Below are 60,948 nucleotides of genomic sequence, written 5' to 3'. Positions count from 1 at the left end.
ATTATCGATTACAGCAAACTTAGATTCTTATAAATTAGTGAGTTTGGCATCGACGACGGTGTGGAAAATGGTTTTATCGGTTTATTAACTGATCGTGTTGGTTACTCACTTCTGGGCTTTCAAGTCGTGGAAAGTTTCTGTGTTGATGAAATTAAGATTTGCTTAACCCTTTGAGTGCTGACGTCTTTTCTGTCGAAATTTCTTTTCTGCCAACATTTCCAACTAGAATTATTTAGAAATCCAATATAAAAGTTGTAGCTAATCCAAACAAACCTTTATTATACAAAATAAAAATCACACATGGAAAGGCCAGGGACATTACCCAAAGTGTGAAATTAGACGATTAGTGAGCAATGGTCGGACTGCAGCCAGTGAAGCTCTGTATGGTTCCCGTCTTGCTGGACGCATACATTTTCCCTGTTGATTTCTCGTTTTCGAAGTTTCGGTTCAAGGAAAGAATTATTTACCATGTTTTCCTAAGTGGCATGGAGTGAGGAGTAGGGTTTCTGGACCCGACCCGACCCGCACTCGACCCGGCCGGGTAATGTCTTAAAACCCGGACCCAAATCCGGCCTTCAAAACCCGCCGGGTCAGGGTATTTAAAATTTCGAGTATTAAGAGGGCTGGACAGCAGCACCTTGTCCATACAAACGTACTATACTTCTCCCTTCCTCAATTATGGCGCTAGAGAAATTATTTTTTAATATGCTATGGATATCCACCATTGGGGTGCATCTATCGTTTTATTTTTTTGATTAATTATTTTTTAAAGGAGCTAGGAGCCGCCAAAAATCTATAAAATCGCCTCTTTTATACACCCACGACACGAGTCCAGCTTGCTTATTTAACGGTCGATTTTTAAAAAAATACGCCGATAGATGCACAGAAAGTATCTTTCTCATACCGATGATGAACCGTTTACCATGCACCCTTTTTTTTGATCTTTCGACTTAAGATCTTTCTATTTTCGATCTTTGTCTTCCGATATTTGCGTTTTCGGGCGTTTCACATTCGGGCCCGTGAGGTAGACCCGTTTTTATCGCCTTTTACATAATAAATAATTTAAAATCAGGAAGTTTTTGATTTTGATTTTGGACCCGGATTCGACTTGGACCCGTCGGGTTTGCACCCATACTTACATATTACAAAAATGTCTATTTCCCCGGGACCACCCTGTAAAAAGTTAGATAATGTTATATCAATTTTGGGTAAATATTGCATGTAAATAAATAACTTTGTTATATTGAGTTTGCCATAAAAAAATCAACGGAAACCACATAGTGTCAATTCCACGAATTCTTATCAATATGTACGTACCTATGTACATATAAATATACTTACATATTTATATACAAACATAAGACTTGCTCATACGAGTGGCGTGTGAGGAATTTTCTAATACATAAAACATTCTGTAAGAAAAAAAATTACTTAATGTCTAAAATTACTTGGTCTCGTATTTTTTGGAAAATCAAAAAAAAAATAAAGATTTACAACCAAGTGAGCATTGCTCTATTAGTCTATTGCAGGGCTAGCGAACCTTTTTATTATGTCTCACAATATATTTAAAAATACAACTGGAAATGATACTATACTCGTCAATTTACGTATGACGATAAATTTATTTTTTCTTTTTAATTAATTAATATTTCCCACTGTTTTCTATTGTTTAAAACTATTCGAATATTTCGAATTTTACTATTCGATATTCGAATACTTTGAAACTCTAGTCGGCATATTTTTTTTGCCGTTTAATTCTGGTGCATCGCCATTTTTTCTCATGGTAAAAAGTACACCGTGACTTCAAAAAGGTTTGTTTGGATTAGCTACAATTTTTATACCTGCTTTCTATCGGATTTCTAAATAATTTTTCGTTTCGTTCTCCAGCTATTGCGTGGTAATACGTCATGCCCGTTGTTGTCCAGCAACAGTTGGGACTTTATGTCCCTAATACTTATGTCCGTGGTAGACATCATCATTTGATGGTTGTACCTGCTGCTCGCACAGTTCTTTTTCGAATGGCTCCTATTCCAAGAGCTATTCGACTTCTCAATGAAATCGTTGCTGCTGTCCCTGAATGTGATATTTTCCACCTTGGGGAGCGTAGATTATCGGATGTTATTTTAACATATTTATCTGGTAACCTGCGCTCATCATTACTTTCTTAATTTGAATGTGATGAATGAGTGGAATCTTAATCTACTCTCTTCCATTTGGGCCTCGCTGTGATTTTATTTTTTATTCATATTTTGTTGATTTATTTTACTTTTTCTTTCTCCTTTGTACATTTTATGTACTATTTTATTTGTATTATTATTTTCCTTTTGTTACTTTTTATTATTTTTTTATTCTGCTTTCTAATTTTTCTGTTTTTTTTTTTTTACTTGTATTATCTTTGTTAAATGTAGGCCATTGTGGCGCATTAGGTTCTTCCTGTAATGCCACAATGGTCCAAAAATATTAATAAATAAATAAATAAATAAATAAATAAATAAATAAATAAATAATTCTAGTTGGAAATGTCGGCGAAAATTTTCAGCGTGGCGGGCCTTCAACAGAAAAGACATCAGCACTCAAAGGGTTTAGCAAATCTTAATTCATCAACACAGAAACTTTCCACGACTTGCAAGCTTAGAAGTGAGTAACCAACACGATCAGTAAATAAAACGATAAAACCATTTTCCTCACCGGTCATACTGCGAGCATCGTCAGTAGTGGAAAAATGGCACGATTCTGGAAAGATCTATTTCCCTTGTATTGAGTGCATTGTTGTTGTTAATGATGATAAACTGAAGGACGTGACGTCCCATACTACTCGGTGTGTTTTCGTCCGTAACAGACTAACACAGCTGGACTAGGGGTTCCAAAAAACCACCCGAAATGAAAAGGCGGTTTTCGGTTTTTTTACAAATAAAAAGCCGGTTGGCCGGCTTTCACCGGTTTTAGATAAATAAGATTTTTTTTTTAAGTTTAAAATTTTTATATCGAAAAAAAAAATGTAAATATACATTATATTATGCAATAAAATTGTTTTTTATAAATTAAATTTAGTGATGAACATTATGAACCTTCATAAGATCATTATTTTATATTATTATTACAAATTTTACAAATAATACAATTTGTATAATATATCACAGCCGTAAAATGGCAGTTCCTAAATACGCACAAATAATTAAATGATTTAAATAAGCTACTATAGGAAGTCCGCTGGGTAGTAGGGAGGATTGCAGGAGAGAGAGACAAGTAAAAGCGATCTCAATTCAATCTTATATGTTTATTTAGAACAATAGGTAATCGATGCGCGTACGCAACCGGCGCGTCAAGGCGCGACGCCTACTACTGTCGCCCGGACAAGGTTCGGTAGTACCAACCTTAACATTAATACATACAGTGCATAATACCAACTGTTCGGCATGAGCCACATCATTATACATAATTATAATCATTTTATATTAATATCCTACACTACTATCAAGAATATATTATTAAAAAAATAATGTGTATCCTCGCAGAAAAACTATAATTGTGGAATCGTGAATAGATATTAAGAACTGCTGAGACTCAAAGATATAGATAAAGAGATATCAAAGATAAAGAGATTTCAAAGTTGTTTTTACGCATCTGTTTTAGCTGAAAAATCCAAAAGCAACCGTTGCAAATTTCGGAAACAAATTCATTAGCGTTTCTAAATATCACGAACATTTTAAATCCATAATAAAAGTAGGTATGTGGCCTCAATATTTAAAAGGCTTCCAATTCCTTCGAAGAAAAATCAATTATATTTCGGAAATTTCTATGCATTTTGCCATAAATCATTTGATTTAACGACTACTTTTTTGTTACTGACAAGGATTTGCGATTTTGTTGTTGACAAGGATGTACGATAATAATGTTTTCTATACCCGAAGTTGGGTAGGCCATTGAAACTACATACTTTCAAGAATATTTGATTGGTTTATGACCTGTTCCATTACTAAATCTCAAAGAAACTGCTCAAGAAAGAAAGTAATGTAGCTTTTTTTTTGTTCAAAGAAATATACGCCTATTGGCTATTACCTAAGAGAGTTTGGGTCTCCCTCACGGGACCGAAAGTGAAATGGCCGAAAAAACAAATATCGGAAGGCACAGATCGAAAATCGAAAGATCAAAAAAAAAGGGTGCATGGTAAACGGTACTATGTATATATATGAGTGGCATGCGGTGAAATTATCTCTCTTTTTGTCATACAGCCTTGTTAAATGTGCGCGCGCAGATACGGGAGGAAAAGTCTGTTCCTCTTGTTCCTGTTGTATCCTGCTCGCGCAAATTAAGTTAGGATGTACGACGGGGGGGAGAGAGAGTTTTACCGCACGCCACTGATATATGTATATACTAACCGTTTTTCATATGTATGCATGATAAACGAATATTTTCGACTTTTTCACGGTCACCCAGAGAGTTTATATACATTTATTTTTATCTTTCATAGAAATTTGAAATTCATAATTGTGTAACGAACGCATTTACGCGCGAATTATGTTGTGGACTCGGGTTTTCAATAAAAAAAATATATTTTAATATTTATTTATTGAAAGAACTACTCAGTACAAATATTCAATACAGACTAATTTGTTATCTAAAATACATGGCTTATATACTAAGTTTACAGGAAGTGTTGAGAGATATCAATAGTTTACAGGATGTATCGGGATCGCAGTGAAATCAGTGTTTGTTTTTTATTGGACAGGATGCACGTGTACAATAACTAATCACTTGCACTTTTGGGAATACACTCGCAATGTGTGGGATGTAAGCAGATTACATGGATCGTACTTATTTACGGATGCACGTGTATAATCACTTGTTCGTTGTATTTCCTTAGATTAAGAAGAGTGTGGGATTCACTAATTGTGTGGGCTATATGTCAATCACTTGGGGTTGGTCGTAGATTGTGTAGCTCCGGATGCACGTGCATAATCACTGGTCAATACAATTCTTCGAATATGTTCGAGATAAGAAATGCATGGGGTTTATGTGGATTGTGTGGATTGTGTGACGATCACTTAGGGTGGATCGTAATTCGCGCTTATCTGATCTCGCGATGGGAGGTCCAGAGGGCGTTTACTCCGTTCTTCCAAGGGTTGGGTTATATGGAAACGTGGACTAACCTTGGGATAGTGTTATATATATAGTCGGGGAGGTTTCTGACTGCAAATCGTATTCGTTGTTAACAGCTTCCTCTTGGTCGGGAAGCTGGCTCTGCGGTCGTCTTCTCGTTGAAGCACCGCTGGTCGGGTCACAGCAGCGGGAGGGGGAGGCAGGAGACAAACTCCGTACTGCCTCGTGTGGACACAAGATGGTGATCTCTGGGCGTCTCTGAAGACGCTCGGTGGAGATGCTGGATAGGGAGGTCCTTCCCGGTTGACGGCTGGTGGTAGAGAGAATCGCTCTCGATACTGCTCGAGAGGAGTATGGTGTTGGCGCGGTAAAGTCACTGGTGCCACCTTAAATATTCCTACCGCTACCAACTGAAGGAACACTCGGGAGAACGTCTTGTTACAATTGTTAATTTTGAGGAAAAAAACATTAATTAAAGAAAACCATAAAAAGCCGGTTTTCGGATTTTTGAAAAATGGTCAAAAAGCCGGCTTTTCGGTTTCGGTTTAAGCCGGCTTGGAAGCCCTACAGCTGGACAGAGAAAGAAGGAAATAGAAAAAACATTTTAAAGTGAGTATCCAGTGCAGTGTAGATAACATAAATATGTCGAATTATGCTGACAAATGAGTTGGAATTACATGATTATTAAATGAGTATTTTAGGAAGTCGTTTAAATAAAATTAAAAAAAATTCTGTCACTGGAATAGTGGCGAGCGCACAAAAATCAGTCAGCAAGCGCCATGATGCCCGCGGACACGGGTTGGGAGCCCCTGATAAGTCGGTAAATATAATGTTCGCAAAAGATAAGCTCAGTTGGCGATTCGCAATTGACTAGTGCCGCTTGTGCACATGTGTATACGTTTGCGTTGTGCAAACTTATAGTTTGTACTTATGTATTACATCGGACAAAAAGAAGAAATAAGAACTTCCAACCTTCAAGATGAAAGCGTTTGCCTTATTGTGAGTACAGTTTGAATTTTAACCCGATTCGTGAACCAAGTTCTTTAGAACAATTTATATACAAATGCAGTTTTTGGTTTAATTAATTTATGAACTTGATTTTAATCTGCGTTGCCGAATTCGACCTATTATGCGTCACGGAATTTTCTTTTTTTTTAATCCTTTTATGCGTTATTTTTTTACTAATATTATTGATGCTAATTGATACAAAGAAATACAATTGATGCAAATTGAATGTGATTTTTTTTTAAATCAACTTTTTGAATACCATCTCTCGTATGACGGGCTAACCATCATAGAACATGCAAAGATAATATTTCATCAATTTTTTAAATAAAATTTTGGTAGTCTGAATGTCGGAGATTTATGTATGTAGAAGACCAATTCACAATATTGGGGGACGGAGTTTATCGGGAGTTGATAAGATTGGCACCAAATAAGGAGGGAAAAAATACATTTAAAACAACCTACATACACAAATAAGGAAAGAACGAATAATATATCATTGGCGAAACTTCAAGAAGCGATATGTGTAAAAATTTCCGATTGATTTAATTACTTTTTAAAATCCAAAATGTACAGTTTGCAGTTTGGGTTGGGGGGGAGGAGTTATTGCAAAACTTTTTTTCTGTTGAACAAATATGACTTTTAGGTTAAGGTGTTTTGGGTATCGCTGAGTTAGGTAACTTTTTTTGTTTTTAAAAGCGACATCTATCGGTAGTTTTCTTTTATTTCGAAATTCACAAACTAGAATAATGGGATTTAAATTATTTTTAGTTTAAATTTTATTTTTAATAGATAAATTTATATGTATATAAATTGGCGAACCGACATCTCAGCGCACGCCAACTTAGCGCCGACCTTTCGGCGCAGACAACTCGGCGCAAAGACAATTCTGCGCATGGACCATTCAGCGCAACGACAATTCAGCGCAAAATTTTTTGAAGACCCAATGATTAAGTAGTACGAACAGCAAATGCATCTTTTTTCAATTGGTTGAAATGCACGATATGGTCACCCATTGAAATGCACGATAATTTAAATCAATGGTCGATAAATACGTCAATACATACTTACATACGTATACGCGTACATTTTAGATATGAATAGCAGCACCCATGAAGACGGGCTTGCGAACATTGGTTTAGAATCCGTTCATACGTAAGATTTTACTCTTTTTAAGAAATAGTTTTTGCGGAACTCAGTTGAGAAACCATGAATACGTAGGATTTGAAAACATAATTTTTGGTAGAAAAATCGAAAACAAAATATTCTCCCATTTCATCAAAAGCAAAGTTAATAATGACGATTTGCGAAGCTTAGTTTAGAAACCCTGCTTACGTAAAAGTTTGGAAACCAAAAAACTATTTGAAAAAAAAAATTGCTGCCTGGTTTAGAAACCCTGTTTAAAAATAAATTTTTGCGGTCTTAGTTTAGAAACCCTTCTTGCGTAATATTTCAAGGCAAAAAGAGTATCAAATAAATTTATTCGCATTTATGAAATTATCATGTATGTAGATATGGCCGACAATTTCAATATAGTAATTATGAAAACGCATTTAAAGATTATTGAAAAAAATGATTTTGCGCTGAATTATCGTTGCGCTGAATAGTTCACGCGCTGAACAGTCGTTGCGCTGAGTTGTCTGCACCGAAAGGTCGGTGATAAGTTGGCTTGCGCCGATTTGTCGTGCCACCATATAGATTATATAGAAAAATTATTTAAAAAAAAATTATTTAATTTAATATTAAAAATTAAAATTTCGACAATTGCTGCTTGGATTCTGACGTTTAGATACGTATTTCTTCAATAGAACCATATATGTATGTATGTATATCTGTTTTTCTACATTTACAACTTTAAACTAGCATTTATATTATGCATGCCCTCTGACACTATTCAAAAGTTATCAAGTTATATTTAAAAGAGGAATCGTTTTATGATCTGAGTAGTCGTCAATTCTGTGAAAACCGTTTCAATCAATAATTAAATTACATATGTAAATGAATGAAAATTCAATAATGTATTTTGTTCGATTTATAAGGTTATTTATTGACTGAAATGGTTGTATTTCAGATTGGCGGCTTCTTTTGGAATCGCGTTAGGGCAGAACTATGTGGAATATATCGATAGTGGCGCTGGGATATACTTCGATCCCGTTGGAAAAGTTAGACTTTTAAGCCAAAAATTGCATCTGAAAATTGTTACCCACTTGACTTTCATCCAAGAGCAAAATGAAGATATGTTGACAAATTTAGACGTGGTGGAAAATTTTTGCAAAATCGTCACGGCTTTTGACAGCGAAAACCTGTGCGCAACCACCATCCGGAACTTGAAGAGTAGCTTGGAAGACAACAAATCTCGACAAAACAGCATCTCACAATCTCTAGAAGTGAAGCGATCGAGCAGATCCATTGAGAAAATAAATAGTTCTCTAAATGCTCTAGCCGCAAAACAGCAAGATGACCAATATGAAACAGATAATAAAATACTATTGATACAGTCCTCGTTGGAAGGATTATACCACAAAAGTGACCAGATAGACGAGGGACAGAAAGAATTATACCAGAAGTTGGCCAATGTGTCGTACTTGTTGGAACAGGAACAAATTTTTTCATTGGCTGATAGGAATCAGCTGAAAGATCACGCCGAGAAACTGATTAGCTTGGATAATTGGTCGAAGGAAGCTCAAGAAAAGCTACAAGAGTACGGGAACATCCTGAGCAAAAATAATGAGACGTTGATCGCGCACAGGGGCATAATGGACAATTTGAAGATCCAAGACAAGTTGACACTACTCCTCATGACTACGGAGAACAAATTTAGCGCGTTTAAGAAGAAACTCGACGATATTCTTCAAACGATCCACTTGAGCCGAGGCAACACTCTAAATACAGTAATAGTAAGCCATGAACAAATCTTCGATGAGTTGTCTAAAAACATAGATTTTCTTGGAAGCAATGAAGAATTGCTGTACCACCTCCAGCTAACAAACATGCAGTTGATAATCGATTCTTCCGAAGTGGTGACGTATGGTGAAGAAAAAAGTATGATTAACGAGCTAATAATACCTCTAGTCAACAAGCGAAGGTACTTAGTATACCAACCGTTGCCGTTTCCAATTGTCCAGGATCGTTTGAGACCAGACATGTACGTGTACATAGAACCATCTTCGACAAAACATTTGGCCGTGTCGACGGATTCAGCCAACTACGTCTATCTGAATTTGGACAAGTGTTTGAAATTCTCCAAGGAAGAGCGTCTGTGCCAAGTGCCTCGGTCCTATTCAGTGGCCTTGAAACCAACTTGTGAAGTTAAATTGTTGACTGGATTTGTCTCCACTCTACCTGTAGATTGTCAGGTGAAGCTTTTGTACGGCGACGTAGATCTGTGGCTTCAGACGCGCAACAATCGATGGATCTTTGCCCAGAGCGAGAAAACGACAGTGACCATCAATTGCAAGGGACAGAATTCAATAGAAAACGATATAGTCGGATCGGGTATCTTGAATCTTCCATTGAATTGCACGGTGCAAACTTCCAAGAGCAATCTGCTTCGTTCTGGGTACTCGCCTAGTAGTATTAAACCGCCTGCGACGGTCTTTAATCTGAAGGACAATGAATGCTGCTCCTCATCGAGAATGGAGGACATGAAGGAGAAGCTGAAACCGAACAGCATATTTGTGTCAGATGTCGAATCTTTAGAGGAATATGCGTACGAGCTGCCTAACGTGGGTCAGAACAGACATCTCGCTATCGTCATGTACGTGTTTTTGACCATACTGGCTATGTTGCTGGTCTTCGTCGTGTACAAAGCAGCAGTGAGGTTCAGGAACAGAGGCACAACAAACGTGGATCAAGTAGATCCGGAGAATTTAACAAATGAAAAGCTTATAGTTGCTCGAAGGAAGTGAAAGCTTTCATTTTTATTACATCGAATAGTCGTAGCATTAAGTAGTCAGTAAATATTGTTCAGTGATTTTAAAAGCTTTTGTTCAGTTATTGTAATAAATGGTTCGTACATATAACGAATGGTCAATAACTATGATGAACAGTCATTAATTAAAATAAATAGTCTGTACATTCTGGTCAGTAGGTCTGAAATTTTAATTTAAAAACTGCAATAATAGCTGGACAAAACTTTAATAGCCTCTTTATGTATATGTATGTATATGATATATTTAAAAATAAATTCATTTATTTATTATTAATTAGAATTTTTAATGTGATTTTTATAAAAAAATCATGGGTTCTTCCAAATTTTATTTATGAGAGCTGACAAAAAAAAAGTTTAACAACGAACAAAGTTTGTTTGAACATCAGATTAGATAACACTGTCGTTTCCTGAACCCAAAAGATAAATATCGTTGCTACAAATCAATTATGGAATCGGAACAATTTAAACGTCCATTTTATAAACAAATGTGCATTTAAAAAAAATTTGTACATTAAAAAAAGTTTATGTACATTACAAAAAAGTTGTGCGCATTTCTAAATGACGGATACAGATTGCATTAGAAAGTTTGCTTTGATAATTGAAAAAAATATTTGCTACTTGAATTTTTAATGTGATTTTTATAAAAATTTCATGGATTCTTCCAAATTTTATTAACGAGAGCTGACAAAACGAACACACTTCATTATAACATTATATTAGATAACACTGTCGTTTCTTAAACCTACAATATAAGTAACATAATAAATATTCCGTATTCGCGATTTTCATGGCAAAAAATGTCTTTTGGGCGATCGCAATGTGCGTAATAATCCGCAATAAAGCGGTAAATGGATTATTTCGCACATTGCGATTGCGCAAACGACAATCTATGTCACGAAAATCACGAATACGTATTATCTGGCACTCAAGTTCTCGTTAGTATGATATTTCACGTGGGTAAATCTTGATGGATGGAATTTTCGGATGTCTGATGTTCCATGACCGATATTTTAGTGACGTGCACGAGATAGTTTTGTGCGGAATAATCACCGAACCGTGCTAAGCATGTCCAAATGGATGCGTTGAAGCTTATCATGTAAAAATGACAAAATTAGAAGCAAATCTTGAGTTGACCCCTTCTTCCCCTCCCCTAAAAAGTAATTTACAAAGTTGATAGAAGCTTTTTTGGATAAATTCTATCTGTTACAATATTAATTAATTTAGAATTATAGTGAGTGATATTATTTACAATTGAAAAATATGATATTGTTTACGCTTTTTCGGCGTGTGCTTCTTTCGCGTTGACAAAAACGTTCAGGGGTGTGGGACAGAACATTTTTGACATTTCTAAGAGGAAAAAATCCCACTTCCGGTTTATAAAATGTAGTGATTTTTTTATTTTCATCACATTGATACAAGAATAGTACTTGAATTTTTTCATGAAGAGCACGAATCTTTAAGAGGGCTGGACACCAGCGCCTTGTCCATACAAACGTATTACACTTCTCCCTTCCTAAATTATAGCACTAGAGAAATAATTTTTTAATATGCTATGGATATTCACCATAGGCATGTTTCTATCTTTTCATTTTTTTGATTAGTTATTTTTTATGGGAGCTAGGAGCCACTAAACATCTATAAAATCGCCTCGTTTTTACACCCACGAAAAGAGTCCAGCATGCTAATTTAACGGTTGATTTTTAAAAAAATACGAACATACAAACATAGAAAATATCTTTCTCATACCAATGATAAATTTTTTTTTAAAATTGGTCCAGTTTCAGAAGAGAAAACTGGAGAATACGAAACCTCGATTTTGTCGATCTAAAATAGGTATTATCTGGTCGAGGTGCAATATATACATATATATATATATATATATATATATATATATATATATATATATATATATATATATATATACATATATATATATATATATATATATATATATATATATATATATATATATATATATATATATATATATATATATATATATATATATATATATATATATATATATATATATATCGAAGAAAGGAACGGCAACAAAATTAAGGTTTCGGGTATCCAACCCTCTTAAGGGTCCAAAGTGTCACTGTCCTCGTTAAGGTGATGGAGAGTAACGCAATTCGTTTTTTGATTTTTGCAGAATGCTAGTGACTATAGCGCCTGCATTCGGACATGATTTCGTCGAAACCGCGTCTGAGGATGGACCTGGAATATATTTCGATCCAGTCGGCAAGATTAAAATGTCGAGCGATCGCTTAGAGGTCGTGACGTTCGTTGATTTAAATTTCATACGTGATGAGTTCCCGATCCACATGACTGCTCTTGTCCAAGTCGAAGTCATGTGCAACATTATCAAGCTTATAGACTCGGATAATCCTTGCATGGAGATGATAACATCATTAGGAAGTATCATGAAGGAAAATTCCATTCAAATCAAAGAGTTATTGTCCTCAGAGTCCACGAACAGATTTAAACGATGGGTTGGTGGCAGTTTTATGCTGGTGACTCAAGTTGCTCAATCATTTTTTGATGGTTTAATTTGGCTCACAAACATGGTATTTCCAGGCTATGAAAAGTATGAGAGAGCCATAAATGCATTGTCTGCTGAACAAGATATGTACTATCACAATGTAAGTGAAAAGTTTTCAGTTTTTAATTCCAGTATAATCGATCAAACCTCGTCTCTGGAAGATATCAAAGAAAAATTGGATATTTTCCAGAAGGCTTTTCAAGAATTTAACAAAATGCTAGCTCAAAAGATATCGTTCTCTGAAGAAAACAGGATTATACTCAAAAATCACAAAAATACTTTGGAGAACTTGGATTTTAAAAATAATAGAACCAGCGTCATCCTAGACGAGTATGGGGCCATTTTGACGAAACATGTAGACATATTGAAGAACCACGCGACTGAAATCGAAAATCTGAAGCTGGAATCAAACATGATATCCCTATTGATGAGCATGAAAGTTCAGTTTGACGCGTTTCAGAATAAGTTGAAGACGATTCGAAATGCAGTCATCTTGAGCAAGAGCAATGTGTTCGACAGTGCTGTAGTGAATTCGAAGGAATTGCACCAAGTTTTGATCGACAGTGCAACGGGAGAGAACGACGAATTACCTTTATATCCTTCTTTGAACAATATAGAACGCATATTACGGATGTCAGACGTTACTTGCAAATTTATGAATATGACATTGTTGTTCGTGTTGAATGTGCCTCTTGTGAGTAAGATGGAGTACATGCTGTATAATTGCGTGCCGTATCCAGTTCGGATCGGAGATTTCTTCTTGTTCGTTCAGTCATTTTTCAGATCATCCCATTTGGCATTGTCGAACGATAAGTTGAGTTACTCTTATGTGGATTTTGATGATTGTAGCGAGCTCTACGAAGGCACTAGAATGTGTGTTCCTAAGAACATTCATAGCACTGAAAAGAGACCCACGTGCGACACTAAACTACTGACCAAACAAGTGCTTTCACTTCCTAAAGAGTGTGATTTGAGAGTTATGTATGGAAATATCGACTTTTGGCACAAACTGGATGCTAACAGATGGTCGTTTGTTCAGAGCAGTCCCAAGAGGCTTTCAATAGATTGTGACGGGTCTAATTCTTATGATGAATTGATTTCGGGGTCGGGAATTATTAACTTGCCGAAAAATTGCAATGCGTACTCCGGTGCCAATGAATTTAGAGCTGATGGTATTGATTTGAAGAATTTAACATCTCCAAAAGTTCTGTTCCCTCTCTACAAAGACGACTGTTGTACGGTTGAAAATTTGGAAACTTTCAGAGGTCAAATGGTGCCGTTGGAGATGACTCACAGTGATATATCCTTTGTCAAAAAAAATTCTTATCGAATGCCGAAAGATAAATTAGAAAATCGTGAAAGTGTTGTGCCGATCATAGCATATATAAGCATAGCTTTAGTCATTTTAGTTTTATCATTAATTGTGATGTATAAGATAGTGATGAGTAAAATCAGGAGAATGCCGAGGAATAATTTGGCCATGCAAATGCTGGAACATGTTCGAATCTAGTTTAGACATAATTTAATGACTAATTTTGTATGTGTTGAATTTAAGTTATATATGTATATAATATTTTAGCCATTTTTGATGCTGTTGTATAAAAATTATTGATAAATACAGTTTTTCCACATAACATCTTATGAAGCCTTTCTTTTAATTGCTTATTCTTCAGTCAGCTAAATTGATACGTTTCAAAGGGTGAAGTTTTTAATAGTTTATTCTATGTATAATGAAATATATGATAATAAATAATTTGCATGCTATAATGTGAGTATTAAATATTATAGAATATTTATGTTTGAATCAAAATATCAATATATTTTGATTCAAACATAAATATTCTATAATGTTTAATACTCACATTAAAGCATGCAAATTATTTATTTACTTTTTTACAAAAAAAAAAAAAAATCTTAAAAATGAAAGATTAAAAAAAAAGCTTAACCACTTATTTTATTATTATTGGTAGAAGTGTGCATTCATATATTTATCTACATATCTATTAAGACTCAAAGAGTATAATATACATAAGTATACATATTTGTTGATCAATCCAATGATACGAATATTAATATTATATTCACTAAAAGCATTTTTACAATAAAAATTGGATAAATAAGTGATTTCTGGTTAAATTTTCAGGTTTGTCTTGATGATTCTGACCATCGCTGAAGCACAATATGCTCAAATCTCAACAAGCGGATCTGGATTATACTTTGATCCACTTGGACGGGTCAAAATATCAACTCAGCCTCTGGATGTTGTTACGTATGTAAACATTTCATATGTGCAGCCTACCTTGGAGTCTATGAATACAATGTTGGAGCAGGCCAAAGTGTTAAGTTTAAAAATTGAAATGTACGAAAAGACTAGTTCTTTTTCGGCTCCAAGAGGCAGTCTAGATATGTTGATGTCGTCTTGCGAATCACAGCTCACTAGTTTAGAATTATCGACATCTGTGAAGAGAACAAGTTCTAAATCTACAGGTGCGTCCGAGCGAGACTTGAGAAATCTTCAAAGTGCTGTATCTAAGCTTCGGTCGGACGAAAAGGAGACAATTGTATTTAATAATGAAGTAATCGGAATAAGACCCAAAACGAACACCGTCGAAGAAGATATGAAGACAATGAGAAGGAATCAAGATATAGTTGAAGAAAGCTTGAGAAACTTAAGTAAGGTTATAGAAGAGAAGGTGTCTCAACTAGACAAATTCAAAATTCAAGAGTTCGAAAGACAGTTGAGTAGCGTTGGCAGCATCAGAAACAATCTAGTATTTAAGGAATATGGCGAGACATTGGATCTTAACAAAGAAACTTTAGGACTTCAAACCTTGATCGACAATTCGGATGTCAGGACCAAAATGAACACTTGGATGGAGAGTATTCGAGGCAATCTCCAATTAATTTCGGACACTCTCAGAGATGTGCTCATCTCTATAAACTTCGCCAAGAAGGACATACTTCACACAGCCGTCATATCCCATCAGCGAATATACGACGAGTTGTCGAAGAACATCTATGACGTGAGCCAAAACAGCGAGTTGCCCTATCCACCTAAATTAGAATACATACAATCTCTCATGGACCTCTCCAAAGTGATAAGTTTCGTAGAAGACGGTATAATAGTTTTCGTTCTCAGAATACCACTGGTGAAGAAGAACGAATTTATCCTTTACAAATACCTACCCATGCCGATAGCCGAAGATCCTTCGAAGCCTGACCTATTCTTGTTCATACAACCTGATCCGAAGCACTCCCACTTGGCCATGTCGACGGACAAGCTCTCATACACATACGTGGACTCTATCAAAGATTGCAAAACACTTTCCAAAGATAAATATCTTTGCGAATCTGAAACGATAGCATCTACGGGCTTTTTACCAACTTGCGAGACAAAATTGTTGACAGAATACACTCCAGCAATACCTGAAGAGTGTGATGTTCGTGTAATCTACGGAAGTTTGAACGTTTGGCACAAGATTTCAAACAGGCGTTGGATCTACGTTCTGACAGCAACCAATAGAATGACCATGGATTGTCACGGTAAAGATCCTACAGAGGAAAACGTCATGGGCTCTGGAATATTGACGATTCCTGACGATTGCTCAGCTCACACAAACTCTCTCCAGCTTGATTCGAGCACATCAGGAGACGGCACATTACCGATACCGAAAAGCTACTTGAATATTTGGAATGACATTTGTTGCACTTCTGAAAAGTTTGCCAAAATTAAAGATACAGTGAAACCAGCCAGATTGTTGAAAGCCGATCTGATCGACCTCAAAGACTCTTCATACGAAGTGAACCAAATTAAGTCGAATAATCTAACCGTTTACATATGCTCTGCATTAGTAGTAGGCGTTGTTCTGATACTGTTAATCATTTTAGCAATTTATAAATTCCGTTCCTATTTAAAATGCAATAGATGCACATTTAACCAGGAGGCCGAATCAAACGAAGCCGAGAATGGACAGTCGGGCCCATTTGAGAAACGTAAAGCTACAACCTACAATTATGTTCCGAATGAAAGTAACGATTTGGGAGCTATTCAATTGTATCCGGAAAAATCAAATTCTCCAAAAGCAGGTGTCGAGAAAAAACACTACGAAAATACAAACAAATCGAAAAAAGCCGTGGAAATGGAACAGACAAAAGATGGCATAAAGTTTAGACAAGTGGAGACTAGTGATCAGAGAACAGTGTTAAAGAAGCAAACGATCTTAAACAGACTTTCATTTAAAAGAAATCGACCTATGGCACAATTTTCATCGGGCCCCGGCTTAAGCAAAACGAATCAAATGAAAGTATTTGACAGCAACGATTCCTTGAATATATAGTATTCTCATGCACATATTTCTACCGTAACAATTTTCTTTAAAGCTATTGCTTTCCTAGTCAGTAAATATCATACATGTACATATGTGTATGTACATACATATGTATGTGCATTACGACGAGTAGGTGTATTTTTTTTTAATTTCTGTGTATAATATATATGTACATACATAAATATTATATTACATAATGTTAACGTTCATTGTGGATATTTTTATGAAAAAAGACTCATTCGACTGATGATCTAATCGAATAATCAAGAAATATGAATGAAATTTATTTCTTTTATTTATTTAAATAGGCACACATACAGAATAAAATATAAAAATAATGTTGTATAGTGAGATAAAAAATAATAATAAACACAAATGAAAATATAAAATTCAATTTACAGTGAGCACCACATGGAAATCATCAACAATAGTTGATATGGTCAATCGTCTGTATTTATTATATAAGTTAAATATATGTTAGATATGTATGCATGTAGCAACGACATATCGAGAAGGTATAGATTTGAGGGGCATGCGACAATTGGTTCACGCGACAAAATGATCACGTGACAAAATGTCCACGGAAATAACGTTCAAGCAACAAAATATTCAAAAGTCCTAAATTTTCCTATTTTAATGGAAAAAGTAACTTTTTTTTGTATTATATACATATATCCAGTGGCGGCTCGTGGATAAGATATCTGGGGGTGCTGTGGTTGATTAAAAATAAAAAAAATGTTTATTTGGATTATATTTTACTATTAACATCAAAATTATCACAATTAAACATTATATGTATTTTATTTCATTTAAAAATTGATTCTTCTGTCTTTTTTCCTTGAAAAAAGGTCTATCACCTTTTCGTTAAATTTTTTACTGTTCATAATCATTTTTTTTTCAATTGACAGCATAGACAAAGCCGTCAATCTTTCTTGAACCATTGTATTTATTATATACATATGTATGTCTTTATTCTATTTATTGATGAAAAACACCGTTCTGGCTGAGAGGTAGTTGAAGTTGTAAGCAGAATTTGAATAAGTTTTGTTATTTCCACACGAACTTTGGATACATTGATTGCAAAAATAAGTTTTAAAAATATTAATAAATCATTAATACTATGCATTTCTTTTCTTGAATAAAACACTTCTAATTCAGTTTGAAGTTTTTCTTTATCTATCATTGGATATGATTCAACGGTTAGTAGTAGATCTTCCATTGGCATTTTCTTTCAGTACTTTTCAAAATTTTCTTTATTAAATAATATCACAGCTTTTCATTCATTAGAAAAAGTATATCCTTAATAATAACATCGCACATACTTTTGTATTCTATAATATGTGCGATAATATATGCATATAATATATGCATCACATATTTTTGGTTACTATTCGCTATAAGAATCTCTATTATATAGAATACTAGATATATAGAATACTATTCGTATTTGTATAATGACATTAGTAAAACTTTTTAAGTTTTCTTTAATTGAAAATGCATCGATATTACTAGATTGCATCTGGTTATAAATAATTTCTACATGCGCACTTAGTTCGCACACGAACGCAACAAGAAATGTGTATAGCACTGTTGGGAGTGCAGTACGGACCAAGCTGCTAGCTGCCCCCGCGCCCCTCCTTCGCCCACTCGGCATATTCCATCGAAAACCGTACTGCACAAAATCATAAACGATGCCTCACTTTCTGATATTATTACCGCGATGTATGATCATTATTGGGTGTATCGGTGTGCGGGCGAGCTTAAGAGGGCTGTACACCCGAAACCTTAATTTTGTTACCGTTCCTTTCTTCAATATATGTATTGAGTGTATGTATATATTGAGTGAATGCGACAATATATATATATTGAGTGAATGCGACAGTTGCGCTTCGACCAGATAAAACGTATTTTAAATTGAAAAAATCGAGGTTTCGCATTCTCCTATTCTCTCCTCCAAAACTGGACAAATTTTTAAAAAAATGTCATCATCGGTATGAGAAAGATACTTTTTGTGCATCTATCGGCGTATTTTTTTTTGGTGACCGGAGAGGTTGCTCGAAAGCGGTACCCACACGGGAAAATTTGGCTATTGCCAACCCACTATGGACAACTCGCCACTGCGATACCCACTGACTCTCGTATGCGCAGGTAGCAAATTTGACTGAAATACTATTGTCCCAATCGCCCATCCCCACCTATCGCCGTATACACAGCATTGAAAGTTCAACTGAAATACTTTTCGCACTCGCCGAAATTTTTCCCTAAGGCATACATATATGAACACGTGAATTTTTCTTTGTTTTCTCGTCACTAGTTTGTGTGGTTTATAGTTAGCCAAGTATTTTTATGGTAGGATACTATAATACTAACATATGTACTTACTACTTTTTTATATTTTTTATTCGATTTTACATTCTAGTTGATTTTCAATTTTGTATTTTAAACAACAATTAGCGGTGAAATTAATATCAGCCAAATATCATCGTATCGTGTCCAGTGGCTCGGCATTTGGGGTGTCTAAAGTATTTTACTAATATTTTTCTCAAATTCCTTGGGGGTGCTGCAGTACTGCAGTGCGTATGGACGAGCCGCCACTGCATATATCTATCGCGGATTTCACTAAATTAGTTTAAATGTTAGGGCTTCTCAACCGTATCTAAATTTTTTTTAATTTCAAATGAATAATTTACTTTTTATTGTATACATCGCAGATGTTATTAAATTAGTTCAAATGTCAGGGATTCTCAACCGTATCCAATATTTACTTATTTAAATTGAAAAAATTACTTTTTAAGCGGATTTACTTTTTATCATAGATGTTATTAAATGTAATTTTACAAATTTAAATAAAGTAAAAGAAAATTATTCATTTGAAATTAAGAAAATTTTGGAGACGGTTGAGAAGCCCTGACATATAAACTAATTCAATGTCATCCGCAGTTCATACGCTTAAAAAGTAATTTTTTCAATTGAAATAAGAAACATTTAAACTAATCGATATATATATATATATATATATATATATATATATATATATAATACAATAAAAAGTTACTTTTTCCATTAAAATAGGAAAATTTAGGACTTTTGAACATTTTTTCGCTTGAACGTTATTTCCGTGGACATTTTGTCGCGTGATCATTTTGTTGCGTGAACCATTTGTCGCGTGAAGATGTTATCGCGGGTTCATTTTGCCAGTGCACCAATTTTCGGGTACATTTTGTCGTTGAACCTTTTGGAAGTGAACCAATTGTCGCGTAACCAGCTTTGAGGTAGATTTTGAATATTAATATTACATTGAATAATATTGATTGTTTTAACAAAATGTATGTATTGTAATTTAATTAACATATTTTGTTTTATTTTATTTTTATTACATACATAAAATGTGCCATGGCAGGAGTAACCCTAAGGCGACGCATATGGTTTAGATTAATTTTGTACATAACTAGTAACAATTTTTTAAACATAACGGTACATAGAATATAATCTATAATATATAATTTCGAAAGAGACTTTGTATATACATATGAACATATGTATGTATGTATGTATGTATGTATGTATATATGTAACTGTTGTTGGTAACTTTGTAAAAAGGTAAGTTTCTATGAAGATACATTTACTTTTCGATTCAAATAAATTCGCCCCCAATATATTTACTTTTCGAATTAACATATTTTGTTTTATTTTATTTTTATTACATACATCAAATGTACCATGACAGGAGTAACCCTAAGGCGACGCATATGGTTTAGATTAATTTTGTACATAACTACTAACAATTTTTTAATCATAACAGTACATAGAATATAATCTAATATACATATAATTTCGAAAGAGACTTTGTATATATGTACATATGTATGTATGTATGTATGTATATATGTAACTGTTGTTGGGAACTTTGTAAAAAGGTAAGTTTCTATGACGATATATTTACTTTTCGATTCAAATAAATTGTTTACTATGAGATTGGCCATTTTTAAGCGGTTTATAATACAAATACCGAGCAAAGCCGGGTAAAACCACTAGTATAATATATAATTGAGTCATATGGACAATATTGAGTCATATGGACATATAATATCAAGTGAACAATATTTTTTATACACAGAAAATTTTCAAGAAATACATTATGTTGGCAGCATATATTTATAAGATTCAACAAGTTCAAGATGCTAAAGACTTGAATTTGTAAGAAACTAAGGGAGAAGATACCGATTTGTTGGATTCTTCATAAAAATTAAGCTAGAAAAATCGGAAAATTCTAACATGAAACGGTCGATCTGTGTTATAATAATCATAAGATCTCGCCAGCAGCGTATTTGCTAGGAATTGAACCCACGACCTCTCTACTGGTATGAAATAGCTTTTCCAGTGCACTAAGCTATATTAAGTATTTTGAATAGATAGTAAGTAAATTATACATATAAAAGTAGGTAACCAATGGCGGTTTATCACACAGGAAAATAAGCGCGCGTTTAGGGCCATCGATCCTTGGGGCCCCAGAAATGGGCCTTTTCCACCAAAATTTACAACTTACAAACTATTATCATTTTCCACAATACGTTCGTTAGTTGAGAATAAATTAAAATAATACCTATTTTACATAGTATTTTAAAATAGTACCTATTTTATTCCTAAAACTATTAGTGTTTCAAGTACATATGTATATGTACGTATGTAGTAAATAAATAAAAAATATGGTTTTGTAAGATCCTAATGAAAAACCATATACAAGCATGGTAAAAAACGATTTAACATTTTTTTACTGAAGTGGGGGCCTCAAATTTAAATGCACTTGGGGCCCCCCATTTACTTGATCCGCCACTGACTATAACAGACTCTATTTGCCATATCTGACACCATTTTATAATTTGTAGAAAAAATGTCACAGTGAAATTATATTTCAAGTCAAATTATATATTTACACTGACGTTTCAATGAAATCATAACCAGTCACATTTTCAGGATTGGTTTTATTCATTTAATATTAGATTGTCAGGGTTGGTATTATTTAAGGGTTAGGTTAGGTTAGGTTGAGTTAGGGTTGGCCCTATTCTTTTAAGATTGGGTTTTTAGGGGTGGTAGTACGTTGTAAATTTATTGTTTGATACATGTGCACTGCTTGAATTGGTGAAAATATATTTTCACTATTGAAAATATATTTTCACTTGGAATATGCTTTCACTGTAACATATGTATATTATTTGTGCTTGATTGGAATTATGTTATTTATTTTGACAAATCAATGTTGTAAAATTACATTTAAATTAACGAATAATCTGATGGGACTTTAGAGTTTTTTTAATACACAGCTTAGAATATATTTTTTTCTCTTTTTTGATTGTAAATTTTTTTTTTTCATTTATTATGAATTTAATTTCTTTTAATATTTATCTTTAAATGGTCTTTAAATCTTTATCTTTTATACTAGACCTAATCTTAGTGAAAGTCAAAATATCTGTTAGCTAATAAGCTAATAGCTGGAAAAAGTAAGTCCGCGGCGCATGAATTTTTTTCGCCGATTGACAATGATGAACGGTGCGTGGCCAACACGCGACTTTCTCTAATATTTATCGCCGCCGCAGATGTTTCCGAAAAATTCACAGTTAACTGTTTCGGTGCCGAGGGGAAAACTAATTAGCGGCTCGGTTCGTTCGACCGAACTGTTATATTTTATACAATAATTGCCGCGCGCAAGATAAAGCGGGCAACTTTAAATGGTCTCGTTCATAACGAAATCTCTCTTAATTGCCACTCAAAGGTTTAACAAACGACCGTCATTAGAACGCATAAAAGGAGGAAAAATTCGAAAACGTTCGCTTATTTATTTAGACGAATTGTGACATTTGAACGGGACGTGCTTTGTGGTCATTTCCACTGTGTAATGTTTTATTAAATATGTACATACATAAAAATTAATACGCAATGACTATTTTTAGATGGTTTACATTTCTGTTTATCCGGGCCAAATTTTATAATGAATTGCTGACCAATATCCACAGAGTTGATTTTCTTGAAATTTTCACACAAGTAAAAACATTGAATCAAAATTTGAGTAATGGAATCGTCAGCAACAGTTGATATCAGCTATTGTGGAGAAATGACATCTACGATCCAATTTATGATTAATATGAACTTGCTACCATATCAATAAATCATCATTCAGAATTTGTAATATAAAAGTGAATATTTTGTGTTTTTACAATAGCTGAGGAACTTAAATGAAATTTTACAAAAATTGTTCTCATTTATTAGACAGTCATATTTATAAATTCAATAAAAAAAACAATTTATGAACAATATTTTACTGTCATTTATTTCAATATACACAAACATGTCATCATCATCATCATCTACACTGTCTATAGCCATTCGCCATCCACTCCTAGATGAAGGCCTCTCCAACACGCTTCCATTCTGTTTTGCGCAAATCTCATTCATCTCATCCATCTCACCCTAATTTTCCCAATTTCGTCCACCCATCTTCCATGCGGTCTTCCTTTTAGCCCTTTTCATTCTTCCGGGTACCATTCTAGCACTTTTTTTGTCCACCTTTCGTCCATTCTTTTAGCCACGTGGCCCGCTCATTGCCATTTTAATCTCTTTACTCTATCCACTATATCCACAACCCTTGTCATACTTCTCTCCCACGTATTCCATTTCCTGTTTTTCCTCGTCATGTCAAGCATACGTTTCATACATCTTTGAGTGTATTGGACTTTGCGCAGAAACTTGGCGTTCAATGTCCAAGTTTCACATCCATACTTCATCACTGGCAAAACACAACACAAATGTTTATAGCATGATAAATGTCGTCGATTAAAAATCTGCATCAGCCGACACCAGGAAAGTGTAATTGATTTATTGAGTGCTGGAAGAGAAGTCCAGGTGTTCGTGATGGCGTCATAGTGCAGAACTTCATTCAGAATACCTTTTATGGATTTTCTACCTGCACATAGAACATACATATGTAATTGTGTTAATGAAAATGTCGAAAACATCATTATTTAAAATCGAACGATCGTTTTGACGCACCTACGAAAATGAGCCCATTTTGAAATAGGCACATATTGGTACCCGTTCGTGGACTAGGTAGATTGCAAAACGGTGTCCAAAGATTGGAATCTGGATTGTACGATTCCACACTGGCTATAAAAGTGGTTGCCACGAAATAAATTTCACAACTACCTACTACGTACAGCTTTCCATTGATCCCCGCACTCTAGAAGTTTAGAATAACTAATTGAGTATCATTGTAGAAAATACAAGCTGGATTGCCTGACATTGTTCGAAATAAAAAAGGAAATTGGAAGATGTACGTAAGTTTGTTAAATATGTCGTATAACAAAATGGGTTTGAAGAATGGACAAAATTGTAACAAATATACGGGTGGCAGACTATACAGATAGTATGCAGTTCGGAGACTAAAATATCATTTATAATGCAAAATGTCAAGGAATAGATGGTACAAAGATATACTACATACACATATAGGTATAATACATAGGTGAGTAGGAGTTGTTATCAGAGCAGCTGCATATACATTGTAAGATTGTACAAAGAAAGAGTCAATGAATATTGAATGGATGGCTAGAGAAAATTGGTACAAAATTGTCAGGAATTGGAAGATTATAAAAAAAAAATGTACAGAAAATTAGCAACTTTTGGGTCAATGACCGTTCTATGTTAATGATATTTGAATGTGAAAATGAAGTATAGAAGAGGCTTGTAATCAGACGTATGGAAGTTATGGACTTTGCCAAATAGAGTTTGATCTATTTTTTAAGGCCACGTATAAAAAAGGTCGGGGAAAAAGTTTGGATCCCAGGTGATAGGAAATGACCACGACATTCAGCACTGAGCACAACGAGAAAGAAGATAATAATGTTGGGATTTGGAAATATTCCTTCTTCTTCATTACCAGCAGAATAGACTAGTGGTTAGCATATAATGCTTTGAACAAAATGGTCACGAGTTCAAATCCCACTGGTTTTTGCTGGCTAAACCTCGGATTAGTGACTCTAGGTCGATCGTTTCTTATCACAGTTTGCCAATTTATCTGATTTTCATTGAAACAGTTCCAACAAATTGGCAAAATAAACCATTTTCTCACAAATCTCATGTTTTCAGCAATCTCGAATTTCGCCGAAGTGTATAAAATGCTGAAAATGTATAAATTTGACCACCATTGTCTCTGTGGATGTTAATTAAAATGTATTTACTGAATTTCGCTGAATTGTTTAAAATGATGCACATTGAAAAATTTTACCACATACGTTTCTGTGGATGTTCACTAATATATTGGTTTCTGTGGATGTTCACTAATATTATGGTTTGACATATTTGATAAGTAGCCACAGATTATATTTAAATAAAAAAAACAATATATTTTGAAAACAATTTTATCGTTCATAATATTACATATGTACTTGTTTGCGGTATTTTGCACTTATTTGTGGATTATTTATCTATAAAGTTATCTATTATATGTATGCAACTATTTACATTCGAACTGGTACTATGAATGAATGAAACGGATTGTAAAAGGGGAAAAACATGAGGAAAAAGTGGGATTTAACAATGATAAGATTTTACTGTATTATTTATTTATAAATACGTATATATATGTATGTACATACAATGCACACGAAACTAAGTGCCTATACAATTTTTCTCTTCTCACTCTTTCTAAAAATGCGATCAAACTACCAGTAATAGCAGTTTCGGTACTACCGGTAGTATTAAATATACTACCGGTAGAACCGAAATTCATTAATTTCGATAAATATATATATATATATATATATATATATATATATATATATATATATATATATATATATATATATATATATATATATATATATATATATATATATATATATATATATATATATATATATATATATATATATATATATATATATATATATATATATATATATATATATATATATATATATATATATATATATATATATATATATGGATGTGTGTAAGTAAGTGTGTTAGGATGTGTGTTTGTGTATTTTGGAAATTTTTTGAATACTGTTAGTCTTAAGTTATCATATCTCATATAATATCACTATTCTGCGTGTCTGTCTGTCTGTGTGTCTGTCTGAGATAACGCTAGTTGTACTATAATAGTCGTTTCGATTCGACATATGTCCGTCACAGCTAAACTGCCAAAACGTATATACGAATACAATAACAAAAGAATAAAACTTCTACATATACTATTGGTTACCAATGTTTCCTATTGGCAAAGAATTTACATCCATCTATTGAAAATTTATTTAATTATTTAATTAATTAACTATTTTTACATACCTCCTTTACGTTTCACATGGCTTTCGTGTCAGTGGTCATTTTTATCTCTTATCCGATCGTTTTCATACTTTGCCATATTGCTCATTTTGGTCATCAATACACGTGAACGTATCGTCTGCCATTACGTTGGAGATAAAATATCGTATACAACGCGTTTTAAACACGCGGAAAGTAAATCTCACTGACGTTTAATAAGCGTTCGTCCCGTATCTTCCAACCTGTTCGCCTTGATATGGCGATATAAGATTTTAATTGTTTAAACGCCTATAATTCACTCTATATTTTATGAAATTTGCTCTATTGGTTCTCGTTATCTCTAATATATAAATATTTATACTTTTAACTCTCATATGTATATATCAATTTCAAATTTGGCGTGTAGCTTCTTGTAGGGTAATACACGATATATATTGATTTTTGGCCAAATATGTCAGATTTGACATTTCACGGCTAAGAGTATATGTCTTCACTGGGTTTTATCTACGAGATAAGTATTCAATAATAAGTTATGTTGTATCTAATTGTTAATATGATTTACAATAAGCTTACATACATTTAGTTTTTTACAATAAGCTTATTCTATTGGTGTTTTATATTGTTTACATGTAGGTACATAGGTAGGTAGTTTTTACCTTTTTTTTTAATATGAAACAATTAAATATAAATATGAAATTAAATATATTTGAAAAAAATTGGACGGCGTGGGGATCGAAGAAATGACCAACGACGCATTTATTTTATTTATTTTTTATTTAATAACTTAATATGCCAGCACCCATGCGATGATATGTCATCGGCTACAACACTGGTAATTAAATAGTGCACACGAATAGTTTAATTCGAGGTATGTCCATATAAATCACTTCATTTACAATATTAATAACGAAGACCTTATAACGAAAAACTGTGCCAGAAACTTGGTTATTCTAATAGATTGCAAACTGTCATTTAATGAACATTTTAACCATATAGTCACTAAACCATATAAACTATTGGGAATTATCTGCCGAGTTGCGAAGCCCTTTAAGAATCCGCATACTCTAATATTGCTCTATAACAGTTTGGTTCGCAGTAATTTATTTGTTTATTTTATTTTATTTTTACATACATAGTACATATTTTTATACATACATATATACAAACATATACCAGGAAGGCTTAACAGGTAAACCCCAAATGCGCCTTCCTGGTTCACATATTGATTAATACATGTAAATCTGAACAATATCTGACATCTATGGTCAGATATTACAAATATCGTACGATAAATAACAACGAATAACTTATTCATGTAACAATACTCAATAACTAACTCTAGGTTTTTTCGCCACAGAAAATTGGATAATAATGCCAATTTCACAAGAATCGTTTCAAATCAGAAAAATTGACAAATTGTGATATGAAACGACCGACCTCGTCAAACCAAGGTCTGGCCAGCAATGACACTCCAGCGGGAAGCGAACTCGTAACCTATAGCACGATAGAATACAACACTTACCACTAGACCACACCGCTAATATATCTCCTTATTACCAAACTCACAAATTTAGAGACGATCCAGAAGCGTTTTCTGCGCCATTTATCCCATAAGACTGGTCTTGTTAAATTGTTACCATCTTATAATGACAGACTCTCTTTTTTCAAGATCGCAAGTTTGTCTCAGCGCAGAAGGGGTCTCTGATTTGTTAATTTTATACAAGATTGCTAATGGTATCCTTGACACGTCTGGGTTGAACGAAATGTCCGATTCACCAGATGTAAAAATCTGTTTTATCCACCAATTTGCCAACGTATATGCCGTCTTTATGATGGTTTAGATGATTGTCCGATTTTTTTGCTGACTCTTTCAGTATTTTTTAGGGCTAAGGTGAAGAAGCTAATCTGTGGTTGATTTGATTCTTCACCTTCATTGTTATTCATTGTTTTTTTTTTTTTTCAATTTTTGATATGTTTTTGTAATTTTTCTTTTTTTTTTTCTTATATTAACATGTGGTGCTCACTTTACATGGAATATTATATTTTTATTTGTATTTATAATTTTTTTTGTCTCACTATACTGCTTTCTTGTTTATATATTATTCTGTATGTGTGCCAATTTAAATTAAATAAAATAAAAATAAATTTATGCCATCATAAATAATAATAAAATCAAAACAATCCAGACCGCAAGTATTTTAACTGAAGCAATCATATATGTAGGTATGTACAAATATTATATGTGGATACATATATACATATGTATGTACATAATATAGATAAATTATTAACTTCCTTTGAAGAAACCACAAGCGAAAATAGCTTATGATGTCAATTTTTCTTTTAATCATACATACATATGTAGAATTTATACGTTTGTAAAGGATTATTTGACAATCAAATTGATTTGATTTGATTTTTAAATGCTTTTTATTATTACGAAATTATGTTCACAATACATCTTATATCTATTTTAATAGCTACTGATCTACTGATCATTTTCTATTTTACAATTTTAATTTAATTTGGTTAGTAATCACAGTATTATATTATTCTAATGTTAATCTAAAGCATAATAGGAAAAAGAGCTCAAAAACCTATTTACAATCCTTATAAATGTTCATAGTACATCTAATACATAATATTAATTAAAGACTATCTAAAGTCGATGACCTAAAGCAGATTGTGTTTAGGTAATCTGTTTTTATACCTGAAGGGTATAGACATTTTGTTGTAATCACCGAGACTCTTCACAAGTGTGTTAGTATGGTTATTAGTGATTCTTTCATAGAATCTACTGGTTAGTTTGTTAGTAATGTCTGTAACAAACGGAATATTATATATAGCATGCAGTTTTTTCAGGTTAGTATATATGGGTGTATTATAAATTATTTTAAGGGATGTATTTTATATTACTTGGAGCTTGGAAAGGTTAGTATTCGAGGCGTTATTCCATACAGGTGAAGCATAGGTTAATAATGGTAATATGAGCGCGCGATATAATTTTATTTTATTTAGCGTTGATAAAGAACTATGGCGATTAAATATTGGATATATTGAGGATATACCCCGCATCGCCTTGCATTTCGCTGCCTCAATGTGAGGTGCCCATCTCATTCTTTTATCAAACGTTACTCCTAAATATTTTATTACTGACTGCCATTTCAGACTTTCTCCAGAGGGGATTTTCAGATCTGAACTTGGCTTATGTTTTCTAACACTAAAGAATATGGCGTCTGTTTTGGTTTGATTGATTTGAATTTTCCACTTATTGAAGTGTTCAGTCATTGTTTTAATTGCAAATTAAAGATTTTTAAGAATAGTGTCTGGTTTTTTGCTACTTGTGAAGCAAGCTGTATCATCTGCATATAGGGCTATGTGACAGTTTTTTGGAATAGGTATGTCATTTATATATATGGAGAACAAGAGTGGGCCAAGCAAGCTCCCCTGCGGAACGCCAGCTGCGATTATTTTTGGAGACGATAATTCATTATTTACGCTAACCACTAGCTTTCTACGAGTTAAGTACGATTTGATGATGAGAATTAGGTAGTTTGGTATTTTGTTAATAAGGAGCTTATGAATGAGTCCATCGTGCCAAACCGTGTCGAAGGACTTTTCTATGTCGAGACATACCATTCCGGTACTTCTCTTCATATTAAAGTTCTTCGTCACGTGTTCAGTTAGTCTTGTTAGCTGTTGGGTCGTGGAATGTCCAGTGCGAAATCCAAATTGTTCATTTATTAATTTCTTATTTACGACTTTAAGTAAACGTGTGTAGATTATTTTTTCCAGAATTTTTGAAAGCGTGCAAAGTAAGCTAATGGGTCGATAATTGGCCGGGTTTTTTGAGCTTTTATCGGGCTTAAGTATGGGAATTACGTTGGCTGTTTTCCAGTATTCTGGAAAATACCCGGTGAGTAAACATGCGTTGAATATTTTAGATAGTGAGACTAAAGCTTTAAATGGAAGTTGTTTGATTGTTATATTATCTATTGAATCTCGCCCAGGTGCCTTTTTATTTTTTAAATTACGTATTATATTTTGGATTTCACACGGATGCACCAATTTTATATTTTTAGTACTGTTAGTGGGAGTTTTTGTGATGATTTTAATGGACCGGTTGACTTTATTATGCGTTGGTATGTGATTGTAATGTTGTGTGAGTGTGTGATGTTTTTGGAAGGATTTTGATAATAGTTCTGCTTTGTCGCAATCACGCGTCACTGAGATTCCTGCATCATCTAATGGAGGAATCGAGTTTTTTGTCCTGCGAATCGCTTTAGCTAATTTCCATAGAGAGCCATCAACTGAGCTCAATTTTTCTAATTTTTTAGACCAAGCTTCATTTTTGATTTCTTTGATTCTAATTTTAATTTGATATGTGAGCTTATTAATTAATGTTTTCAATGCTGGATTTTTTGATTTTTGCCAAATTTTACGGAGTTTATTTTTACTTTTAATTAGATTTGCAACAAAGTCAGTTATCTCTAATTTGTGTTCAATGTATTGTGTCTTAGGTATGTGAAGGTGTTTGGATCGAGTTATTGATTCCGTTAGGTGTATTATGGAGCTGTCGATTTCGGTTTTGTTTGTGAGTGTGGTAGAAGTAAGAATGGTTTGGTCATTTATGTACGACTTGAACTCTCGCCAGTTAGCTCTCCCGTAATCCCAACTATGCTTGATGATTTCCTCGGGTTTCCCGTCGATTGAGAAGATTATCGGGAGATGATCAGACGACAGGGTTTGAAGGGCATTTGGTGTCGATATTTTTGGGCAGTTCTTGACGAGGACAAGATCTAGTGTGGATGGTTGTGAGTTATTTGTGGGATAGTGTGTGTATGTATCCGGATGAAGTAAGATTATATCTGTTAGTTGAATGTATTTATAAAGAGTTGTGCCTTGTAGGTCAGTGTTTACGCAACTCCATAACGGATGTTTGGCATTAAAGTCACCAGCTACCACTACCGAACTACCAATGTTAAATATTTTGTTAAGATCGGATGCCAATAATCGTTTTTGGGGAGGATTGTAAGCGGATGCTACTATGTGACGGGTGTTGTTAATTGTTAGTTCGATGGCGGTTAGTTCTAAATTTTTTAGTGGCGGAGTGATTACGCGACAATGTTTAATTGAAGATTTTATAAAAATGGCAACTCCCCCTCCATGCTGTTCTCGGTCTTCGCGATAGCAGTTAAAGTTAGGTAGGTTAATACGGATATGAGGTTTTAAGAAGGTCTCGGAGATTAAAACTATGTCAACACAGTACTCACCGATCGCCGACTCTAGTTCGTCAATCTTATTCTTAAGTCCACGAGCATTCCAAGCTAGAATGTTCAGGCGCCTCCCGTTAATCAAAGACATCGAGATATTCGACAAGCATGAGTGCCAGCTCTAGTTTGTCGGTGCAACCGCTGGCCTTGGCACGAATCTCCTGGAGGATCTTCAACATCTTCGTCATAGACGCCATGGAAGTTAGGTCTGTTGTTGGTTGAATGTTGGGATTGGTTGGTTGGTGGGGTTTTTTAGGGATATTTGGGATATTTGGTGAAGGAGTTTTAATGGTCGGTAGCTTTGGGAAGTTATGATCGTTAACGACCGGGATATTTTGTGGCTGCACCACTGGGAGTTTCCAAGGGTTGGCTTTGACAATTGATGCTCGATTCTTCCTCGATTCCAGCATTTTCAGATAGCTCTGTCTTTTTGGACAGTCTTTGAAGTTAGCGGGGTGAGATCCTGAACAGCCTGAGCAGACAGCAGGGGTAACTATTCCTTGATTGCATTGTGCGGTGAGGTGAGTGCCGGCACATTTGACGCACTTGGCCTGCCGATTGCAGTTTTTCGCAGCGTGTCCATATTCTTGGCATCTGAAACATTGAGTAATATTTTGTGATTTACTAGTATATTTAACGACACTGACCTTTGTGTAACAGATGTACCGGATTTCTTTAATCTTCTTTCCCGATACCGATGGCTCGAAGAACATCAAGTATAGCTCGGTGGCGTTGCTCCTAGGCTCCTTCGTCTTCATCTGTATGACTTTGGTTACAGGGAATCCCTGTCTGATGATGTCATCTTTAATATCAGCTTCCGGCAATTTCGGCAAGCCACGTACGACACTTTTTATTTCCTTTTCCTCCTTCCTGGAAAAGGTATGGAATTGTCGGTCTGGTGTCAAACCATCCCGAAGTTTTTTAAAGTCTTCAAGACTTTTACATTGTATCTTGACATTATTTTGACCAATGTAAGTCATTGTGAAGTCTTTTATAAACTTCTTGATCGACTCGATCATGCTGCCGTGAGTGCCAGTAGCTGTCATGATGATGGGCGGGATTCTTCCACCGCTTCTGGGGACATCGGAAACTTCCAAGAGCCCTTCAAATTTGTTTTTCTCCTGAATTTTAAATTCAGGAGCAACATCTTTCACGTTCTTTGCCGTATGTTTTGGAAACTGCCACTCGGTCTCCATCTGAGCGGTCTGAGAGCAGCCTGGTTGAGGAGCTTCGGTTGTAGTTATCAGTGTCTTCTTAATTCGCTTTTTCAGGTTGGATCCTCGCATGGTGCCAACATGTGTTCTTTTGGTGTTCGTTTTGTGGGGGGTGTTAGTTGTGTATGTTAAAAGGTGTGGGTTTTTTGACGGTATGGCGTATCGCTGTATTATGAGCGCTCGCACAGAGAGTACGTCTTCGGCACGTCCGTTCTCACGGAGTGTCGAGAGACGAGTGACAATCAAATTTAAAAGTCTCAAGTAGTCTATTTTTTATTACAAGCCTCATATCAGGTTGCTTTCGATTTTTCGTATGTCTACCTAGGAGTCTACCTAGGCATGCCATGCCTTACCTTATCACACTTAAAATTATTTGTTCATTGCAAATATTAGCTCACTAAAAATAAACGGGAACCCATATTACAGGTAAAAACGTCTACAGTTTGACGTAAGTGTAAATAGTGCATCAATCGGTCTTGACTCAATGAAGTTGGTACCATTCGAGCCACTGTGCGTCACCTCGCCAAGACACGGGAAATACAGAGTTAATCGAAAATCCCAAAGGCAAAGTCCAGCAAACGCGAAAGGGGACTAGAGACAAATGTCTAGTAATTTCTTATAAATAAGCAAGACCGTTTCCTTTCCATTTATCTCTTTTAAGCGAGGGACGAAATGTCCTCCCACTTCCGGCGTCCTGCCGGGATTCTTTGTTTACGTCCGCCGGCTCTAAGGACACTTTAATATACGATCTACCCTCTGGCTCTTTGTGTGACCTCTTATCAACCCCGTAGACTGAATGGGGATGGGGAAAATGGGGAGGAAAGGTGGCCGTGAATGCTATCGCGACGCATACGTTACTCGTCACAAGTTATGAAAGTCGACGAGTTTTTAAAAGTTACTTCAAATATACGCTAAACCATTAATTTTTTATTGTTTTGTTTTTTTAAGAGCTTCTTTTGTAATACAATGCTGCGTTCAAATTAGGGAACAGGGCGCACATAGACATACAAGATGCGCATAGATACTTGTGCTTCAACATCCAGACTGATTTCTTATCCCTGGAGAAAGTCTCAATGACTTTCCACCTCTCTTTGCAGCAACTCTTTAAGTATATTTACTAATACTAAGACTTCAAAGTGTTTCTATTTTTATTTTTTACATACCTCCTTTATTATATGTATGTATGTAATATGTACTGCACGGTGTCCCGACAAAACCGCGCGGAACAATGTCGCGGGGATAAAATCACTTGGACAAAACCGCGCAGCGACAAAATAGAGCAAACCAAAATAGCTCGGCAACAAAATCGCGCAACGGAAAGTAAGTAATATAAATATATTAAAAACAGGTCTAATGAAAAATCCAATAGAACACAGTAATGATAAAATAATAATCGTTTATTAATTTTGAAAGTGTATTTGTGAATTTGTGCTGATACTTTGATAATATTTTAAATTTAAAACATATTATCATATTTAATATGTCTATTCTTGTTATTCGAGTTTCAATAAAATGTGAATAAATTGAAAAGTACATTTTCAAAATTAATAAACGATTTTTATTTTATCGTTAATGTGTTCCATTCGATTTTTCTTATACATCGGACCTATTTTAGCGATTTTGTGTCGACAAGCATTTTATTTAAAAAAGGTAAAAAGTTTGAAGAATTGCTTTAGCTTTCACTATTTTGATAATATTGTTTTTACATTTTACATAGCCAGCAGCATAACTCGGTCGTTAAGCTTTTGCTTAATGTCGAGAGGCACCGGGTTCGATCCCATGAGCTGACCTCGATTGAAAACAATTTTTCTGAGTATATTTATCTGAGTGATCCTCAACTCACCTTTCACAACCATATCAAGAAAGTCGCTGACGTTTCCTTTCGTCGACTTGGATTTGTTTTGAGATATGCAAGATTATTCTCCAATCCTATGTCTTCTCGCTTGCTTTTCAATTCGCTTGTGAGAAGTAAGCTAGAGTATAATGCGATTGTGTGGAATCCGCATGAAGCAAATTACTCTCTGATGATTGAGAAAGTGCAAAAAGCATTTCTTCGTTTCCTATATAGGAAAGAATATGGGTATTACCCATATCTCTACCCCACTCCTTTCCTTTTGGGCATGCTTGGGTATAATTCCCTTGAACTTCGGAGAAACTTCTCATTAATTCGTTTCGTTCTCCTGCTCTTACGTGGTAATACGTCATGCCCCTTGTTGCTGGAGCAGTTGGGACTCTATGTCCCTAATCACTATGTGCGTGGTAGACATCATCATTTGCTGGCTGTACCTCCTGCCCGCACAGTCCTTTTTCGAATGGCTCCTATTCCAAGAGCTATTCGACTTCTTAATGAAATCGTTGCTGCCGAGACTGAATGTGATATTTTCCACCTTAGTGAGCGTAAATTGTTGGAAATTACTCTAACCCATTTATCTGGTAGTCTGCGCTCATCATTGTTTTCATGATTGATTGTGATTTATGAGTGAAATTTTGATTAACTCTCTTCCATTTGGGCCTTACAGGGATGTTTTGTATTTGTAGTTGTTTCTTACATATTTATTGAAACTGGCTGTAGGTTCAAGACATTCCTTATGCTATATTTTTACTTTATCTATGTACGTAGTAACAATAGATGAAGTTTTGTGATTTTTTAGATTTGGTAACGTTTTGGTCAGAATTCGTAAACCGGAAGTAGTATTTTTTTTAAAAACAATATTTCATTATTTTTTCATTATTTTATTTTGACCTTTTAAATTATTTTAAGCGTCTTGATATTTATTGTGTACAATAGCAATAGTGATTTTAAGTAAAAATAAAAAATAAAACCATCAAATTTAATGAACCGGAAGTGGGATTTTATCCTATTAGAAAGGTCAAAAATGTTGTCGCCTGGATCCTGTCCACGCCCCTGAACGTATTAAGCTGAAAATTTATATTTGTGTTGTTTATGTACTAACTTAGATTTGGTAACGTTTTGGTCAGAATTCGTAAACCGGAAGTAGTATTTTTTTTAAAAACAATATTTCATTATTTTTTCATTATTTTATTTTGACCTTTTAAATTATTTTAAGCGTCTTGATATTTATTGTGTACAATAGAGATAGTGATTTTAAGTAAAAATAAAAAATAAAATCAGCAAATTTAATGAACCGGAAGTGGGATTTTCTCCTATTAGAAAGGTCAAAAATGTTGTCGCCTGGATCCTGTCCACGCCCCTAAACGTATTAAGCTGAAAATTTATATTTGTGTTGTTAATGTACTAACTTAGATTTGGTTACGTTTTGGTCAGAATTCGTAAACCGGAAGTAGTATTTTTTTTAAAAACAATATTTCATTATTTTATTTTGACCTTTTAAATTATTTTTATCCTCTTGATATTAAATGTGTATAATAATTATACTGATTTTAAATAATTAAAAAAATTTGAACAAAATCCGCCAACCGGAAGTAGAAATTTTGTCTTGTGAAAGTATTTGCATATATTTGCGATCAATTTGTATCGCTATCATAGTTATTAGTTCAATATCGAATTTTGTTTTGTAACCTTCTTATATTCCTCAAATACATAGATAAAGTCATGGGTTGGTCACACCCGAATTTTTTTTTATTTGATATTTTTACTTTATCTGTTATCATTAAATGCTATTTTTTATGTATGGATGTATTTATGTTTATGTTCAAATGTATTTTTTTTATGTATAATTGATGAGTATATTATTTTCGTTATGTATTAATTTATGTTTAATTGTTATTTTGTTTTTTTTTTGTGTTATATTTTTTGACCATTGTGGCACTTTAGGAATTCCTGTTATGCCACAATGGTCTGTTTAGAATAAAATAAAATAAAATATGCAGTGCTGCTGGTCAGACCTTGTTATTTGTGACTCCAGGTCGATCGTTTCCTATCAGAGTTTGCCAATTTTCTCTGATTTCATTGTTGAAATGGTTCCCGGTAAAATTGGCTAAATATCCTTCCTACCTACTACATATGTCACCACTATTTGAGATTGATTAATGTACAATAAAATTTATGTACAATTCATAGATGTCTTAAAAAAATGCTGAAATGTTTGTAATTGGCCAGGAAAGCGCATTGGGGTTACCTGTACGGCCTTCCTGGTATACATATATGTAAAAATAAATAAATAAATAATGTTTATGTTTGGCGAAACATTTTATTCTATTCATTTAATCACGTTCATTTTGAGCATTCATATTTTTGCTTCAGGCATAAAAATAATCTTTTTTGCAACATAAAATACTTTTACTCTACCATTGCTTTGATACAGAAAGTTTGGGAGCTTTGTCCTTTTTTAATAAAGATTTCACGGATAAACCGCAGGGGTTCAAGTATTGGGAAGAAGATTCAATCGAATCTAGATTGGAAACCCCCTAGTCGCGAAGGTGGCTTTTAGAAACTTAACATGCTTCATACTAGGTTAGTTCAAAATCAGTTCCTATTGAGCTCGCATTTACATTTACATATGTACGAGTATGCATACAATATGGAGAATACATTGCGATTTACATAGATTAGCGAACAGATACAAAGGAAACACGGAAATTTGAAAGAAGGTGAATCACTCATAGTTTCTCCCTTATTACTGGTCATTAGATCGATGTAAATAAGCAACCATTACATCATTCTAATAAATCTTATCTGTAATATATATATGTAAATGTCTTCGAATGATTTTGATTGATTGGTTCGAACAAAGTACTTTTACTGACTGGCTCCCTTAATTTTCTCACGGAAAAAGACTACTCCATCCTCTCGTAAACCGATCGGTCTGAATAACCGAATTAAATGTTCGAGTGAAAATTCGAACATCAAAGGCAATTTTCCACAACGAGAGTGAAGGTCCAGAAAAACCGCCTTTTAATTTTTCCAGTCCTTTGAAAATTACGACGAGCCGTAGTACCACCTATTTGAAATTGAAATTTTTCGAAATTTAATTTTAAAATATTGTAGCGTTGACTTGAATAGGGGTTGGATCGGAGTGAAAGGCGCAGCAAGTTGTGGTAAATGGAGTTTATTGTTATTCCGTTGACAATTCAGCTCCAAATGAAGCACGGAACAGATCCGCCAAATGTTTATACATAGCCTGTATGTACTCTCAGCACAGAGAGATTATTGGTCGACGATTCAACCGAACATTTTTCATTAGACCTTATTGGTTGTTGTATTCATACGGTGAGGGTTTTTTGGTGCGAACGTGAGATCAGGTGATCAGCGCTAGTAAACCAGTGGTTGACGAGCACCAATCATCTAATTTGTACGTTACAATATGTTCTATTAATAAAAGCTATATGTAGTTTATGGACAAATTGACGACTTCATGAAATGAGCAGTTTCACAAATTACATATATACAACCAGTGTTGTGCCCGTTGATTTCGACGGGTGGTTTTGGAAAGGAATTGATACAAGAATTAAAATAAAGTTATATTTTATATATAAGTATTATGTAAAGTAATTTATAGACGCGTGCGCGCATTACACGCCCACCGATCCAACCCGTTCACCCATTCGAAATGATGATTGAATATGAGTGTGTGTCTTGTATGTGTGTACGTTCCCGCACAGCCTATCTGACGCTGACGTCACCCATCGCTTGGATCTCAATACCCCGTCACCCGTTTCCCCGCTTCCCTGCTTCCCCGCGTCTCCTCGTCATGCCACATCTATATAGCGGATGCTTAAAATGCACCCATTGGTCAGAATGACAATAAGTTCCTCTAATTGGTCAAAGGTTTTAATTATACGTGGGCCACTTCAAGCTGATTGGTTGTGCGCGTCGTTCGCGTGTGTTTATTTTATCAAATTAAGCATTCGCGTGTGTTTATCTTAAATTAAGCACCTTAAAATTTGTATATAAGCTAGATAAGAATCTATTGCCCAAAAATTTTAATAATCTTATAGTTAGGAATAGGAATATACATAATTATAAAACTAGAAATAGGAATAAATTAATTATAGATAGAGTTAAGAAAGCAAAAATTGCAGGAGGTGTTTTCCACAGAGGTGTTCAAATATGCAATGCCCTTCCTGAGAGCATTAGAGGTGCTAGTAATATTGGTGCTTTCCTGAGGGTTCTGCGACAACTGGCTCACGGACCTTTCACTCAACGGCGTTACGCGCACAAAAATTCACTCACGCGACAACTGCCTCACAACAGTTATTTTGACAAGTCTGCGGATTTTCAAAAGCATTTATTTAGTTTTTAGTACCGGTAGTTCCAAAGGTAATAATGCCCGTGAGCCAGTTGTCGCGTGAGTGAAATTTCGTGCGCGTTAAGCCGTTGAGTTAAAGGTTCGAGAGCCAGTTGTCGTGACACCTTTCTTGAGGGGTGTTAATGAATACCTCTGTAGAAGATGACGTAATTATATACATATGTATATGTAAGTTTAATCAAATGCTACGTTTGGATTATATTATACTATGTTAGGATTATTTATTATTGTTTTGTTCATTTTGTTATATTATACATAGTGGTTAGTTTTAGTTTGAAATTGTTAATTTTGAAATAGTTCATTAGCAATTTGCTATTTAATAATAAATATCTATGGGCACAATATATGCATATTTCTGGCATTCTAAAATTTGTTTTTTTGAAATCTCCATACTGGTTGATGTACTCGCGCATACATACATATATCCCGTCCGTTTTTATACACATATATTATAATATGGTAGACGTACGTACATATGTATATTATTTGAAAATTTCGTATTAAAAACATTTGGTTGTTTATTTATCAAGGAGAATTGAACCTTCAACCGTTTACATAAGTTGAAATTTGGCTTTTAAACAAGCAAAACTAGTGCTGTTTGTTTATGGCAACGTCGTGCAAATTCAGTGGGTGTGTTTTCACGCTTACCCATAGGTATGTATGTACCATGTCTGGATATGAATAATATTTAAGTTGAAATAAATTGCGGAATAAAGTGGTTGCGGGGATGCATAAGCTTATCTCGACGTTACGGTCGTGGGTAATAGTCTCTAATGAAGCTTTATTGCGGCAAACTTGAGCGGATTTAATTTCGTTGAATTTCATAAAAATTCCAAGAAAAATACACCGGTGGTTTACCCTACGCGTTTTCCATATATCTGTCGTGAGATAAACCAGCTAGTATATCATTTCCGTGAAGAATCCAATACTGAAAGATGTTTTTCCAGAACTGCAGAATTGCACGTTCGACCAGTGATGGACGAATCGAACGTTTTCGCGTATGTACATTTGAATGTATGAATTTACGTGTATCCGGTTTTTCCGGATATTGAATCGCGTGTGAAAGTTTTCCCTGGGAGTGCTCGAATGCAATTTTTCGTATGAAAAATGCATTTGATTTCCGCAACTGTATAAAGTGTACCGATTTCGTCGACTCGTAATATTGTTTGCATCTTCTTATGTGAAAATGCACTTTAGTGTATTGAAAGCGCTATATTTAAATGAATACAATACTGTTTATTTAACATACTTGGCGGAGGCGGCAAAAGTAAACAAGAAAAATAAATAACTAGATAATTGAAAATAAAAAAAAGAGATAAAAAATGGGAGAATGAAATGATAACTTAGAAAATATATAAAGAAAGGAAAAGAGGAATTATTTGATTTTGATTTTTAAATGCCTTTTATTATTACGAAATTATGTTGACAATACATCTTATATCTATTTTAATAGCTACTGATCTACTGATCATGTTCTATTTTTCAATTTAATATGGTTAGTAATCATAGTATTATATTATTCTAATGTTAATGTGCAGCATAATAGGAAAAAGAGCGAAAATAAGAATTATATATACCCTTTAAGTTTAAGAAAGACATCTAGCTTGGTTTATAAAATATTAAGGTTTTCGGAAAATACTGCATTTTTGGGAAGACTATTCCAAACATAAACCACTGTTTGAAAAGAAGGAATATCTAATCAATTTGTTCAATTTTTCTTTTAGGATTCTAAAAGAGTTATCTCTAAGATGAGTGTTGTCATTGAACATAAATAAGTTGGATATAGGACAATTGGAATGATTATTTAAACACTTCGATTAAGTTGCTTTTTATTACAAGCCTTATATTAGGTTGCTTTTGATTTTTCGACGAAATTTGGGTTTTATATCCACACTTTTCCGATCGTTTTCAAACTTTGCCATTTTGCTCGGTTTGGTCATCAATATATGTGGAAATCAAATCCACCGTTTGAAAAACTTTGAAAATACTACAATACACGTTTGAAAAATACTAAAATATCGATCTTCTTGAAGTACATACATATAATTGCCGTATTTATCTGCCTCTTTGCCACTGCTTTGTCAAATTATAATTTATTTATTTATTTAATAGTTTTAGACCATTATGGCATTACAGGAAGAACCTAATGCGCCACAATGGCCTACATTTGAAAAATATATAAAAACATGATATAAAAACAAGTAAACTGTAAATAAAGGAAAAAAGCAAAAGCAGAAAACATGGTAAAATAAAATAATAAAAAAAAGTAACAAAAGGAAAATAATACATCATTCAGAGAGAAAAAAAAAATAACAAAAGTGTAAAAATTAAAAATAAAATCCATAAATCCCATTCTTTGTTTACAATGAACAAAATTAAAATAGTATATAAAAATATACAAAGGAGAAAGAAAAAGTAAAATAAAATAAAACAAAATATGAATAAAAAATAAAATCACAGCGAGGCCCAAATGGAAGAGAGTAGATTAAGATTCCAAGTAGATTAATTGTTTAAACGCCTATAACTTTTTCATTTTCACACTATATCTTATAAAATTTGCATTATAGGCTTTCATTATTTGTCATATATATGTATATTTTTTTACTTCAGTCGTACGTTATATAATGAATGTTAAAAAATGTTGACTGTTCGATATGTTCGATATATGCGCCTATTTCGACCAAAAGTTAAATATATCTGAAGTCTCGAATTTGGACTGTCGCCTGCTCTGCATTGATACCATCTATCCTGAGACTATTAACCTTTATATTATACTATTGTTTAGTCATTTGCAGATTATCCGACGTCGTCCAGTATTTAAATATGGGGACTACATTCTGCCGTAAAAGGCGTTTGGCGAAAGCGAATCTTAAACGACTGCAAACTTTGCTAATGAAGTTCTTGCGAAAACACACAAAGGATACTATGTATATAAGGCTCGTAATAATCGTAAGCATTATCTTAACAGAGTTACTTCCGTCGTTTTTAGTTATAATCATATGACAGATGACGTATGGATCATAGCCAGTATGGATTAATGGTAGCGTGTATGTTTAGCACCAAGTGATCAGTGGGTTCGATCCGCCATACTGCTGGTTAGATTTGGGGGTATTTGTGACTCCGAATCAATCGTTTCTTATCAGAGTTTGCCAATTTTATCTGATCACTGTTGAAACGGTTCCTCAAAATAGGCAAAAATAATCTTTATTGTTGTCACAAATCTTCTGTATTTATTGTGTTTATAATTTGTAAGAATTATGTGCAAAATCTAAATCCGTAAATGTTTCAATGGATTAATTCTGTAATTAATTAATTAATTAATTGTTATGTCGTGTTCTTCAGCTTCTGGAAATACAGTGATTTATGTAATGATAAAATGCTGCATTGATTGTAATTAATTGTCCATGAAGGCGCATTGGGGTCTATAGCATATGTGTTATTACTAGACACCGGATAGACACAGTGCTTTTTCCAGGAATCGGGGCAGTTTAGCTCTATTTACAAAGCTAGAGCAATGAACAATAAACAGCACCCACTGGGTCCGTTTTTTTCAAGACGGCACCTTGGTTATCCGGCCTTTAGTTATAACTAGTCACCGGAGCCTGAGGGGGCCGTGTATTGTTCAAAGGTTGTAAATGCATTGTTAAAGGTTTGCCGAACAATGGATAGCACTGTAACTATCCTACCTCTAGTTATAACATAGATGTACATACATAACCTCGAAATTTTTCATCGTCGGACTTACATATGATACGGGTAAATAATATTCTGTATACATACTTTGACTGATGGGGTTCTTGTGATTCCACCTAGATCGATACGATTTTATAATGAAAACAATTTTGAATAAAAATAATAATAAAATAAAAAAATAATAGTGGAAAGATATTCAGTTTCTATTCTTCGATGATATATAAACTTCGATGATATATAATCTCGCCTGCTTCACACATTTGATCATGTCTAAAGTTGACGTTGGTCAGCAAGTTGATGTAGCCTACTTTGACTTTCGTAAAGCCTTTGATCAAGTCAATAATGACGCTCTTTTGATCAGGTTAGCTGAAGTGGGTTTTTCAACGCGTCTTCTTAAACTCTTTGCTTCTTATCTTAGTGATAGGAAGCAATTTGTTAGATATGGTCTTTATGAATCTCCTTCATTTTTTACTCGATCTGGTGCTACTCAGGGGTCCACTTTAGGCCCATTACTATTTACAATTCTTATTAATAACCTCCCTAGAGTTTTATGTAATGCATCATGTCTCTTGTTTGCTGACGACGTTAAATTATTTTTTGCTGTCAAGGATGAGAGGCAAGCCTCTCTCCTTCAAGCTGATATTAACGCTGTCTTGGAGTTCAGTTCTAGTTTAGGCCTTGAACTTAATTTAAACAAATGTGCAATTATGAGCTATGGACATGCACATTCGCTCTATTGTCACGGATATTCCATTAGATCCGTCTTGTTGAAGCGTGTGGAATCTATTGTCGATTTGGGTATCACTTTTGATCCTCAGCTCACCTTTCACAACCATATCAAGAAAGTCGCTGACGTTTCCTTTCGTCGACTTGGATTTGTTTTGAGATATGCAAGATTATTCTCCAATCCTTTGTCTTCTCGCTTGCTTTTCAATTCGCTTGTGAGAAGTAAGCTAGAGTATAATGCGATTGTGTGGAATCCGCATGAAGCAAATTACTCTCTGATGATTGAGAAAGTGCAAAAAGCATTTCTTCGTTTTCTATATAGGAAAGAATATGGGTATTACCCATATCTCTACCCCACTCCTTTCCTTTTGGGCATGCTTGGGTATAATTCCCTTGAACTTCGGAGAAACTTCTCATTAATTCGTTTCGTTCTCCTGCTCTTACGTGGTAATACGTCATGCCCGTTGTTGCTGGAGCAGTTGGGACTTTATGTCCCTAATCACTATGTGCGTGGTAGACATCATCATTTGCTGGCTGTACCTCCTGCCCGCACAGTCCTTTTTCGAATGGCTCCTATTCCAAGAGCTATCCGACTTCTTAATGAAATCGTTGCTGCCGAGACTGAATGTGATATTTTCCACCTTAGTGAGCGTAAATTGTCGGAAATTACTCTAACCCATTTATCTGGTAGTCTGCGCTCATCATTGTTTTCATGATTGATTGTGATTTATGAGTGAAATTTTGATTAACTCTCTTCCATTTGGGCCTTACAGGGATGTTTTGTATTTGTAGTTGTTTCTTCCATATTTATTGAAACTGGCTGTAGGTGCAAGGCATTCCTTATGCTATATTTTATTTGATATTTTTACTTTATCTGTTATTATTAAATGCTATTTTTTATGTTTATGTATGAATGTATTTATGTTTATGTTTAATTGTTATTTTGTTTTTTTTTTCTTTTTTGTGCTATATTTTTTGACCATTGTGGCGCTTTAGGAATTCCTGTTATGCCACAATGGTCTGTTTAAAATAAATAAATAAATAAATAAATATATTAAGATATATATCATCGAGACTGAATGTGATATTTTCCACCTTAGTGAGCGTAAATTGTCGGAAATTACTCTAACCCATTTATCTGGTAGTCTGCGCTCATCATTGTTTTCATGATTGATTGTGATTTATGAGTGAAATTTTGATTAACTCTCTTCCATTTGGGCCTTACAGGGATGTTTTGTATTTGTAGTTGTTTCTTACATATTTATTGGAACTGGCTGTAGGTGCAAGGCATTCCTTATGCTATATTTTTTATTTGATATTTTTACTTTATCTGCTATTATTAAATGCTATTTTTTATGTTTATGTATGGATGTATTTATGTTCAAATGTATTTTTTTTATGTATAATTGATGAGTATATTATTTTCGTTATGTATTAATTTATGTTTAATTGTTATTTTGTTTTTTTTTGTGTTGTATTTTTTGACCATTGTGGCGCTTTAGGAATTCCTGTTATGCCACAATGGTCTGTTTAGAATAAATAAATAAATATATATGGTTCCATATGAGATGCTGTACATGATTGATTCAATATTGAAGCACTCAAAGAAAAATGACAAGTTCTTTGACAAATACTAAAACGTATGAAAAAAATAAAAAATAATAATAAAAAAAAGTTTTTTAAAAACAAGCCTCTTCTGTTTTGTTAAAATTAAGACAATATATAAAAAAATATATACATATATAAAAAATGTATGTACATATATAAAAAACCTGCTCAAAAGTCCACGCTGCTCGTTAATACATATACACGAACTTTTCGTTGCAAGTTCCGTAACGATCATCCGATGAATTGCGTCCAAGAAAGTTACAACACTACAAAAATATGGTTTTTGGGTCGAAATATAATTGCACAGCACCATTGGAATATTTCTGTAAAAGGCCAAAGCGCATTAGGATGCGGATTCGTGAAACCATGTTCAGGGCTAATTTTGGGGCTGGCACAAAAGGGCGCTGTGATGTTTTGCTCGTGGGCTTTTCGCTAATTTTGGGGGCTTCGCTTTTGCGCAATTTAGCGAGAGCCTACTCGTAATCTGTTTATCACACTACATAACGGCAGGGCCATTATCTGCAAACGGGGACGATTTATTGAGGGGGAGGGGAGAATAATTTTCGAATATATGTATGTATGTGAAAGCTTAAATATCGAATTGCGAAGTTGAATTTTATCCAATCTTATCGATTTTCCGGCGTTTTGCAAATTGAGATACGCGGTGGAAATCGTATTGGAAAATATGCACATACATACATACGTTATATATCGTGTTATTGAATACTTTCGACTATGTTATTAATATATTCGATTGAAATAAAATAAAATAATATATGAATCTAATGTAATAAGGAATATTTTTCGTACTGCTGTTGACGTGCAGGCAACGGTCTGTGCTGTGATAGTATGAACAGACCTTAAAGAGTGCAGAATATGAAACGAACTATTTTGGTCGAGCGAATTTGATAATACTATTTTTAACCTAAAAATCCATTTAAATATGTTTCGACTTTATTAAACGGGGTTTAATTTCCAAATATAACTAGTAGCTGTTGGTCAGACATTGGTTTAGGCTCCAGGTTGATCGTTTTCCTTCAAAGTTTGCCAATTTTTCTATTTTTCATTCAAACGTTTCCTTTAAATTGGAATCTCTTTTCCAATCTCTCTTGCAGATATCAAGTTATTTAGCGTCTTGGGTGCGCCAATTTCTATAATAAAATGCTGCAAACATTTGTCACTGTGGATGACGTTTGTATGAATTTGGATTGTATGAAAATATTTGAATTAATTGTATTATTGTATTGTATCTGTATTAGTACACTCGTCGCTGTGGTGAGTGAACATGTTCGATTGAAATAAAATAAAATGTATAGGACTTATTTTCGAATTTTAGTGCAAATAGTGTTTAAATGTATGTAGAATTCAAGTCAAAATAATAAAAATCTAAATTCTGAGCCAGATAATCTAACCCTAGGTAGTTTTTTTTACGTTATCTATGTACATAGTAACAATGATGTATTGTGATCATGCGAAAATTCGAACTCGAGATTTTGACTGATTCAAACTCAGAAGCACTGATCACGTTTTCATGATTTAGAACAAATGTGTCTCTGTGTATTTGTTAGTATGTGTGTCTGTGTCAAAATTTTACAATAAAATATTCTCGAGAAACGAGAATCAAAATTTCTCGAAAATTCTCGAGAAATCTCGAGACGACATTTCTCGATCACAACCTCTAATTCCAAGAGAATGTGTACTAGGGATCTCAAATATTCGTCGACTTCAACTATTCAAATATCGAATAGTAAATCAAGAGCTATTCGAATATTCGAATATATTCGAAAATTAAAAAAAATGGTAATTACATACGTACTAAGCAGAAATTTTAATGAATCTTGAATGAATCATCTTATCATAATTGCCATTGAATTCCATCTCGTTTTTACAGTCAATAATAATTTAAATTTTTTATTTTCTTTTTTCAATATTATTGTATATTTCGCCGGTGACTTCTTAAATATATGTATTATTTTTCTGATGTTTTCTAAAATTTCGTAGAGATTATTATCGATCGAAAAGTGATTTTCTTCAAACATTTCCGTATTTAATGAATAAAAATCCGTTTCTTCACATGTAGACATTTCATCTTCTTCATTATCTTCATTTTTTTATCACAATTATCCCCATTATATATTTCATTTTATTTATAATCGTCGATGAAATGTCTACAGCCATTCGAATTACGAATGGCTGAAAAATCAGACGATTAATTCGAATACTCGAATATTCGAATATTCGATTGGGATCCCTAATGTGTATGTATGTAAGGGTTCGTGATAGAAAAAGTTTGGAAACCGTTGCTCGCTAGTCGAAGTTGCGACAGTTGCAACATTCGAAAAGGGGACTTACGGTCGCTATTTGTCATAGAGATTTATTAATCTGCAAGTGAATTTCAAGTTTTAGCCGCACGTGCAGCAGTTTTCAAGGAAACAAAAAAAAAAAACGAGTACAAACACGGTGGCACGAAATGGGTTAACCGAGTGCCGATTTGATACGTTGGACGTAATTGCTTTTCGGCGGAAAAGTTAATTTTATTTGTCGAAATAAGCGATGCATTAGCGTAACCATGGAACTGTCTGCTGTATGGTCATTCGGATTGATCCTAAGGGACTCCGTAAACGGGAACGAGAACGCTGCCGGACTCCCGAGGGACTCTAAAGGGACCGTGAATGAAAATGGGACAACGCGAGGACAAAACGAGCCGCAATTCGGAAAATTGGTCGACAGATTCACACCTTGAATTGTAATTGGCATAGTTTTAAAATATATTTTTAAACAATAGATTTTAATTTAGCACTACGAAATTAGCACTAGTCTGCAATGTATATACATTCATATACTAGAACAAACAAAAAACATATAGCCGTCAAATTCAGTATACTATTGTTGCATAGGGGTGGGTTGAGGATCCATATGAAAGACCAAAGTAGCTCCACAGCATTTATTGAATGATTCAGAAGGTCCACACGTAGCCAGCACTCGATCCAGAATGAATCTGATATGGCCTAAGTAAGTTAGACTTATAAAGGAAAAAATCTGCGCAACCCAATGAATACCTCGTCTTACGTACATGCTTAAATTCAAAAATCAAAATGAGCATGCAGCCGCGTGGTTTGCAGCGATTTGTAGAAAACCACTAAATTTGGAATACGTTTTGAAAGGACTTGGAGCCTTTGGATTGCCGGGTTCACATGCAAACACTAGGCTTTAAATGAGTGAGTCTCACGCTCTAGCGCTCTCAGGTTCTGAGAATTCTACCGAGTACTTACTGAGTCCCGTTAGGCCAATTCTGGGGTCTCCATTGTTAATTAATCCCCGAATGCATTTAGACAGTAGATAATTTCTCTCTATACACTTTTTTACAGTGGTAATCCAACAAAGCAGCCCCTACAGAGTGTCGCAGAATGAAATAAAATAAAAGGAAGCTATTTTTGGTTTTATTAAATTTTGCATGAATGCTTGATCAACTGTATGTATGTATTTGCAAGAGTGTATTAAATTTTAATTCGTATTTTTTTTCAAAACGCTAATTAATTCATCTTTAACTCTAAGCAACTGTTCCCAACTAACCAATTCCTGTTTCTTCCACAAAAATTAACCATCATAAAGCTTTATGCAGGTTTTTCGATTTGTTTTCTTTTTTTGTAGGCATTTTACTCCTTATATTCCGTTTGAAAAAAAAATGTTTTTCCATTGCAATCGGAAACTTTTTTTGGAAACAAAAACGTTTTTTTGTTAAAGATGAGCCCACGTGACTCCGATGTCTGACTATGAGTAGGTATGCACTAATTATTATTATATGTAAAATGTAATACACAGCAATTTATTATTATTCTGGGTGCCGATGTACGTTTGTTTAGACCGTAGACGTTTTGTAGAACTATAATTTCCCCGAGTGACGCTGGGCACTTTATTACGATTCGTCAATCGTTTAGCCGTTAAATGTTTGGTTTCCAAACTATTTATCGTTAGAAATTTATATTTAGCTTTGACGAGATAATAATAAGATAAAACTTAGCACCAGTTACTGAATTGCTTATCGACATGACGTAATTTTTTTTAAAATTTTTAAGTTAACCGGAAATGGTACCTATATTTGTTTGTACATACGTAAGTGTCTTCTTTTTTTTAATTGCTTGGGTACAATTATCTCTGAAGCCGCTCAACAAATTAGACTGATATTTTTACATATCAGTCTAATTCAGATTGTGTTAAAAGTATTTTTTTTAATATTTTGAACACAATCAGAAGTCTTTCTTTTAATCTGGAGAATCGAAGATTTTTGAGTTTTTCTCCGAAAACTTTCGGCATATTGAACTGTAAGTTCATATTTAAAATTTTTAGCTTAATACCAAGTAATATATAAAATTAAGTTCCGTCGACCAGAAGTGGCAGTTTACTCTTGTTCGATTTTTCTTCCACAATTTATTTAACTCTTATATGTGTGCTGTGCTATTCACAAAAAAATTCAAGTAGAAACTTTGCATCAATGTGATGAAAATAAACAAAAATCATTAACTTTATTAATCCGAAGTGGGATTTTTTCCTTTTACAAAAGTCAAAAATGTTAACATTGAATGATAACAACAGAATCGTTTCCACATTACTGAACTTATCGAGCTGGAAATTTGTATTTGTATTATTTATGTACTAATTTAGAGTTGATAAGGTGCTGGTTTTATTTCATAAACTGGAATTCGTTTTTTTTTTTTGAACAATATTCCATTGCTTTAATTTGACCTTTAAATTAAACTATTTTTATTTTCTTGATATTTTATATTTGTAATATTTTTAATGATTTTAAGTAATGAAACAATTTTGAACAAACTCCGACTGCCAGAAGTAGAACTTTTGTCTTGTGCTAGTTTCTTTACACTTGCGCGAGTTAAGGGCTGAGGACAACCCTCTACCACTATATTCAATTATCAAAAATTCGTCACTTGTATGACACCATCATTATGACTCCTTCATTGTCACATGATGTGTAATTAATGTTAAGAATAAAACGACTAACCAGTAGAGATAAGACACACCTAATTTTTTAAGTAATACCATTGATTTGTGACACACCTAATTTAATGAATAGCACTATTGATGTGTACCACACCTCACGCACTGACTAACCAAAATTGTACGACACGTGTTTTCAACACATTCATTGTTTTAAAGAAGAATATATAAACCATTCCCGTTACAATAAAGTTAGTCTGCAATCAGCTTTTGTATTGAATATTATAATAAATTATTATTTTTATTCAAATCGTTCGTCTGCAATTCTTAAATGCATAACGTATATGTATGTATGTATACATATATTTCATTATCGAATTTTGTTTTTCATATAATACTTCTTATATTCCTCATACTTACATAGATAAAGTCATCGGTTTGTTATATCGGATTTTTTTTAACGTAACCCAAGTCTTTCTAGCATTGTTTTTGTCCGAAAATTTGACGGTATACAATTTCGCTAAAATGAATTGTCGGTTGTAAAATGGACGAGTCGGATTTGAACCGCTAACGATGTCAATTTATTTGACGCAAGTGTCACTAGGGATGTTGCAAATGCTATAAGGGTCACATTTTGGGGCTCGAGATTAAATTGGCTACCGTACCAATTTGCCTCTGATACCCTTCAATTAAAAAAAAAACAAAATTATACTGTAGGATAAATACGAAATTCGACATTATTCTCAGTTAAACATTAATTGATTCGTCCACTCGTAGATCAGTGTCAGTTAGTTCACGCATTCAATTTCTATATTTGCATACATACATACATATATCGTTCTTTCTCCAATTTCGATATTTTTTATATATTGTATAACGGTTTGTATTTTACTGTAAATTTTTGTAAGGTCAAGGTAAATTTTTGAAAGGTCAGGATTTATATTAAATGGCCAGTTTTTTTATTAAACGGCAAGTTTTATTCTGTACGGCCAGTATTGCTTTTAGATTGGTATCAACATAATATTGGTACGATCTTGACAAACAATTCCATCCTTTGCTATTTCTATTGCTATTGCTATTCATATCCCATGACGATCATTTTTCCTTGCAAAAAGATTTGGATGATATTTCACAGTGGTTACAAAACAATCGCATGTCATTTTCCTTAAGCAAATGTAAAACGATCACTTTCACCGGATCGAGAAACTTCTCAAGTTTCCAATATTCAATGGAGGAAATTGTTCTGAATCGAGTGTACATATATGATTCGTGATCTTGGTGTACTTTTTGACAGTAATTTCACATTTAAAACCATATTTTAAATGTTGTCAAAAAGTCTAACCAATCATTAGTATTTTAATTAATTAACCAGAAATCCAAGTTGTAAATAGTCTCCAAGTATTTAGCGCCAGCTATTGAAAATTTATTTAATTAATTAATTAATTAATTTTTCTATTGGTGTTTTATATTTTTTATATGTACATAGGTAGGTAGGTTTTTTTGAGCACCATTTTTTTCATAATTAACAATTAAATATAAATATATTTAAAAGGTATTTGAAAAAAGTACAACCGCGTGCAGATAGGATCGATCACAGAACCGACACATTTCTTTAAATTTTTTCTTTATTTAATAACTTAATATGCCATAACCCATGCGATGATATTTCATCGAGTACAACACTAGTACATATATAGTATTTGTATTATGCTTATATGCAGTGGCGGTTCGTGTATAGGAGCTGCGGTGCTGCAGCACCCCCAGAAAAATTACAGAAAAATCGCATTTACAACTTGTATATAGATATTTGACATACTCATTAATAATGATTATATCAAATATCTAATAATTCGTATTTAAATTATATTCACAAGTTGTAAATGTATACAAATGTGATTTTTTATATTTTTTCTGGGGGTGCTGCAGCACGAGCCGCCACTGCTTATATGTCTGGTCACAGTGATACGTTAGATTCTAACGTATTTCGTTAGACTATAACGCAAATATGTATGTTGTATTCTGTAATTTTGTGAGTATTCTGTAATATCACTGTGGCAAATATGTAAATAAATTATCGGTTTTTGATTATTTCAATAAACAATTTTTTGTCATGTTTTATTTTTCTTTTTATTTTATTTTTATGTCTACTTAAGTTATATTGAGAAACATAAAACCTGTTATTTAAACTAACAAAGAAAAAACTATATATATATATATATATATATATATATATATATATATATATATATATATTAATATATATATATATATATATATATATATATATATATATATATATATATATTTTTTTTTTTTCCTGTGTTATCCGCAAAATATTTCTCCTATGTTCACCGGGCCCATAGAGGTAAAAAGGTTGGGAAACACTGAAAAACATCATATATATTATATGTGTGTCTGTGTGTCTGAGATAACGCTCGACGTACTATAATAGGGGTTTCGATTCGACATATGTATGCAAATCGTACCGAAGCTACAACAAAACGACGTAAGAATGTAATACGAATAATAACAAAAGAAAAAAGTTCTATACTATATCCTGTTCGATGCTAATGTTTCCGCTAGGAAAATAGACCGAAATAATTAAGAAATACATAATATACCGCCATCTATTAAAAAATTATTTCATTAATTAATTAATTTATAATATATGGCGTTTTATTTAGTTTATAAATACATATATGTACATACATACATACATAGTAGTGCTTCTAATCCCGGAAGATTACTTCAGCACCGGGATTGCGGTGCTAGGAATTTCCAATCCCGGGATCCCGGTGCTAGCACCGGGAATCAAATGTATGTATAACAAAAAAAAAGGAAAAAAATGTTCAATTGCATATTTTAATATTTCAAAACCGTTCAATTGCATTTTGCAAACTCTCCCGATGTTTCACGCAAAAACTACTCTATTGGCGTTCTTGTTTTGAGAATTTGGCTACATTCTTTAAATTTTCGGTTCGCATCCATTTCTAGATTTCTAAGATTAAATAAAAGACATCCTTTAATCTAACCAAATAAAGTAAAAAACATCACTTTGATTGATTGATTCGTTTTTTTACAAATAGTTTGTACCGCCTAGTAATTATTAATTGAAAAAAAAGAGTGTGGATAAGAACCCAAATATTGTCAGACCAAAAAATTGAAAGCAAGCTGAAAAGAGGCCAGTTAAAAAAAAGAGAACACCTATAATGGGAGATACCATTTCCGGTCAACTTGAAAATTAGAAAAAAAATTACCTCGTATCGATAATAATTTCAGTAACCGATACTAAGTTTCAGTTCGATAGGACGAACGGTATTCAAAAAATCCCCAAAATACAATGACGTACAGACACACACACAGACACTCACACAGACACGTGAAAATGTGATCAGTGATCGATTCCGAGTTCGAATCAGTCAAAATATGCTACAAATATCATTGCAATTGAGCATAAAATCTGCGACACAAAACAGGCCGTTGATACCATTTCGTGGCAACGGCAAGCCGGCGTCAAAACAGTCAGAGAAAACAAATGAACTATGACTCTCATTGCTCATCTATTTTTCATTATATAATGTTGTTTTATGTTTTTTCTTTATTATTTTTGAAGAAATAATATTTTTAAAGAAATTTTGCCAGTACCGTAATCCCGGTATTCAGACTAGTTTCAGCACCGGGATTCACGGTACCGGAATCCCGGGATCCCAGGATTGAAAGCCTTAATACATAGGTAGGTAGGTAGTTTTTACCATTTTTTTCATATTAAACAATTAAATATAAATATTAAATTAATGTATAAAAACTTGTTTGAAATAATAAGTGGTCTCATGCTTCTACTAGTCAAGTTGCCTACTTTAGAAGTATTGAACGTGTGCGCCTAGTGTAGTTCTTATACGGAATTGTATCGGATGTGCATGTTGTGCTTTACGGTCACTTAACACTCAAACACTCCCAGAATTTCCTTTCAGAGTTCTCTCGTTCCCGTTCCCGTTCACGCCCACTCGGCAACACGTCCCGGGAATAAATACCAAGCACCCGGTGGGGTGGGTGGTTGAGTTGAACCCCTTTGTTGCACCGCCAACTGCAAAATTGTTTTCTGAACGTTGACTTATAAGACGATAGACTCGAGGAGTTTTCCTCGCAGCGTTTGTGTCGCATCGTTTTCCCGTGGAAAGCGTCTGTTTATTTGCGACCATCTTGGCTCGAATGGGAGAAATTGTTTTCACTGGGATTTGACAAGTACTTTATTTTTTAAATGATTTATTTCCCATGACGCCATCGCGGTTTTGTCCCTGAGTGATACCTATGGTATTAAACTTGTAACTATGTATACTTTATTTTATTTTAAGTTGATGTTTGGACTATCGTGGCATTAAAATAATCCCTAGCCCGAGTCCCTAATGCGCCACAATGCGAGAGGTAAGAAAAACAAAAATTAAAATATACATACATATGTATAAGATATACACAGACAAAAAATACATTTATACTTAATTATTGCCAGCAGTATGGCTCAATGGTAGCGCGTATGTTTAGCACCAAGTGATCAGTGGGTTCGATCCGCCATACTGCTCGTTAGATTTGGGTGTATTTGTGACTCCAAATCGATCGTTTCTTATCAGAGTTTGCCAATTTTATCCGATCATTGTTGAAACGGTTACTCCAAATTGGCAAAAAATCTTCTTTCCGGTTTCACAAATCTTCTGTTTTTATTATGTGTAAAATTTGTAAAAGTTATGTACAAATCTAAAATCCACAGGTAATTTCTAGCAACATTGCGATAGTAAAGGACAGACATTGTTTGAACATGTTTGGAACTAGAATAATAGTAGGTTGGCAGTTTCATATTTTTGACCGCGACTGTACTAGAGAATTTCTAATCAGAACAACGCGCACGGGCGAACACGGACACGCAAGGCACTCACAGAAAAACATTACCTGCAGAACTATCTTGTGCATCCGTGCTTGTCTGTGAGCACCTTGCGTGCCTTTGATCGTTTGTGTATTCATTGGTAAACACCGGAAGTGTCAGCATTCGTCTGTGAACACTTTGCATGTAATATGTGATCATATATAAATAGCTTTCATGTCCGTATTCGTCTTTGAGCACCTTGAAAATTCACGCACATCTATGAGCACCCTATTTTATATTATTACGGTATTACTTTGTTGCTGCTAGCCAGACCGTGCATATGTTGGCAAAAATCCCGTTGTCACGAATCTTCTGTATTTATTATGTGTATAATTTGTAAAAGTTATGTACAAAATCTAAATCCATAGATGTCTCAATGGATTAATTCTGTAATTAATTAATTGTTATTACGTGTTCTTCAGCTTCTGGAAATACAGTGATTTATGTAATAATAAAATGCTGTATTGTCTGTAATTAATTGTCCAGGAATGTGCACTGGGGTCTTCCAGTCAAGGCTTCCTGGTATATATTTATGTAAAAATAAAATAAAAAAAATAACATAATAATAATAATATAATAATACATACTGATTCAACATGTGTTTTAATTCTTAAATTCAAACTACATACATTCATATGTATATTGTTTGTAAGTACATGACTTAAGCTATCAATGCGTTTGTTAATTAAATATATAATAAATTGAATTTGAATAGTTTTTTTGCATTTTGTTACAAAAGAAATACCAAAGAATATTCTAGGGAGGGAATGCATCCTTTTTCTCCATATTTAAATTTATAATTCAAGTCGGGAACTTGGTTCACTGTTGCACGTAACGTTTGCTCCATAAATATGAGGGCGAAGGTGGGTGTTAACCTATTTAGAGGGCATTAATAATCGCAATTGGCAGCAGACGCTCTCGACGTGTGCACTTTTTCAAAAATAGACCGCGATGGTTTTTCCAATCGCTGCAGAATTTTCCCCGCCCGTTCCCGCGGGAGATAAAACACATCAATGGATTTTCCGGCGTAAGCTTTTCTCTACCGGGAATGCATTTTCGAAGATGGCGCGCGGTTTTGCACGACAATAAGTTGGGTCGTTATCGCTCGTGCGAGGATTTGAATGCTCCACGGAAAAACTTTTGACCGGGAAGGATTCGATCCGACGAAAAACTGTCGGAAAATTCCAAGAAGGCTTTCCCGTATAGACGTTGTAAAACTTAAAGCACTCGATTCTCTCCTGATCGGGCATTGTGCTTCGAATGCGCCATTTTCTCCATTTCAAACGATACTTTTCCACTATTGTGTGTAACTTTATACTTATGCTTGCTTTTGAAAGTAAACTCATTTTCGCGAAAACGATCCAACCAACATTTTTGATTACTTTGCAATAGATTACTTTTAAAATGTGGCTATTTTATATGTTTATACTGTTGATAACAATTTATTACTATTTACGTTAGTTGGATCCTTTTTGAAAAGTATAATTTCATACATATGTATATATGTATAACGAATACAGTCTAAGAGACCCTTTTGTCAGAGAACGAGACGGTTGTTCTGCAATATCGCACAAGGACAACAGCACATCGCTGCTCTAATGAAAAAAACCACACTTTACATTACAAAGTACAAAACAAACAACAACGCATGAACACACAAAGCGCACATGCGTTAGGAATTGATAGCGGATGTTCGAGTGATTTTCGGCAAATATAAAGAATGCTGCTCAACTATTAGCGAAAGGGTGATAAATATATGTAGATAAGATAAAATTGTCAAAAAAAAATGAAGGCATTTGAAAAAGGTCAATGGATTATTGAAGCGGAACATCGGCACGGTCGCTTGGGTATATTGACACGACTACGAAAGAAGTATATTTTTAAGTGCACAATTTTTTTCAACTATTGTGAACGTGTATGCATGTTTCATTATCAAATTTTGTTTTTATGGGTCTAACTACCAGTCAGTCTATCAGTATTGTGCTTTTTAATGACAATCAATTTCCCAACCTTCCAACAACTTGGGAAGGTTCCAAATTTAAAGCAATTCCTATAAACATTGAGAAGTTCAAAATTACCCACCGACCAAACAGCTCTGGCAACATTTCCACCAATCATATCAACTACAGGAGCCTTATCTTGACTTGGGCTATTAAAAGTCGCACTAACTTCCTCCAAAGTAGGAAGATCTTCATAGCAACTAAGTTCATTAACATAAGAAATAAAATTACGGATAAGAATGTGAGCAGGTTGATCATTGTCAAAGCGATCAACAGGGATAAGAGCATTCACAAGATTATTAACCGCTTCACTACTAGATAAAGCAAAATGACCATCAAGAGGACTGCGAACTCCACACATAATAAAAGCGGGGTCCCTAACGATGGCCTGGCTTGGGAGCTAACAAAGCTCTCCCAAGATTTTTTTTTTGGACACTAAAATTTGACGCTTAAAAAACGCAGAAACTCTTCTAACCTCAATACCAAGGCGCATTAATGAATTATGACCAGCACCATGACGCTTAACCGAACGTAATTTTCGTATAGCCTTTTTGACTAAGGATTTAAGGGATGCAAGGTAGTCATTTCACCAAGGAGTAGAGCGTCTACCTACAGCACCAAATCTACCAAAGACATCTCGTGTTATAGAAATAGTAGCAACAGAATAACCACCAAAGAAATTACAAAGACGGGATTCAAAATTTATCCAAGATAAATTGGTGCCATGACGATAAGGTAAGGGTAAATTAGACATAGAATTAATAGGACAATCAAGGTTTAAATTGAAAGTTATTAAGTTATGGTCACTCAGAGTCTCTCCCAAATTAACCCTCCAATCTTTTATTTCACCTATACCTAAACCTAAAGACAAAGTGACATCAATACACGAAGAGCCAACAGGACTTTCAATCGTCGGAATATCATATCTGTTGTTGTGGATGAATAAATCGTTTTGGCAAATGAAGTCTTCAAGGGCCCTACCCCAAACGCTTCTCCTCCAATCATTGGTGGGACAAGAATCCCAGAGTGGGGAGTAGGAATTAAAATCACCACCAATGATAATCTTTTTGAAAGTAGGGCGCAGCTGATGTAAAATAGTATCTAAAGTCTGAATACGTGCGACCTCGAAAAAACCTCACCCAAATTCGATATGGGAAATTCCAGCTGAGTGATAACGTGCCGTGACCTTCTCTTCAGTGTGTTTTCCCCTTATCTGATCGATAAGATTTAGTCGGAATTGTAAAAAAAAAATTCTACGAAACATTATAATCCTCTGTACTTGGTTTTCACAGTTCCTGTATTTGAATGTTTGGGTTTTGCCGTCTTTTTACAAAGCTATATGTTTTCAGGCAATATTCCTACATTTTTCCGATCGGTTTGAAACTGTCATTTTTACTAATCTCTTTTTACTTTCCCTTCGATCACTAGTCAAGAAAATTTTTTGCTCTTATCCGATCGTTTTCATACTTTGCCATTTTGCTCGGTTTGGTCATCAATATAAGTGGAAGTGACATCCGCCATTATGACGGTGAAAAAAAATCGTATTAGACACGTTTGAAAATGCTCCCTCGTATTTCTTGATGACGTTTATCAATCGTTTCATGGTCCGTACGCACCAAGCCAACGACGATTTTGGGCCAACTTTTAAAACCAGTAGCGTACAAAATATCGAAATAAAAATTAAATAAAAAAATTGAAATTAAATATCAAAATTAAGCTAACGAGCGAGATTGAGCTAAAATTAGATCATCGTTGATGTTTTGAATTACAACAATGTTTTGAATTACGACAAAACGCATTACAACCAGAGAAATATTATAATTACGAGCGAAAAAAACCTTGTTATTGTTTCTTATAAGTCGTCACGATACACTACTGTGTTTCCCCCTTCGGAAATATTTAACCAACGAAGATTTTGGGCCAACTTTTAAAACCAGTAGCGTACAAAATATCGAAATAAAAATGAAATAAAAAAATTGAAATTAAATATCAAAATTAAGCTAACGAGCGAGATTGAGCTAAAATTAGATCATCGTTGATGTTTTGAATTACAACAATGTTTTGAATTACAACGATATTTTTTTAATTTTTTATTTATTTATTTAACATATTAGCCACAGTGACATTACAGAGATCTCCAACGCGTCGCTGTGGCCGGTCATTCAATAATAATAACATGATAACAGTAATAATAACTTATAATAATAACAATATTAACACAACATCATTAAAATCATAAAATCATAAAAAAAAGAAAAAACATAGATAAAGTAATAACAATCATTAATATTTATAATAGGCAAAATCAACCACTGGCATTCCTCAACAACCACTCAACCAGATTAGTATATTTTATATTGAAGAGGTCAATTTCACCAGAAATCCTGTTAAGCAGATATATCGCTCTAGATATAGGAGCCGTTGACAACATATTTGTGCGAGCCACAGGAGGAACAAACAAATCACGATTTCTCAAGTCTCTGAATTTACAAGGTGCATTAAACCTAAATTCCTTTAGAACCTGAGGATTGTGTATTATCCCATTCAACAGCTTAAAAAAGTGTCTTCCCAGTAACATATTCCGACGAGACTCCAATGAGTTGAAACCTAACGCCCCTAATAGGAATGCACTAGGATATAGCCAAGGATAATAACCATACTGTTTCAAATAAAGATATCTGAGAAACCGTTTTTGGATTCTCTCAATCTTCAATGAATGAGTTATATGGGTAGGATTCCATATAATAGAAGAAAATTCTAGAATACTACGTACTAAAGATTCATAAAGAATTTTAAGCACCAACGTACTCTGGAAAGGTTTGCTAACTCTTAGTAAGAATCCCAGCATTTTTGTTGCACGCAAACAAATATTGTCTATGTGTCGTTTAAATTGAAAATTATTCGAGAACAAGACCCCCAAATCACAATATTCATCTACAAACTTTAATTCAACACCACTTAGGCGATATGGATAAATCAAGCGATTTGAAGATCTTGTCACATTGAGAACACAGCATTTTTGAATGCTAAAAAATAATTTATTATCGACAGACCAACTTGACAGCGCATCTAAGTCCAATTGGAGAAGGGCTGCGTCACTATGAGACTTAACTGTCTTAAAAAGCTTAAGGTCATCAGGTTAATTATTTTTGAGATGTCATTAATGTAAATTAAAAAGAATCATGCACAGAGTCGTCAAGCCAGGTTTCCGTTAGTACCAGGATGTCAGCACATTGAATAGCCGAGTTAGAACCTAATTCATCCAGTTTAGATTTAAGGCCTCGTACATTTTGATAGAAAATGCTTATATTATGCATTACAACCAGAGAAATATTATAATTACGAGCGAAAAAAACCTTGTTATTGTTTCTTATAAGTCGTCACGATACACCAATGTGTTTCGCCGTCGATGAAATATTTAACAAAAAAAATGTCGGTGATTTGTCAAAGGGTTTTTTTTTCTTTCGTCGAAATAAAATTAATAATCACACATTATCCGATAAATTTTACCTCTGAGATGGATTTAATTATTTGATTTATTTCGACGAGAGATACAATTGAAGACATTATCCGATAAAATTTACCTCTGAAATGATTTAATTAATTGATTTATTTCGACGAGAGAAACAATTGAAGACAAAAAAATTTCCTTTGATAAAACCGACAACGTCTCGGGTTGAAAACAATAACTCGGTCACCCATACTAACACATGATATATGCTCAGTAACAGCGCATTACGGGGAAGTAAAAATAATAATTCTTTGATTTTTTTTTCGAACTTAGTGCGTATCTACGTAAGTCAAAACATCTTCGACAAACAAAAGTCGAGGATTATCTGTATGTGATTGTTGATGATCTAATTTTAGGTCAATCTCGAAAATTTATTTAAATTGGGCATGTTCTGTTTTAACTTTCAATATTTTATTTTAATTTTAATATGTTGATTATAATTTTATTTTGATATTTGAATTTAATTTTAATATAATAATAATATTTTTAATTTTGATATTTAATTTCAATTTTTAAATTTAATTTTTATTTCGATATTTTGTACGCTACTGGTTTAATCCTGCTGGTTAAATCGTTGGACCAAATTCGTCGTTGGTTTGGT

The 60,948-nt window shown here is 33.9% G+C and overlaps 1 protein-coding gene across 2 annotated transcripts; it reads left to right on the top strand.

Annotated features, from left to right (window-relative positions):
• The first annotated feature begins 5,865 nt into the window (after nt 1-5,865).
• On the top strand, nt 5,866-18,061 carry LOC143918931 (uncharacterized). 2 transcript variants are annotated; one of them, XM_077441051.1, is made up of 2 exons: nt 5,866-6,099; nt 12,192-14,218. In XM_077441051.1, exons 1-2 carry the CDS (start codon nt 6,080-6,082, stop codon nt 14,089-14,091), a joined length of 1,920 nt encoding a protein of 639 aa, XP_077297177.1. In that variant the 5' UTR covers nt 5,866-6,079; the 3' UTR covers nt 14,092-14,218. The 2 variants fall into 2 exon arrangements, with proteins under 2 accessions (XP_077297177.1, XP_077297176.1); XM_077441050.1 differs by lacking the exon at nt 12,192-14,218 and adding an exon at nt 14,725-18,061 and having other exon boundaries at nt 5,867-6,099.
• The last annotated feature ends 42,887 nt before the right edge of the window (nt 18,062-60,948 follow it).

The sequence above is a fragment of the Arctopsyche grandis genome, chromosome 11 (assembly GCF_051622035.1).
Source record: "Arctopsyche grandis isolate Sample6627 chromosome 11, ASM5162203v2, whole genome shotgun sequence".
In the NCBI taxonomy this organism is placed as follows: Eukaryota; Metazoa; Arthropoda; class Insecta; order Trichoptera; family Hydropsychidae; genus Arctopsyche; species Arctopsyche grandis.
Note: the sequence above shows the minus strand (reverse complement) of the source record. Positions and strands in the feature narration are given on the sequence as shown.

What these genes read in the sequence shown, in the direction of transcription:
- LOC143918931 (XM_077441050.1), top strand. Translation starts at nt 6,080, where the DNA reads ATGAAAGCGTTTGCCTTATT. An exon ending in ATGAAAGCGTTTGCCTTATT is followed by an intron (nt 6,100 to 14,724) that starts GTGAGTACAGTT and finishes TTAAATTTTCAG; the next exon opens with GTTTGTCTTGATGATTCTGA.